This window comes from Brassica rapa, chromosome A09 (assembly GCF_000309985.2).
Source record: "Brassica rapa cultivar Chiifu-401-42 chromosome A09, CAAS_Brap_v3.01, whole genome shotgun sequence".
Lineage (NCBI taxonomy): Eukaryota > Viridiplantae > Streptophyta > Magnoliopsida > Brassicales > Brassicaceae > Brassica > Brassica rapa.
In genome coordinates, this window is record NC_024803.2 from 7,130,156 (window position 1) to 7,197,572 (window position 67,417).

A 67,417-nucleotide genomic window follows, 5' to 3' on the forward strand; every position below is an offset into this window, starting at 1 on the left:
TTCTGTTTTGGTTTAGTGTTTTTCTTACTTCTGTGTAGTTTGTTTTTGCTTTGGTTTAGTTTAGATTTTTTTTTTGCTTCGGTTTAGTGTAATACAACATTTTTGTAATTTATTAATAAAATTATTATTATTATTTCTATTTCGTATAAAAGCATACTAAAAAATAATTGCATTTAGTTAATTGCAATTATAATATTAAAAATAAAAATTAATATATGTATTTATAATTATGTAAATAATAGCATAAATGAAATGCTATAAAAGAATATTTTATTGCATAGAGAAAAACGCTATTATATCTCGTAATATGATAGCAATGCAATAAACCGCTATCTAAAGTGTGTGACCTATTATAACGGGCGATGATATAGCGCTTGTTAAAACGCTATGGTATCTTTAGATAGCGTTTTTCGGCCGCTAAGAAAAGCCATTTTTCTTGTAGTGTATTAAAGGTGATTGTTTGTTGATCTCACCCTTGGGAGCTTCACTGGATCGGATCATAATACGAGCCCAGGTAGTAATTCTGATACGGATTTCTTATCAGAGGATGAGGATAATCCGTATGAAGGAGATGATAAGTTTATAGAAGCTATCTCAAGGAGAATGAAGAAGTCTCGAGTTAGATGCCCGTTAATCCTCTAATTTTTAACCTTTTTATTTGGATCTTTTTTGTTGTAATATAAGAGGTTCTAACGATTCTGTAAAGCCGAGAAGTTTTAGGAAGTGGATGCGGAAACACAAACCCGTTTTTGGGAGTCTAGTTGAGAATCATGTACAGTCGGATAAGTATAATAATCTAACTAGAGTTTGAACCCGCACGTCCGTGCGGATATTTTTTTATTTTTATAAATGTATAATTTTGATATTAAATTTACATTTTAGTTTTAAATATTATGTAAATTTTCTTGTTTAGATTTCTTAAATATATATTGATCTAATTTATTTATTTTACTTTGTTATTAAATATTATTTTTGTATACAATACATTTTTTAAATTAATTTAATTTACAATACATTTAGTTATATATTTTATAGTATAACTAACCATTTTAGAAATGATGATATAATATGTTAGCCCACATTTGAGTAAAATATGTTTAATTAAAATCATATAATATAGCAACTATATATTTATATAGCACTATAGCTATGAAAATATTAAAAGTTAATTATATTATAAAAATCATGTAGTTGTATAACTATAATTTACCATCCATAATTTCATATTAATAATCAAATTCAAAGCAATGTTGTTGTATATTTCTGATGCCTTACAACTAAAACAGCAACTCTATTAGGCTTTGAAATTTTTTAAATGAATAAATAAGAAACAATTAAGTACAATGAAATCTCTGTAGGTTTAAATGAAAATAAATGGTGAATGTTTTACAAATGTATAGTAATTAGGATGAAGTTAATGTTGTTAACCATAAAAATAGGAGAGACACATTTGTAATATTAAAAGTAAATTAAGGGAACTTAAAGATATCTTATTTTAAAGGTATTGATATATATTCCTAGTGAAATATGAATAGGTCCAAACTTAAATGACAACATTTATAAGTAGATAAAAAATAGGACTCTAAATTAATAGAATAGATAAATTCTACCATCCCAGGATGGTCTTTTGAAGAGAATTATGAGTTTTCGGAGTTGGGGAAAATTTGGGTCGTTTGGCATCAGTCTGTCCAAGTTCAAATCATCTCAAAATCCCTGCAGATGGTCACTTGTCCGTCAAGCTACCGAACATCACTACAGGATTGGAGTTTCTTTTGTCTATGCTTCTAACTGCAGAATGAAAGGAGACAATTATGGTCTGATCTGGAAGCTTGCTACGTGTCTTCTCAGCTTGTTGGGGTTCCATGGATAGTTTTGGGAGACTTTAACGAAATTATTTCTCCTGCGGAACACTTAACTAGAGGCATGAGAGATTTTTGGAGTTGCGTTGACTCTTGCTATCGGTTTGACTTACAGTACCTTGGGAACTCTTTCACCTGGTCAAATTATCATGTTGCTAAAAGTCTGGATAGTATCCTTACAAATGATGCTTGGAATCAGCGATTCCCAGCAGTTATTGGTGTTTTTGGTGAGCAAGGTTTCTCGTATCATAGCCATGCCTGTGTTTTCTTGGACCAACATAAGCTAATGCAGAAGCAGCCGTTTAAATTATTTGTTTATCTTAACCAGCATGTGGACTTCAAGGAATTTATTCATGCAACTTGGTCCTAAGTTCCTAACTCTCGTTCTCGGGCACAAAACAGCTAACTACTCTCAGCTAGAGCAAAGAGTTGAAAAGGCCTATAACTTGCTCACCATTGCAAAGAGATCAAACCTTGCAAACCCCTCTGTCCTAGCTTCGGAACAGGAGGCTCAGGCGAATAAAAGTTGGTACAAGTTGGCAGGAGCTGAGGGCTCTTTTCTCAAGCAAAGGTCTCAGATTCAATGGACTATACTTGGTGATGCAAATACTGCCTTCTACCATCGTGCAATCAAAACCATATATCTTTGCTTGAGGACCTATCTGGCTCTATTCTGGAGAACCTCGATGAGATTGAAAATCATGTGATAGAGTACTTTGCTGACATCCTTGGAGGTCCTGTCACTTCTATTTAACCTTCGTCGGATATCATTGCTTCTGTTATGCCTCTTAGGTGCACAGATGCAAATTGTGAAATGTTATCAGTCCCTTTCACAGACCTCGACATTCAGCAAGCTTTCCTTTTGCTTCCGAGCTCGAAGGCCCCGGGACCTGATGGTTACCCATCAGAAATTTTTAAGGCAAATTGGGCCGTTGTTGGCAGAGATATGATAGAAGCAGTACGGTAATTCATGGTAATCGGAAAGATTCTCCAGCAATGGAACTCCACCATTATCACCTTGGTGCCTAAGAAGCAAAACGCAACAAAAATGATAGAGCTGAGGGTAAATTGGCTAATTTCTACATCAACAAAGTCCAACGATTCCGATCAGTATATAAACACATAAAATGTGCAAGTACATACATGAAAACTTAGTTAATTCAAATTTCATACGAATTAACAAAATTCGGCTTTTCATACATTGACCAATTATTCGTTAGTCAAAAGTAATGAAATATGAGTTGTCTGTTATATATACTGCTTACGTGGTTTTTTATGGTTTTAAATAATTAATACTTTACTATCCTATGCACCCAGTTATTTTCAAAAAAGTCTCTTATATATTAAAAGACAAGCATTATAATAAATGCATTCACACTATAATAGACACGTGACAGCTTCACAACGATTTGATAATAAATATGCTAACGCGTTCACACTATATTCATAAATGTGTTCACACTATGTACTTTACGTTTTTTTTAATATAAAACTCACATACATAGTTCCAATAAAACTCTTGATTTTTCGGTTCGAATAAATAATATAGATAACGAATCAAAAGACAAACTATGTATATATTATTTTTATTGTTTATGGATAAATTTGAGTAAAATATTCATAAATTTTGATTCAATTCGTTATCCGTTTTGATTTGAACCAAAAAATCTGGATATCGTAACTCTACGAAACAAATCAAATACTAAAATACAATATCCAAAAATACCAATATTTTTAGGAACATATATCTAATTCGATATGTTATATGCCTATATATACATATATGTAAATAATTATACATATACGTTATATATATTATACTTTATATTAGTTTTAAAGAATTATACATATACTTTATATTATACATTAAATTTATTATATTAGGTACTAGAATTTAAAAAGTTAAATAATGTTTTATTTTTGTAATAAAATTTTATTATTAAATTTTTCAATTATTTTTAAAATTTTATTTTATTTACGGATCAAATCGGATATTCTTTAAAATTCTAAAACATTTCGGATATCCGAGTCACCGAATATCTAGGTGACTAAAGATCGAATCGACACGAACGCTTCCAAATACCCAAACCAAATACCCAAATATTCTATTTGTGCCCACCTCTATTTACGGATACAATTTTATTTTCTTTATATGAAAAAAATGACTAATGTCAAAGCCTTTTTTTTATTTTAAATTAGTTTTTATTTTATTTTTCATGTATTATTTTGAAAAAAAAAATGTCATTTAATATTAATTAACAATATCTTTATATATTTGTCAACTATTTTTATATACTTTTTACATACACATACATGTGCACCTTGATGTGAGCACCTTGTATCTAAGTATTTACCACAACTGAAGTATCTATTTTTTTTAAAGTTGAAATATTTTTTCTTAATACTTCTTTCACTACCGACCAAATTGTAGTGAAATAATTTTTCTTAATAATTTTTTTTTCTTAAACTATTATCTGTTTAGAACCTATAATATGAAACTATTGGTTCGACATGTCGACTATCTAAAATTCATAACATGAAAATAAACAAATAATATTAATTTTTGGGTTTACCAAAAAAAAAATCAAACATTTTAACTGAATAAACTAAAATGAATATTAATTTAAAATAATAATATTTTAAAAGATTAAAAACCAAAAAAAAAATCTTAAAACCGGACAAATATCCAAATTAAACAGATTTAATATCTTTTATTAAAAATAATGAAACTAATAATCACATTCTGCGCAAGGCGTGGATTATTCTCTAGTATTGTTTTATAAGGTAAATTGAAAGAAAATTACTAGAAAACATAGAAAATTATATTTATTGCACCCACTGATTTATTTTATACACTTTTTGCACTCATAAAATTTTACATCTAGATTATCCCCTATAACTCACAATCTTTCAACTTCGTTAGGTTAAAATCTAGTCAGACCTTGTTTTTATTCTTTTTGGCCAATGTTTTAATAGCAAGATATCTCCTTTTGTAATATTACGAACCCGCATAATATTTGGCAAAAAAATTGCTGGACCATTCCTTGCCACATACGTATGCATTCGTCCATCTCGAGTAACTGAGTTTGCAATCATCACCACCGGCACGTTACCTTCTTCACCTATAATCCATATTAGAAAGGTAAGTTATTAAAAACAAACAACCTAATTAGTAGGGGTGGGCACTTTACCCGATATCCGAAGTGGCACCCGAATCCGATCCGAAAAACCCAAACTGAAATCCGAACCGAAGTAGCAAAATACCCAAACGGGTATTGAATAAGGATAGATTGGATACCCGAACCCGAACGGATAATATCCGAACCCGAATGGATATCCGAAGATAACCGAACATATGTATAATTAACCTTATATTTTTAGTTTACATCTCTCATTTTATATAAAATATTTATATTGATACTACACATACTTTAAGTTCATATGATATACATACAATTACGAAAAAAATGATTTGCTACTCACTTAAAATGCATGTCAAGTTTTTTATTTAAAAAATTAACAAAAAAGTTACTTCCGAAATTTAAAAAAATAACTAAATTAATGCCTTTTTAGTTTTAGAATGTTATGTCCAAATCTATTAACTATTCAATCTATTAAAAAGAAAAAATTAGTTAACTAAAAGTTATATTTTTAAATATAAGAAACTTGAGAAATGAAAATTTTAATTTTTTTTTTCAAAATCTAAATATCCGAACCAGATCCGAAATAACCGAATCCGAACTAAAAATACCCGAACCCGACCCGAAGTATAGAAATACCCGAACGGGTTCTATACCTCTATACTGAAATACCCAAAAATCCGAAATACCCGACCCGAACCCGAACCGGTACCCAAGGCTAAACTAAATCGATAATTATTATCCCCTAGCTATATATGGGCTTAACGAAATCGACAATAGTTTTGGGCTTGTCTACATAAGCGATTGATTAAAATAAATGAAAAAGAAAAATTCAAAAAAACCAGCCAATAGAATTATAACGTTTTTCCTGAGAAGCTCTATATGAGTGCCACCTCAGCAAAAATCACTAAAGTGACTTCTCTTTTAATGTATAGGAGGATAAATGAATTTTATAATTATCCATTTCTAAATTTAAACTCATCGCCTAACAGTTTTTTTCCACTGGAAGCAACAATCTAACAGTTTTTTTCCACTGGAAACAACAAATAAATGTTGGTATAATCCTTTTATACTATGTTGCATAGAATCAAAAACAGATAAGTAGAAACAAAACGTTTTGAAACATGGAAATGTGGTACTACAAAATTTAGAAATAAAATCGTTTCCAAAACATCTGTAAATATATATATATATATATATATATATATGATCGATTAACATGTTAGTACAATTGTTTTATTATTTTTAATTTATCTAAAATACAAGTGAACAAATAACCATTCAATGTTAAATATACGATAATAAAATACGTATAAAAATCACAACAAAAAAAATCACCACAAAAATCTAGTACTGTCTTAACTAAATATAACATTCATAACGACAAGTCAAAATATTAATAGCATCATCTTCAACATCATTTTCAGTAGCTACATACGTAATCGCTTCCAGCTTATATAGGCTCATCAAGAGAAATATTTTTAAACTCAAATCTTCCAAGATTAACCTTATGTAATGAATCAAAACGATCATCTCCAACATGAATGCTATCAACATCTCATATATGATTGGAACCATATTTGTATGCAATATTTTGTTGATATAGAAGACAAAGACTAGTGTGTGTACAAATGCTAAATATTCCGCTCTTTGCAAAATATATTCTTATATTTATTAATTATTTATAAAATCTGTTTTTTTTTTAAGTTTTCTTCGCGTTTCCAAAACAGAATTGCGAGTTTTTAATTCATCGAGCTTCTAAGATGAGATTTTTAAGAAACGGGTTTCCGATGTATTTCCACGAGTTTCCAAAAGATTCTGATTCCGAAACATGAAACGGACATTCGGTAGAGTTTCCATGCAACCTAGCTTTTGTATTTATTTTTGTTTCTGTCGAACCTGCACGACCATGCGGGTTATGTTTTGCTCCAATCATATAAGCTGTTTTCTAGGCTTTAAAATGCGAAAATATCTTGTAACAAAATATAATTTACAAATAAAGATGTTGTAAATTTTTTGTTTTAGTGTATTTGAATATTTATATAGATAATTATATTATTTTGTATTTATTAAATATGAAATTGTATAAGATATTATTTAATTTAATTTTTAGTTATTGTAATTATTTTAGTTATGAATTTCAGTAAAATATATGTAATTTATTTGATTAATTATATGATATATTTTGATAGATTTTAATTATAAAATTTATTTGATGTCAATTTATTGCACTTGATTTATATGCTGTATTTAATTTAATGTCAAAGTTAATTTAAATTTCAATGATTGTAATTTTATTTATGAAAATATAAATAAATAATCTATTAATTTAATTGATTTCATATTTATTGAAATTATTTTTAGTATCTAAACCTACAAAAATAATTTATACTAATTTCGACTGTTCATAATTATTTAAATTGTTAGTAAATTAACTTAAAATATTTTTTGGAAAAAAAGATTAATTATTGTGTTGTTTGGAAATATAGATAGTATTATAATATTGTCCATAATTAATTTATTATAGAAGTTGTATTTAATTTAAAATCTTATAAAAAAAGTTTAGATCCAAAGGAATGTTTCTATTTTAATAAAAGTGATGGATAATTAACAACATCCATTGGGCTAATCTCTACTTATATCTACATCTGTTTTTTTGGGTTAATTATTTTCAATCATAATACTTTCATAAAAAATGTATATGAAAATAAAGATATAGAATATTATATATCTAACTGAATAAAATTTACATACATTTTAATCATTAAAATCTTAATTTTATGTTATAATAGAGATATATAGAGCATAAGAATATTTATATGAAGTGTAATTAACGTGATATATATGAACACAAAATGTATTCATATTTCTATATGTTAGAAACATTAGTTATTATTGTATGCACTAATAAAACATTATATTTTTATCTAATTAACATAATAATTCAATAATGTTCATTACATAATAAAATATATAATACATTTAACAATAAATATAATAACAAAAATAATTATGAAAATGTTCAAAATAGATATTATCTGAAGATAAATGCTTAATATTAATTATAAACAACAAATTGAAACTGATTATAATATGAACCAAATTACTAGCAAGATAAATTATACAAATTAAAAAATATAATAATGTTAATTAAGCCACATAAAAAAAATATTATACAACTAAAATATATATTAACACTAAACAAAAATCAATTAATTTATAAAATTTGGTAAATAAATTTAAATTAAAAATCCGCGCTGTCGAAACGGATCATGATCTAGTATTTTGTTATTGCTTTATAAAAAATAGACTATAACCTTTAAGATCTAATATTTAGAAATCACCATTTATTTATAATAGTTCATGCAAAATCTTATAAGAAAAATGGTAACCAAATGCTATATACGACATTTTTTTTTTTTTGATAAACTCTATCGACTGATCCGATTAAGTCCAAGAGAAACGCATTTAGTGCTACAGAGTGGATTAGTCCGAAAGCGTACCACACTGTTTAACCCAAATTTGGAATACCTTCCGACTAATGCCAGGAGATGGACCAATCATCTGTTATGGCCACTATGTAAACCACTTATGCCGAAGTTCAAGCCTAGACTGACCAAGTATTGATAATGCGGCATTTTCTATCTCTCTCCTATCACAACTAGTGAAGAGTTTAACACGTTTGCTTCTAGAAAAAATTACCATATACGGTTTATAATCTAACTTTTTATGCTCCTTCAAGTTTACAAACGATTCTTTAAACCCTTTTCTACTGAACGGTCAAATCATCCCTAAGAAGAAAATAAACTAGATACCTCCAAACCGAATATATTCAGCTGTTGTTGCTTCGATTTTATTTTCAGCAAAACAACATAGAATATATAAAAAGCATAATCACAATGCGCGACTTGTTTCCAATTTCATGAAAAGCAAACTATTACAAATGATTAGAGTGACAATCTCAACTCCAAATCTAGCTCTTGATTGTCATTCGATCCCGAGTTTTGGTTTCCTGATCCCAACGATTTACTTCGCCTTGTAAAACATGGATCCTATTTCAAGACAAAAAAGAACAGTAGATTAGATCTCTTAGCTACAAATTGACCAGAGCTGTAACACTTTAACAAGGTTATTTCACCAACATTTAAGCATGACATAACTACATTGAACCATGGCTACACTAAAATAGAATAAATGTAGTTAACTTGAATAAAACCAAAATATTGAGTGAAACGAAAGTATATAATACTACACAGACTAATAATCAAATGAAAATGTTATTATGTGTGATGGTATAGAATAAGAACCTCGTTAAATATATGTCTGGTGGTGTTTGGTTCCAAATAATGGTGGCTCTCTAAGATGCCGTAGCGTGGGTTCCAACTGTTTTGAAAAAACATAAAAGGTCATTAATATTCAGGACGAAACGAAATATTAACATATTCATAAACCTAAAATGGACAGTTGAAAGTGATTTTATATGTACCTCATGGTTGCTCTCTCGTATTGATCTCTATGTACATCTATCTGCCAATAACAGAAGGAAAAAACAATTAGTAGTTGATATTTTTCCTTTCATTTTTTCATTTTGTTGTTTTATGATTACTTGAAAAGAGTTTTGTTATAGATGGAAACATGATTGACCTAATCTTGCTGAAGATTTCATATCGTAAGGCGTGATATTTGATTTGAAAAGAAAATAAATAACTAGATCAAGTTAGAATAGGAATAAAAAAAAGTTAAGAGTAGGAATTTAAGTGATATTCTTCTTTATAAACACGCGCACACACAATATCATTATCAAGTATAAATCGCACACAAAGAGAGCATTAAGAGTATATATATATATACCATCATATTAGGATAGAGGCCATAAGATGGTGATGCTGATGCATATGTAAAGGATGGCGATGATGATGGTATGGATGAATATTCTCCTTGCATCCTCACATTCTCCTACATTTAGTCGCATATGACGGTCTAATAATTAATATGCAAATTATTACAAATGATACAAAACTATTACAATTTCATTAACATGTAATTTTCTTTAAGTACATCTTAAGGATCTTAAGAAATGAGAGGAATGCCCTCGAGAACTCAACGACCTAGAATAATAACTTATATGAAATCTAGTTCATCTCAACTGAGTAATCTTCAATAGTAGATACATAGACAAATTCTTTTCTCGTTTAAGTCAAAGAAAAAAACAATTTATACGGATGATTGCGACTATATTTACGTATAATCGTTAGATATAGTAAATTATAGATAATTGATTTTTTAACTTGGATAAATGATTTTTGGCCAGATCGAGCATGGTTTTTTGTAAAGATGTATACGTTTTGTAATCGTTGTGTTAGTTGTAATTATTTAGGTGAAATCTAAAGAAATTATTACATACGACAAGAAGAGAAATTAAAATCCTTTTAGATTTCATACAATTAACCATAATCAGACATCTCAAGTTCAGGGGACACTGAATCAAAGATCGGATTCCTATAATAGATCCGATAGAAGAATGCGATGAACACAAAAGGGTCACCACACGTACGATGATCGCGATACCAGTATACACCACTATGTTTAACATGCCCCGATCAACACTGGCGAGATTATATAGTTAATGCATGTATATATATGTAAAATGTTACCTGAGGATACAAAGAAGAACTGTAACTGTCGAAGCTGTTGCAACTCATCTCGCCGTGTAATCTAATTTTCTCCAGCTGGGCAACTCCGAGACCTCTCTGTGGCTGCTTTGGCTTCTCGGAACCATTCTTCTTCCCCCTTCTCGTCCCCGGGGATGAAGAAGACGATGTTGGAGACGATGAAGACGGTGAAAATCCTCTCATGTTTGGTTTACCAAAGAAACTACTTCCCATGTCTCTTTGATCAGAATTAATTTTTAATATACACCGGAAAATCAAGAACTGGAGAGAGAAAGTCTTCTCTAGAGAGAGAGATTGATTTTTCTTGTTATGGTTGGCTTTGAGCTAATGAATCCGAGAGATCTCTTTCATGGTGAATTGGTGATCTCCTTTTATAAGCCTTTAGTAACTAATATTTATTTTATGTTTTTATTTAAAGACATTTAGTATAACTAAAATGCATCGCTGGATCAGATTGTGTCCAGATTTCAATAGATACGCCACGCACACAAATACATTACGTTACATATATAGATTTTGTGCACTTAATTATTTTGATATTCCAACTCTCAATTATTTTAGGGCAATTGTCAATAATAGCACCTTTTGAAGTTTATGTCTCAAAAATAGTACTAGAAGGAGAAAGTCACAAAAATGACATTCATTAAAGGGTAAAATATCTCTAATACCTTTGGTTTAAAATTAAATAAACAAACAAAAATAAATAAATAAAAAATAAGAAAAATGAAAAAAAGAAATTTTTTTTTATAGTTTCAGATTATATGCTTTCAGATTCGAAATTTTTATAATTTTTTTTTTGAAATTATTTTTTCAAAATTATTATTTTTTTCAAATTTTCTTTTTATAATTTAAAAATACTTTTTGAAACTGTTTTTAAAAATTTTATTTTTTATTTTAGAATTTATTTTTTATAAAATTTTAAACCCTAATTCCAAAACCCCACCCCTTAACTCTAAACCCTAGGGTTTGGATTAATTAACCCAATGGGTATAAGTGTATATTTACCTCTTTAATGAAACCTATTTTTGTGACTTTGAACCTTGAGTGCTACTTTGGAAACAAAAATTTGGTTTGGTGCTATCCTAATCTTTTTCTCAATATTTTACTTTTCAATTAATTAATTTGCAGTTTTATTAATTAGAATGATTGTGCAATAAAAAACTGTAATAATTAGCTTAAGCATTCTTAAATATTTCTTGCTTCGAATGTGTTCCAACAAAAAAAGACTTCGACATTAATTGTACGATATACTCTTTTCGTTTCTATAAGATCTATGTTTTAGAAGAAAAAAATTATTTCAAAAAAATATTTTTTTTTTACATTTTCAGTGCATAAACTAATTGCAAATTGTAAACTTAAAAAAACATAATTGTGTTTATTAAAATTCTATTGAGTAAACATAATTTTTAATCAATAAAATTTTAATAAACACAATTCTATTGAGTAAACATAATTTTTAATCAATAAAATTTTAATAAACACAATTATATTTTTTGAAATTTACAATTTGCAATTAATGTATGCATTGCAAATGTAAAAGGTGTATCTTTTTGAAACATTTTTTTTTTAAAATATGGAGTTTTTTTTGTAACGGATTGGAGTATATAAATAAAACTAACTAAACACTATAACTAAATATTATCTTTATATCGCCCCAACCCAATTTAGGATTTAAAATAAAACATTAATTTAGGGGGCGACTGGTTTTCCCGCTACCACCTGCAAACGCAGCTTTTGCGGTTGGTAGCGGTTGTCAGCGGTTTGCAACAATCACTCAAATCGCTCTAAACCGCTTCAAACCGCTCTGAATCTCATAAATTCAAAAGCTGGCTCCAGCTAGCGTTTGCGGTTGCGGGCAGTTGCGGGAGGGTAAAATTTGTTTCTTTTTTTTAAAACAATATATATACAAAAGCAAAAATATTTAATAAAAAATAAAATTGAAATTATGAAAATATTAAAATATATCTATTATATTTTAATTAATATTATAAAATTTTATAATAAAAACAATTTCAATAAATTTCCAAAAATTAAAATTATAACTTTCTAAATATAAATTTTATATTTATTATAATTTTATGATTTTTGATATTTTTATAATTATATTAAATGTAAATATTGTTAATTTATTATTTGACTGTTACCGCATTCGGTAGTTAACCAGTCATAAGTCACCCGCAAACGCACCAATTTTTAACCGTAGTACCAGTCGTACAAATCTCTTAAAACCGCTAGAAACCGCAACCGCCCGCATCCACAAACTCCCGCAACCGCAACCGCTGCGTTTGAACCAGTCAGACCCTTAATTTTGTTTGTTAATTTTGCATTCTCGCAAAATGGCAAAATACTAGCTAAAACAGTACAAAATTTTCAAAAAAGTTTCTGTGACTGAAATATATTCGTTTCAAAGAGCAAAAGAAAAATATCCTGTCAAATTTTGTAAATTAATTATCAATAAAATAAATATGCATAAGACTTTGAATTACTAGATCATAATAACATCCATATATATATATATATATATATATATTCATGTTTTTATCACTAAGATTTTATCAATATTATTTCTATTGATTACAATTTTAATAAATTTTTGTTTTTAACTATTGACTTTTCATATTAATAACTAAAATTATAAAATAAAAATTTTAATAAGAAAAATATATTATTAGTTCATGTATTTTAGTGAATTATATAACTAAATTTTGAATTTTTTATTAGAGAATTAAATGCATATATAAGTTTTGATTAAAAATTAAATAAAATGAAAATATTATCCACTTCAGATAAAATCCGAATAAATGTAGTTTTAGTATAATATCTAATTTTTTATCTACAATTTAAAACATGAATCGAAATTGGACAGATTCGAATTAAACATCTCTAGATCTTATAGCGAAAAGTAACGCTAACATAAACTAAGTCTCGATTGTAAAGAAAAAAAAGTCTTGAAAAGATTACTAAGAAAGCGAAAGTGATTCTTATTTATTTTTTGAGTATTTGTACTCCCTACACACAACTTCCCCCTTATTTGCACTCCATACCCTATTTCTCTTCAATTTTTTTCCCTCCCATCACTACCACTTTCCCCCAATTCAATGATATCCCACTTTTTTCAGTATATTGAGCTAATTTGCTCATTTTTTCTCATTTTAGAAATGCAACGAAAATAATTATTAACTATAAAATAATTATGTAATGTTAAATAAAATAATTTCACTTATTAATGACATAATATTTATTAGATTTATTTATACGTGTAGATTTAATTTTTCTTCTTTAATTTGTAGTTTCCAGAAAAATCATAAGCATTTTTTTTTTACTTTACTACTTCTCAAATATTTTAGGTCAAACTTGTAGGAATTCACCTACGGGAAGCAAAAAAAAAATAAAGGTTATGGTTAAAGTAAATATAATGGTTAATGATGGCATTTTGAAAAGTAGTAAATCAAACTAGTATTTGATAACATTACGCTTATGTGGTATATGGAACATGTGTATACCTATTACATGAACAAACTTTCCAAATTCAAATTTGCAGCAATATTGGAATCTGATGTTACCATCTATCGTTGAGCTGTTTTATGCCTGATTTGATTGTGGCTTATCATTTTTTCATATTCTAATTTTTTTTATACAGTATGTTTTTATTTGCTTTGCACCCCAGTCTGTAATGCAAATGCAAATGCAAGACTGACCAAGTCCCATTACCATTTAAAAATCATATTATTTTTTTCTGAAACGATTTATTCTTGCGGCAGAAAAGAGAAAGAAAAACCAAGTGATGAGCACAATTTAATTTATATATTCATCAACAAGCAAGGAAAATCCTTTTCTAATATTTTAAAATTGTCCCATGAAATCGCAAACCTATGATCAAATCTTGATATTCTTTAATATTTAACACATCTGAACGTTTAAATTTCTTACATAACAGATAATATATTCGCTTATTTAGTTTATTCATCGATGTAAAAGACGATGTTTTGCTCTATATATTGGATATGTCTTTCTGAGTTTTGAGCACTAACAGAAAATCAATATAGAGTGAATAAAACGTTATTTTAATAATACGTATATAAGCAAAACACACAATATTTAGTTGATCAAAAATGGTTTTTTCCATCATTCACTATATTTACAAATTGATTTATGTGTCATTAAAACGTGTGTTTTCCATAGTAAGTTAAGTTAAAAAGATTTTTTTGATTAATACATAGCTACTAACCCATGTCGTATTTTTGGTTTGTTTAAGAGCATGCCAGAAACACATTACTACCATGGTGCCACCATGTATACGCATTCATTGAGGTAAAAAAATTTGTATCCCAGGTTGTACCCTCAGCAATAATCATTATATCAATCGTTTTGCAACTCTTACAGTCCTACTATTTAGAGCTACAATTTTTTTTTCAAGGTCTATTAATCAATTGTCAACTAAATTAAGAGTAATTCAGTCAAAAAAATTAAGAGTAATTGGAAATGAGTGAATGTTAAACCTCTAGCCTAGGTCTTTTAGTTGACTTATCAATGCTACCTTTTTTTGACTTATCAATGCTACGTTCAGTAACGATCGAAAGAAAAATAATACAGCTTGTCTGGCTACAATTTTTTATCCATATAATGTTCAAACTCTATGTCGTGAATAATGTGAACCTCGAACATGTCTTAGCCTTAATTAGTTTCGAGGGAAGACGAGTATTATAATAATGTAGCAACGAGGTGTCACTTTTGAATAGACCACTAACTACATGACACTTGTTAGTTCATATGCAGACGATGAATTTTTTTTATGTGCATGACCCTGACTTTAAAAAAAAATTAACACAAGGGCTGACATATAATTCGATAACCTGAAACTTGATTAATGTTTAAGTTTATATAAAATAATTTTCTCATGTACATCGAATTCCCATTAAAAGGTCGTGCGAAAAAGCATATTCTCAGGGTTGCAAAAAATTATGCATATGTAAATGCGAACCATTTAATGGAATGGTTAATTTACAAGAATATGTACATATATACATACATATATTGTACATATACGCATATGATTAAAAAAATTATGAACTGAATGATTGAAATAACTTAAAGACAGAGAAGTGCATCACAACAGGGGATTATGTTGAGATTAGAAGTCATTTGATGAGTAATTAAGAGAGGATAACACCAAAAAAGACAGAGCATAGTGGAGAGAGTTTAGCAAAAAAAAAAAAAAGCATAGTGGAGAGAGTATGAGATTTATTAAAAATTAATTAATTATGAAATAATATCTACTGTAGATTGTGTGCACATGCATTTCCCCTACTGCATTATAGCACCCTCTGTCTAGTTCTTCTCTATCTTTACTCGTATATGATTTAATATTACACAAATTATTGATCTGTTAAGGATTTTATTTTAAATCATTTTTATCGAATCAAATCCCTTTGATCCTGCTACTTACCTCGACAGCCAATCAGACCTAAAATTCCCATTATATTAATTACTCAAATAGTTAATTATATTGTAGTTTATTTTATAACTCTTAGTATAAGTTAAGCTTAGAAATATACATAGCATAATACCCCGTTAGATATATTAAAATTTATATACTTTATGCTGATATATTTGTGTGTTATGTAAAAACTAATTCAATTCTTTCTCAAACTAATATATTATATATACAAATTATGCTAGTGCTTTTTAAAAGATGGGAAAATATGCTAGCGTTTCATTATTTATTACATCATATTTTTTGTACAACACTAAATTTAATTGATAAAAAGATAAACCGAATTGATCTATATGTAGCATTAAACAGTAGATCTCTTGAAATATGTAATTTTTAAGAAAAGAAACAGTATTTGTAAAATTAAGATTTTAAAACCAATAATACATACAAAAGAAAAGAAAAAAAAACTTTCTTAGCCCGGTCACCTCTCTTCGCCGTCTAGGATTTTCGCCTTCATGTCTTTCATTTTTTTCCTGAGGTCGTGGCCGTCTCTTGTGTGACTGCCAGATTCGGGTTCTGCTCCTTAGTGTGCTTGTTTGTGATGACACAAAGACCATACAATACCATAAAGACCAAACTTCCAACTCAAACACATAAAAGACACAAGTTTTGGACATAAAAAATCGTTTGTGAATCCACAAAGACCGATCAATAACACAATTACAAGAAACAAACAAGTTCACTACACCAAATCAAATACATTTTTTAGAACGCAATTACAATTTCTTTTGAAATAATAGCACCATTAACCCAACCACAATCATACATCCAATGACTAAGCCAACCGTCATCTTTTCATATATTTTTTCGCTTCAGCCAAGACCTTCTCAACTTGATCAAATATTTCCTTCTCAATCTTCATTTGCACATTCTCAATGGCTAAACTCGCTCTTGCAATCTCTTTCACCTCTTTCTCAATTCTCACATTTATGCCTTCAAGTGTTTCTGTCTCCTCTAATTATGCCTCATCAATCCACTTGAATATATGCTCATTCTCTAGCTAAACAAAGCATTACACATAAACAACAAAACATTACTCATTCATCATAATCGAGTTAAAAATTGACCTTAACAAGTTTCTGAAACTAATCATGAAACTCAACAAAATTACTTTTCTTCGTTGCAGCATACACACATCGAAAGTATCTTCTGTAAGGATTGGGAATCGATTTTAACATCAAGGAGACGACGGATTCGCCACACCAACAATTCTGCGGGACCTAGAAATCTTCTTCGACGCCCATTAGATGATCCACAATAAGCTCCCGACACGGTTTTGGAAGACCCAAACATTACTCCTTAGATACTCTCACTTTAGGAAATTTGAGGAGAAGAAAATCTAAATTTATAAATCGATTTTAGGGTCCTTGCTTTGATTTGGGATATTGGGTTAATTTTTAGTTTCAAATCGGTTTCGTATTTCTGAGTTTGATAGTTTGGTCTCGCAATTGTACCGAAAATTGTCTTAACCAATACAAATTAAGTTTCATGGGGATACATCTAGAATTTGTTTTTTGGGGATATATAGAATGAGCCAATAGTTTGGGAGTGAAAATGGGAAAATAACTTGTCGATCCAAAAAATGTGATATGTGGGCTATTTTGCAGATGTAGGTGCTTTATTTTGCACATATAGGGGGGGTACTGGAAGAAAAAAGAAGAATGGTTGATATATACAGCATATAGAGTTTGTATATAATGTGTAATTGCAATCTATTACTGATATGTCGTATCAATCATGCTATACGCTTGGTGTATATCATTTATTTGTAGGTCTTGCTTTTTAGATAGAATAGAGGTACAATTGCATTTAAAATTACAACTAGACAGAATAATGTATATTCAATCACTACTAATTTCAGAGTTATCGGTGTATAGAGAATGCAATTAATCAATTACAAAAATGATCAAAACTGTAATTAACGAAAAAAGATTCGGCCATGGCCGAATATTTGCTTTCATATCTAACCAAAATTCTGTAAAAGTATTTAAATAGAAATATTAGTATAAAGTAGTTAAATATTTCAAAATTTTAAATACCTTATAATATGCTCAATTGTGCGATTAGGCACATTCATGGTAAAAATAAAAATCTATGAATTCTTTTTTCAAGAAAATTTATTGGGCCGTTAGCTTTATTAAGTTGGGCTGTTAGCTTTATTAAATTTTGTGGCCCGTTATCCTTAGTATGTTTAGTAGTCAGTGTGTTGCCTTTGGGAAAGGCTATCAAACAATCTAACTCTTTTTTTCTCTCTCTATGTTCCTTCTCCCACACGATTCTTCTCTTCTTCTTCCTCTGTTCTCTTCTTCCATCTCAGTCACAAACCACTGAGCATATCACAAAGCGTAACACTATGGTTTCCCCAACAAGCTTAAGCAAATCAGAAGAGAAAGAAACCCTAAAGCCTAGAAACGTGTACCACATCGGAGGACTCCAAGTGAGATTCCCTTATCAGCCGTACGGAACACAGCTAGCTTTCATGAGCCGTGTCATATCTACCCTTGATAGAGCCCAGAGAGACGGTAGATGCCACGCGCTTCTCGAGTCCCCCACTGGTACTGGCAAAACTCTTTCGTTGCTCTGCTCGGTTCTCGCTTGGCAACAGAGCTATGCATCGCGCTTTCCTAAAGGAAACTCGGCTCATAAAAGAAGTCATTTCACACCTGACGTCACACGACCACCCTCAACAGAACCTAGCGATGTGGTGGAAGTCGAAAAGCCTCCAAGAGTTCCTACCATATTCTATGCTTCGTAAGCATTTCACATTATTAGTTTTGTTGAATATATAAAGTTTATGTTTTGTGTTTGTGTTTGTGTCATAGACGAACGCATGCTCAGATCACTCAAGTCATTCGTGAGTATCGCAAAACTGCTTACAGAGTGCCCATGGCTGTATTGGTATGTCAATATTTAATCTTTTAACTAATAAAAGTTGTCTGTTAATTGTGTTATCCTTCATCTTTGTTGAGAGTTATTAGGGTGCACGTAAACGTTCATGCACCAACCGTCGTGTACAGGGGAAACCTAATTTAGACGAGATATGGTAAAAAAATGTCATTATCATTAGTCTTTTCAGCATAGATGCTCTCCTCTATCTATAACGAAACATGCATTCTCTTTTCTTTCTTTTTTTTTTTGTAGTCGGTGTCTCATAAAAGATAGGAATAAACCAAAATGTCCCGAGTTCAGGTAAGTTTTATCCTCAACTTATTTTGTTTTTCCCTCTTTGCTCCTCAAATCACGTTTCTTTTCCTTTAACATCCAGAGGCAAAGATGATATTGTAGCTCACCCATCACTTCAGCAAAATGAAGTTCATGATATTGAAGATCTTGTCAAAATTGGATATGCTGTTAGAGGTTATACGTTTGGTTTTACAGTTCTTTATTATTATTATTTATTATTTCTTAAATCTCAAATATATAGTCTTCTCTTTTTAGGTTGTCCATACTTTGCTGCCTGGGACATGTATGAGAGGGCACAAATTGTTTTTTGCCCTTATTCCTATATAGTTGACCAACTCATTCGACAAGAAAAACTTGAAGACAAATTGAATGGGGCCATTATAATCTTTGACGAAGCACAGTAAGCGTCAAGTACATATATATAATTAAGTTTTCAAATTTTTATTAGCAATGCTTGGTGGTGTTGATGGTTGTCTACTAAACACTTTTGTTTGTGTACAGCAATATGGAAGACATTGCTCGTGAAGCAGGCAGCATTGACTTGGGAGAAGAGACTCTTTTCAGTTACATGCTTACTCAAATCTATTACCAATGCATTTTTTTCACTGACATTTTACTTAACTACTCATGATGTCATGCAGAATTACAGAGTGAACTACAACTTCTAAGCCTGGCGATCCCAATGATATATCAACCCGTGTGTGATGCTATAGACGTAAAGTCATCCATCATCTTCAAGATAATAATATTCCTTTGATAGACTAAACTGAGAATTTTCTATGTATATTTAGGGATTGATAAGCTGGATTGGAAGCAGAAAGGACTCCCTAGCAAAACGTGATCCTCAACACTATTTCTCTAGGCAAGTAGGGTTTAAAGTGCATTTATATTCATAGAGGTTAACTTTTAGTTTTTATGAAATTTACTCAATTCAAACATCTTTTTTTGCTATTTATCAGCTGGACCGGAGACAAAGCTTTAAGGGAGCTAGAGGAATCTAATATCACTCGAAAAGGCTTCCGGAACTTATCGAACTGCTTCATTGAGGTAAGTCATTTCTTCTACGTTATCTTCCACATTCTTTTATACGAAGATTCAATGTGAAGTTGTTCCTTATTCGTCAAGGCAATCGAAAGATCAATGAAAGAAATACCTCCTCATTTGAGTGGGATATTTGTCTCCACACTACAAGGTTTTTTGTTTTCTTGTTACTTTTACTAAGCATCAGCGATCTCTGTAATATATTATCTTTGAGGATGAGAGCTTATGGTACAATTATGATGCAGAGTTGTTAGTTACACTTGGATACTTCTTTTCAAGAGATGGAAGTCACAGTCACACCCTCGATTACGAACTGGGTTTACAACGCTTTATTAAAAGAGGTAACAAAGTGAATTTTCTGTTTATCCGAATAATGTAAAAAATACAAAGATGTGTTCATTGTTGTTACTCTAGCTAATGGGATGCATGCAGGAGATTCTTCTGGGAAGTGGACACATACTTTGAGTTTGTGGTGCATGAATCCATCTGTTGTTTTCAAAGCCATAGTTGATCTTTCTTCATCCATTATTTTAACATCTGGGTAATTAAGCAAGCAGCAGTATCTATTACTTTTTGCTAAGAATCATTTTCCAAGTAATAACTGTTTCTTTTTTGTTACCTCACTCTATAAGGTCTGGTTTAAAAACCACAATTGTCATCAAATATAAAATCATATTGCAGGACTTTGTCACCAATGGACTCTTTCTCATCTGAACTTGGGATGCAGTTTGGTGCTTGTTTGGAGGCTCCACATGTGGTTGATGCTAATCAGCAGGTTCGTTCTGACTTAAAGAGCTGTAACTATCCACTTAGCAGCAACAGTCTCCAGAACTGAATGTATGATTTTAACAGCAAGACTTTCTCTCTCTCTCTTTTTTTTTTTTTTTCTTGCAGGTGTGGGCTGCTGGAATCTTCAGTGGTCCTAATAATCAACCTTTAAATGCAAGTTATAAAACGAATGATGAACATCCGTTCCAGGTACTGGGCATTTTTTTAATCACTGTTAAATGGTTTTCTTCTTGTACTCTGATACCTTACTTTTGGTTTGAAGGATGCTCTAGGGAAATCATTGGAAGAGATTTGCTCTATTGTGCCAGGTGGCTCTCTCGTCTTCTTTCCAAGCTATAAGCTTATGGGAAAACTCTGTACCCGTTGGCGAGAAACTGGTCAATGGTCTCGGCTCTGCTTGGAAAAAGACATTTTTATTGGTGAGTAAAAAGAATGTTCCCACTAATCCCATGTGATGCAATTGTTGTTGTTGTTGTTGAAAAATCTCAAATATCTCTCCGCAGAGCCAAGAGGAGGAGCAACGGGGGAGTTTGAGAATGTCCTGAAGGGATATTATGATTGTATAGGCGGAAAGAAGAGATTTATTGGAAGAAATAGGAGAGCAGGGACTCGAGTTGATTCCAAGAAAGGAGGAGCATTTCTTGCTGTATGTAGAGGAAAGGTTTGTCACGATCATGTCATGGGTATATATAGTATATATCTTTTACATGTAGATTTTGAGTGTACACTTGTCACAGGTTTCTGAAGGGCTTGATTTTAGTGATGACAACGCCAGGGCTGTGGTATCCTTTCAACTTCAATAGATTGTTATTGATGATAAATAAAGATTTTTGTGATGTTAAAACCTTGATGTTTTGCATTCAGATAATCGTTGGCATTCCATTTCCAAACTTGTAAGACTTCTGTTTTCTTTCCCCCTTTAGAATCATTTTTTTCTTAACTGATCATTTTTTTTGGGGCCAGGCATGATGTCCTAGTCGGACTAAAGAGAAGTTATAATGATACGTACAAATCATCTAGAAACCTTCTTGGAGGGGGTGAATGGTATTGCCAACAAGCGCAGGTGCCACCATGTGATATCTTTGTCATTCTTTCATTTTCTTAAAATTTATTTCAAAGTCAATATTTAATCTAACATGGTGTTTTCATCTTTACAGGGAGATGTATCAGGCATAGGTTTGATTATGGTGCCATCCTATTTTTGGGTATCTATGAACATTTTAATAATATTTGATGATTGTCAATTCTCCACTCTTTTTTTATTTCATTTCCTTGTGTTTGATTGTTCAGATGAGAGATACAGACAACAAAGGAACAGAGTGTCTATTTCAAAGTGGCTAAGACAGTCTATCAAACTGTATGATAATTTTGAAGAATCTATGCAAGACTTGAAATCATTTTTTCCCAGAGCCAAGGTCTCATTTCCCTTTCTTTAAAACTCTCTTATTATTTACATAAATCAATAAAATTGTTAAGCAAAAACTACATGCATGCAGGAGCATGTTGACAGTAAGATGTTAAGCTACAAAGAAGTCATCGACCTTGACTGTGTGGTCCAAACTGAGCCTGAAACATCTTTTTTGATCAATAGTGGTAGTTCAGCATCCAGTCCATTTTCTTGCTCCAGTGGTTTGACTCTAGAACGAGGGGGGCCACCGAGTGTTAGTTCCCATGCTTTGAAGAGAAGAAAGTTTATCAGCTCTGCAGCCGTTATTGACCTTGAAAAAGAAAACAACCATGACATGATCACAAGGAGAATTGAGTTTGGATCTGACAGCAGCACTGAAACAAGAGCTAGAGTGCAGATATCTTGTTTGCTCTGTAGAAGCCCTTTAGGCCACCCAGATAATAACGGCTCTTCATATCTAAATTGCTTGGTGACTTGGTCGTCCAAGAAGTATGTACTGACTCTCCTGAAAGAAACATCAAGATCTGAAATGCCGACAAGCGTTTCAGTTATCGTGACAGATTGCTCCTCGGTTGACCAGAGACTCTGCACAAAAGATGAGGGGATTTGGTGCGAGGAAGATGGATGTGTTTTCAACACTATCTTCTGCCCTTTCTGCAGTGTCCCAAACACGACGTGTCTCGGAGTGCAAATCGTGGCTACTGATTCATCAAATGTCCAGTTTCTCAGCAAAGTAAGCTTCAACTTTAGTGGCCATTCATCCCCTCTTTTATGATAAGTTTGATTGGCTAATTTTACTTTTTTTTTTTTTTTTTGTTGCAGATATTGTTCTTTGCTGATCATCTAAATGTCATGGGTGATGCTGCAATCAAGGAAACGTTGTTGGAGCACCAAGGTACTTGCTAGAGAAGTGGAAGCTGTGAGAAGAAGAGATTACACATTGACAAAAAGTGTAATTTAATTTCGAACAGATTACACATTGACAAATTTCTCTTTCTTTTTCGACAAGTGGAGCAGTATGCTCATACGTTGAGTTTGTGAAACGCCTGCATTTGACGACTAAAAAAAATAAATGAAATAAAAACAGAGTTGTAAAAAAATTAATTGGGCGAGGAGAAACACCAATATATAAGGTACACAGTAAATATGTGGGTTTAACTTGCGTTTTATTGTGAAATTCTCAAGAAAATTATATGTGAATAAATCCAAAAATAAAACACGATATGTTCAAAAGCTTCAAGAGCAAAGATAACTTATGACAGGTAAGCAATCTGTGCGACTATCTACGTAAGAAACGGATTAAAACCTTCTCATATGAATATGCTGACTATCAAGCGAAGAGATATGGAGGTTGTTAAATGCAATGGAGGTGTCAAGAGTTTCTGTGATCGTGTTTTCTGAAAACTATGCGAGATTCGAAATGGTGTTTTTAGATAATGTTATAGCCAGCTTCAATAGCATAGATGTATGGTGAGATTGTGACACTTGACCTTTACCATGCTGACCCTTTTCCGAAGATTAAAAAGTCTAAAGCAAATCATGTACCAATCGTGAAGTAGTACAAGACTATATGAAGATAATAAATGTTATTTAATCATCAAAACCACAGTATTTTAAAATGGGAATTTAGAAGATGCAATTGATTGATCATACGAGAAAAGTAATAACACATTCCCGCCAAAAATAGATCACACACTAACAAAATGAATAGAAGAAAAAACCCCAAGTTGCAAAATTACATCAAAAAGTATCAGAAGACATACACATATAACCCATATACAAAATGAACAATAATGAATAATAACCCCCCAAGACACAAGGGAGAAAACCAAAGAACACAAGTGGCTCGTTACGTGTTTGAGTCTATAGGGGCACCAGTTCTAGCCTGTGAGATCCTGTTTGCGTAGATGGTCACTAACCGAACCTGTGTGCTGTTTAGACCTTCCAAATGCGGTAAAAACGCTTTCCCAAGCATTATATATATGTCCACCAGACAGAACACCACTGTCTGCAACAACATCAACACACAAATCCCAGTATAGCTCAGATATAGACATATTATTTAACATTTTGTAGAAAAAAAAACACGAGAATAAGCTTTTTGTATCCCCAAATTGTTTTACCTTTCGAACATCTGCGCTTTGGTTCCCAAATGCTTCAAAAACGGCAGGCAAAAAAGAAGACAATTGATCCATTAATTCCTCTTGCGAGAGCCTACCCACAAGCTGTGTACACAAGAAAGCAATGTGTCCCTCTTCAGTGACATATGATGATTGTATGTTTATCTATATATGCAATTTTCTGGACAATTTTACCTTAGTTAAACAATTGATGCAAGCGACGAGAGTTTTTTCATCTTCTGTTACCAATAGTGGCACAATAACCTGAACACAAAGACATCATTTAGATTACGTTAATTGGAAATCGGATGAGGCAATGAAAAGAGGGTAACTCTTAACTACATACACTTAAGCATCTGAAAGGATCGTATTGGGACAAAACTGTGGTCAAGCATTGCTCAGCTTCACCGGAAACCTGAAAGGATATCATATACGAGGAGATCAGGACTCATTAAAAAAATATGAATGCACAAGAATAAGGTCTCTGAGCATGTAATCTCTTACTTTTGGAACAGAGTCCTTCGAGACATGAAGCAGCTTCTCAATCACTATCTCAACCGAATCTTCCATGGCATCTTTCTGAAAATTATCAAGTGAGATATATACAAGTAAGGAAAGATACTCGCAATTTCACAATAACTGGAAATATAACACAATTAACGCGTTAGAGACACTTGATTAAAGAGTCTGAGTAAGTAACAAACCTGGCTCTTTAGCATTTCAGAAATCAGCGAAAGAGCAACTTCTCTGACTGAAAAATCTTCGTCATCGACCACTTCAAGAACAACCGTCAATATTTGATTGAAATACTGAGAATAAACAAAAGAATGGAGAATATCCATTAGAATTGATCAGCAAATGCATATTTTAGTCACTATGAGCAGTAGACGACTTCTGATTGAGACCAGCAAGAAGGAATAAAACTAATCACATGGCGAAAACCACAAATAGCGAAAATACAGCTGCTACCACATGTCAACAAATTTTATGGTTTGGCTTGTTAAGTTTCTATTCCCAAGTTCAAACCAATATAAAACAACTAAGTTTACCAACACACATTTTTCTTGTCTTACCTAGTCTTGTTTAGCTTCATAATATCATGGAGTGAATTAAGACATATCCAGTAACTAACTACTACTCTTTTCAATAGAACTGTAATCTATAAGTTGGCCATGTCGAGACCAATCCCTCCAACTACTGGAACTAGGGTTTATTAGGTATACCTTGGTCCAAACTGATTCCTCGTTAGCTACAGAGGCTTCAATTAATTGCTGGAGTCCAGATATCTTGCTCGAAGAAGGGCTTCCATCACTCCCATTGATCTGTAAAAGCATAACCATCAGGACATGCTTTAAAGTACCAGAGACAAAAAAAAAAAAGAAAACGACTTTTAGCCGATGTGGCAATTGTTACGTACCATATGTAGAATCTGAGGAATACTAGGTCCAGATTCCGGTGTTGGGTTAACCTTAATAGATGAGAGCATGTAGTGAGTCAAATCTAAGTCGCGGGAGACCGCATCTCCATGTCTTTCTTCCAAGGAATCAGCGTTTGTCATATTCAGACCATTTTTGTCCAAATGCTGTGGAGATAAGCCATCCAAATTTTCAACGTTGTCTGAGCTTCCATTAGGGCTAGTTCTTATCAAATTCTCACCAGCTGGAGTAAACGTATAATCAGAATCCTTTTGGTTCAACAAATCACTGGCAGAACTTATCCCACTTCTGAAGTTGTGATATAGTTTTTCCTGAGTTCCACTGGAAACACTTTGACCAACAACACCACCAGTGACCGTTGTCGTCTCCTGGGAAGAACTCCACTTCCTACCACTACCACTATCACTGTCAACAGAACCCCCAGAATACCTGCCAAGGAATATATTCTTCTTGGAAGCACCGGGATAACCTTCTTCAGATGATGTCCCAATGGCATCAGATGGGTCATAAGACTTTATTCTTTGTTTCTCCTTCTTACTCTGCATATAATTTAATAGCTCCACCTCGATGCGGGGAGTATATTGTTTGAGGGCTCTTCTCAAGGAGTTTTGCTCCTCAACCGACAAACTAAGAATGTAATTTAGAAGTCCTGTAGAATCATAGTGATTGTAGACAGATATGATACAAGTAATGGAAGCTTCTTTTAACTTGGTATTTTTGTCGCGGGTCAATGGTGTCAACTTTGCTAGCCATAACTTCAGGATGCCACTATTACCCGAAATTTCAGGGTTACCAGCGTACCTGTTGAAGGAGTTGATGGCAAATTCAATCACAGCTAATTTAGCCTTTGGTGATCTCTGCTCATCCAGTGAACGAAGCAACGCAGGTAAAAGGGAATCTACACTGTAGGTTTTGCTGACGATTTCCAAGGTTGACGAACAAGGCTGTCTAACTACCTCTTTTGGATCGATTAGCCTTGAAAACACGTGGGGTAAGACTCTCTCCATGTAGCTCTCAAAAGGTTTTCGGCAAGATGGTATAAGATCCGCGAGTGTCGACAGTGCTGCTTGTGCAACCTTGTGGTGAGGATCATCCAAGTGCCGGAGAAATAGTTTCATTACTTTCTCAAAATTTTGGATTATTTCTTGAGCACCTTTTGGGCCTTGTTGCAGCAAAGTTTGGAGAAAATTGAAAGCTGCAACTCTGGCGGACCAATCAGAACTTGAATTCAATCCATCGTTAAGGGCCTCGTTTAGAGACGCTGGACCATCAACATGATTTGACATGTCACCAACTTGCAGCTGGCTATCATCGAAACTCCTCCTCCTGCCTGCCGACATTCTTCCACCAGCATTCTTTCTCAAAAGTGGCCTCTGGAAATTGGGAACATGGCTAGCGTTCAAATCTCTATAAGAGTAATCAATCTGCTGTCTGTCTAAATGACCCACCATAAACCGCCTAGCCTCCCTGGAATCGTTGTTGTCCTCAAAACAACTTCTTTCATTTCTCTCTGAGACCCGTTTAGCTGTCAAGGATGAAAAGCTCGGATGAGACTCGGACAACAGATTGCCACGGTGTGATTGTCTTCCTGAGTCCTTCGCCGCTTGTATTTGGGTGATGATATCTGACAAACCAAGGCCACCACTGCGATTACTGCCTCTGTTAATACTAGGCATTGATTCAGCAGTTGTGCTATTTTTGAGAGTATTGGATGCTGCACTAGAGGCATGGAATGGAGGATCACGGGACGATGGAGGGTCAACTCCTGCACTAGGGGATAGAAAGACAATTTAGCTGCGCAAGAATGTTCCGAAAACAAGATATACTCTCTGAAGGAAAGAAGCTCAATACCTAGATCCAAACTACTCGAACGAAGGGCTGCAGGATTTTGTCTATCGGATACATGCAGTCCTCGGAGCATACTTTCAATTGCACTGACCTTCTGCTTGCTTGACTGTAACACACTTTCCAGACTACGTTCAGAACCTTTATTGAGATCCTTTGATTGGGATAGGAGTAGGCCAGAAGAAAGAGATCCTCCTGAGGACAAATTTGAACTTCTATCCATAGCGACTATGGCTGATGTTCCATAGCCAGGTAAATTAGATGGAGCAGACGTCTGAGAAAATGAAGGCTGGGAGTGTCTCTCACGGACAGATGGTGAGGCGTGTCTCCTATGAATTCCACCTTCTTCTTCATTTATTAGCTGAGAACATTCAGAATGTGTTATTAAGCCTCATCATGCTAATACGCAGAATATAGAGAGTTGAGAAGCGTTACCCTTTGAATGACAGGGTCAAAGGAGGAAAATAAACGACGAGAACGATCCGGCCAAGTTTTTGCAAACATTCTGTAGCACATTCTAGCAGTTGCCCGTACCTGTTATTCAAAATTTTAACAGCTTCCAATGATGCATGGGAGAATGATAGATGGGCAGTACAAGAAACACAAATCGGTTGATACTAATAATGCAAACATAGATCCCATCAGAAGGTTTTATAGAACCCTAATTACTGCCATCCCACACAGAGATGAAACAAGGAGCCTACCTCACTCATAGCATCTGCAACACAGCATCTAATCAGATCTTCGTATAAATCAACTGACCGCTGAATTTCTGGAGCATCAGGCCAATGTTCGAGTGTTAATAGTGCATATTCACAACACCTGTATAAAAAACTGGGATCAACTTCCATAAAATCAAAGGTCTTATGATTTATACGAAGGCCGAATAAAACCTTGCTCGCAGAACTGCATTACGGTCATGCTTTGCTGACTCAGCTATGCGAGGAAGTACACGGGCAGCTTTGCAGTTACGCAGCATCTAGAATAGCAAGAAAGCATCTGTGTAAGCGGAAAACTTAGACGAGCAGGCAATCTTCTAGAAGCCAAAATCAGAAAAGCTAATGATTTACCGTTTTTATGCAGTTATCAGCAGATTCTGCAATTACAAGCACAGTTATCACAACCAGCTTGAAAAGTACCTGATTACATTTTAAAATATCAACATGAATGTATATGCATTGAATGTCATAACAGTAGATGGCAGGGGTTTAAGCTTACTAGAATAAAAATCTCAGCGCATGCTTCAAAATCACCCAGTAGCTCTTTTGATAAGAGACACAAGAGATGGCAAGCCTATGTACACAAGAAACAGTAAATGAAGTAAAGGCAATGATATAAATACAAAACTATATAAAATAAGGCTGCATTCATCTAAAACACCGTTCATCCCCTACTGGAACTTAACAAAATGTGTTATTCTGGCTAATTAAATGAATACAAATTATACAACAATGGAGAGTGTTGGCACGGCCAGGGAAAAAAATATGAATTCCATAAACTAATGAAATAGCATTTCTCTCGACAACCCAAATCATCAATTTGTCTCCATTGCTGGGCAAAGAAGAATAAAAAATGCACTCTAAATCTTAAAAATAAAAAAATCAAATCGACAGTTTAGTGAACCTGCTTAACAATGGTAGATCGCCGGTCAGATAATTGTGTACTTAAGGGACCAACAAGTTGCTTCAGAAGACCTCGAAAACAAGAGTAGTCAGTCGCACCTTCAACAGAGGAAGATTTCATGAGATATGATACTAGAAATTTCAGAAAATATCATCGAGAGCAATCAAATGAAAGGAGACGGAAAAAGAAGTTGATTAAATGAATACCTCCTGCAACGAGTCCTTCAACCCTCCGCATAGCTGAGATACGCAATGACCAGTCTTTCTCCGGGACAAGTGTTGAAGCAACTTTCTCAAATTCTCGTATCAGCTCCTTCTCTGAGTACACTGTGATTGGCTCGATGGGTTTTTCGGTGATGTCGGCATCTCCTGAAGTACACAGATAAAAAAAATCAGCGCAACACCATTTATAGAATTTTCTTGGGGGAAAAGATCTGAACCTGCAAATAAAGAGTTCTCCCTAGTGGAAGTCTTTGCTCTCGGACTGCTTTTCTTGGGATTGACATTTGATGCCTTAATCTCATTAACAACATGGTGATGGCTATCTGTAGAACGCTGTTGTGGCTCAATACGTTCCAGTCTAGCATTAATATCCTTTACCTGATTCATAACAGAGAAGGAGTTGTAACAAACTGAAAAATTCTACTATTCCTCATCAAAATACAGACGCAGATTGATATGCAATATGCACGCTCTGCACCACATATGAATCAATCTTAATCTGAGATTTACCATATATGATGGAAGATGGTGGCGCTGAAGCTCCTCACGAAACTGAGACCCACCCTGCATGTACATCTCCTGAGAGAAAACACAAGTGTCATATTAGAAGCAAACACGAGACCGAGCATCTAAACTCTAAACTCTATGGATTCTCAAAAACAAATAGAGAAAAATTGATGATGCACAAAGTTTATTGGATTCACTACCATCTCATTCATAGTACTGGAATTCGATCTAAATAACCAGTCAGCGTCCATGATTAGAAACTAATACAAAGTCTCTTAAAAGGTTGAAACTTTACCTCAATGCACAGAATTGCAGCTTCCCTAACAGCTTGATTCGGATCATTTAACATCTGAAGTATCTGACAAACAAGAAAATACCATTTTCAATATCGAGCCTTCTCAAAACCAATCAATACAAGCATAAAAAAAAACAATGTTGCTTCTTTTGTACCGGAGAAAGAATAACACGTTGAAGAGGGAGTTCGGTGGATGCAAAGAGACCAATGGCAGACGTGACAGTACGCGCAAACTCTTCCCTCACTCTCCAACTCTTATGCATCCACCCATACGAACCTGCTCTTTCCACTATTATCGTCGGAGACGAAACCTTCAACAACAAAAAAAAAAAAAAAACTGTTACATCGTCTTAGCAACACTTTGTTAATTAATAACAATAAAATGATAAACTCATTTCACCTCCATGAGAGTTGTCAACAAACGCCTCGCCGCATCCCTAACCGGTTGCTTGCTGTCGCCAAGCCTCTCCACGACGGCAGGCACGAGCGCGTTCAAGTGAAGCTTCAGATGCTCCCCGGCGAGCACGGCGGCGGAAGCAAGCGCCTGGAGCGCGCCTTGGGAGACTCTGAAATTGCTGTCCTTGAGGAGATCCAGACAAGAATCAACCAGCGACGTCACTTCCGATGGACTCAGGCTCTTTCTAGAAGCTTCGAGGAGTTGGTGCAGCCGCTCCACCGCCGCCATGCGCTCCTTGGTGTCCTTGGCTCGCGCCATTTCCAGAGCTTCCTCCATGACCTACAAGGCTACAACTCCCGATCTGCCTCTCCTCTCCTCCCTTCAGATCTGCCTATTCCCCCAAACTGAATCGATCCAAGGAGGAGGGAGAGAGAGTGTAATGTGATGTGTTTAGAGAGAGAAGCAACGAAGAGATTTAGCGGAGAAGTGCCGCTTAATTTTTTTTTTACTTATTAGTAGAAAGAAAGAGTAAAGGCGACTGGTTAAGAGTTAAGACTTGAACAAAATATTTGAAGAAGATAAAAACGAAACCACGTGGTTGGCTAGCTATTTGGGATCTTGCCCTTCTTCCTTTTACTAATTACAGTGACATGCCACTATTAGTTGTACTACCATTTATGGTCTTAGCTTAACCGCGGTTCGTGATTCAAAGCAGTTCGATCCGGTTAGGTCAGTCACAGCGCATTTTAGCCGAACTCGCAAGACAGAAAAAAAAAGATAAAGTACTTGGCGAATTAATCAAAGCCATACTCTTAAAACAGAAGTTATGAATTAATTCAGGTGTGATTTTCTAATTTGGACTAATCTTTAGAAAGTTGTTTAAATTAATAATTGTATAATATTTGAATTATTCTAAAACAAACAAATCAAATAGATATTTATAAAATTATTGTATTTAAAATGCTATATTAAAAAAATTAATAATATGGGAAATATTACAATTAATCATGTAAAACAAATAATTATGTATGTAAATATGAAAATAACCACTCGCACGATTGTGTGGATCAAGAAAATCGCACATTCTCTCATATTTGCTTTATTTTGGTAACTTTTCTGTAGATGAAATTCTTCTTCTCAGATTTTTTCTTGAATTTATTTCTTCTCATGAGAAGAACAATCAAATGTGGTAAAAAAAAAAAGCAACGATGAAGGCGTAGACGATGAGAACACACACCAACTTGTATGAATCAAGGGTAAAACCAGTGGAAATTAAGCACAATTGATAGATACTACATTATGTCAAAATCAGTGTTCTGCACTTAATTTTTTTTCCAAATTTGGTCATTTCACAAATTCACCCTTGGTTTAACACAATTACGTGCGGCAAACAGAAATATCCATCATTTTACATGTTAGGCAACGAGGACTTGGAAATAGACATGGGCGTTCAAAAAGGCCCATCGGATTTTCGAATTTTCATACTATTTTCATAAATCTAATTTGGTTTTTACTAATTATCGGATCAAGTTTGGTTCGGTTCTTTCCAGATTCAGCTTGGATCGGATTATAACCAATTCTGATATCGCCCAAAAATATTATTTTAAACAAAAAAAAGACAAACATATTCAAAATATATAAATTATTCAAAAATATAATTAAAAACTAGTTAAATTATCTAAACTAACTAAAAAGTATTCAAAATAACCAATAAATAAACTACAAAAATCTTTAAAGAATACTCTAAGATATTATTTTGATCAAATACTCTAAAATATCTTAATATATATATAAAAGCATTAATATATTTAAGTAATTTCAGATATGTTCGGATTCTAGTATGGATTTCAGTTTTGTTCGGGTTTTACCCGAACCCAAAAGTACTAGGCTTTGAAGTCTCGTTCGGATATTTTTAGATAAGCGGTTTTGGTTTTTTCAGTTCTGGTTAAAACCGGAACTTCGGTTTGGGGTAAAAAAATGCACATGCCTACTTGGAAATAAAGCTTAGACGACACCAAAACATTCTCTCACTTTTTTGAAACACAAGAAATGCTCTCACTAAATTATGCTTTCTAAGATTTCTGATTGGTAGTTCCAAAAAAAGATTTCTGATTGGTTGTTGAATAATTTCATGTAGAAATGATTTTCTATATCAAAGGAATGTAGGAACCAAACCACAACATAGAAATGATCTTGTACATTGTATTACGTCATGGGATAGGTCTAAATTGAGGTAAGAGTGACTACTGTATTCAGCATGACATCTGTGAACCTTCCATGTTCATAACACATAAAATCACAGTCAACTGCAGTCAACTTTCCATGTTCATAAACACATAAAATCACAGTCAAAGAGTTTGTGTTAAAAAATACACTGGTAAAGATATATTTCTGAAATTGGATCATTTGAGAATTCTATAAATATCCTTTTTAGCTGTCACCCAAATTGTTCATATTTACCAACTAAAATCACTATTTGTATTAGAAAGCAGCAAACAAATATGGCTAAGACAACTTCTACATTGGTTCTTCCCATCATCTTCCTTATTATGTTTGCCTTGGGTATACATTTATCTCCATCTCTTTTTTTCGGAAAAAAGATTTATCTCCATCTTTATTAGTAAATATCGCTCGAATACTCCTTTATTAGTATATATATATATATAATCTTGTGTGTTTTGTTATATTTTCATGGCATATACATCCACCTTCAAGGTGCTCTTATCAAAGGCTTGCATATACCATTAAATTTATTTTTAATTTTGGATTTATTTTTGATACGCATCTCTAATGTTGTAGTTCAATGTATTAATTTATTTGAAATCACAACAATTTTGCTATTTAAGTATGAAAATCGTTTTGTTGGATATAGTTGAGCAGAATGTTGGATGCACAGCAAGTATGGGACCATGTGAAATAGGTAAAAGCTGTACTACCAAATGCAAGGTTACGTTTGGACAAATGGCTAATGGCTACTGTGACCGCAGCACTGGTGGACTTGGAGAGTGTGTTTGTGTCTATCCTTGTCCACCTCCTAAGACCCATTTGTGATTTGTACTTAGAAATATTTCACTTCTTCAAAACGTATAAGCTGGAATATAAAAGTTTTAAGCTCAAGGTTATTTGTCGAAATATTACTGATAGACTTCGGATATCATGATTCATAACTATAGGATCACCATTTTCATTCAAGTATTACAATTTTAATTATTACCTTTTCTAAATCATCTCACATTCATAAACTTCATTTTCACATATTTGTGATGGAAACCTGTTGGACCTCACCCATATGTATATGTTATTGTTCTTGAATTTGGTACATCTCTACTCAACTCCTTACATATTCTCCGATACTCTATCAGTGTCATCCCTGAAGAGAGCTTTATTGTTCTACACTGCTGCTAGAGATGGCAATCATGGATCTGGACCGCGGGTCTGGCCTGTAAAGGACTGTCACGAGACGGTATTGGGACGAGGTTTTTTAGACCTATAAATTTGCGGACCTCGCTGGACAGGTCTTTGAGGGACTGGGCTTTTTGCGGGATGGGCCGAAACGGGTCATGCGGGATTACATCGACCCGTATTTTTTTCTTCATTTCTTATTTTACTTGAAAAAAACGAGAAAGAGAGCGACAAGAAAGTGATTCTTGTGACTTTTCCTCCAAAAAAACATAAGGAGTTTCGGCGATGATGATTCGAGCTCCGGTGATGATGATTCGAGCTCCGGTGATGATGATTCGAGCTCCGGCGATGACGACTCCAGCTCCAACGATGACGATTCGAGCTCTGGTGGTGTTCCAATTTAGTTTTCTCTTTTTATTACACACAACTATGAATTGCTTTATTACAATGTGATATTTCTTGTTTAAGTTGATTGGTTTTGTTTGCAGTACTGTGAAGTGGTGTTTTTCTTAAATTTGGTTACAATGGTGTTGTTTAGGAGAAAAATTAGTTGTATATCACGTCACTTGTATAATTTGGTAAAGTGATTCACAAAATATTTTGCAATCCAAATAATTAAAAAGAGAGATAGTTGAGGTAGACATACAACACTTGAGCCAAATTATTAGAAAAAAAACAACTCAATCAGATTCAAACTTAAAAAAGCTTATGATGATAACAAAAGAAGCTTTTTAACTCAAGAACGCAAGCATAAACGGAGCTTTGTGGCATTGAGTTTGATAAGGCTTTAGTGAAGTTTAATGAGCTCTCTTCAACTCTCTTACACGACTCTTATACTTGAACATTCATGAAAAAAACTGTAGCAAACAATTTGATAAAGAGGTGTCCCGCGAATGCCTATATATTCTGCGGTACGGATTTGGTCCAGTATTTTGAAGACCGCAGTCTGCGCGGCACAGATCCGCTCGACGAGTAACCCGCCGCGGTACGGAAAGTAACGGAATGGGTAACCTTGTTTGACATCTCTAACTGATGCTCAGAATGGCGTCTCCACTATTTTTATTTCATTTTTGCCATAATATACAGGTTTCCATTTTCAATTTTGTTTCAAGATCCCAAAATTTCAGGGCCCGACCCTGGTGGCATGAACCGACTGCTCTGATAACCAAACCATCAATTTTTCAACTTTTCAACCGAGCAGTCGGTTCCATTGCATTAACTAAAAACAAGTTTTTGATTCAGTCAGTCTTATGTCCGCTGGTCTGGTCAAACTAACCGTTAGTTTGGTTATATCGGTTTGTTTTTGTTTGTCGTGGACATTGTTATAGCCTTGTAGGTGTTTGGAATTATGGAAACAATGAGCATATACTTACTTTGTTTTTTTCTTGAACGAGCATGTACTTACTTATAGGAAATAAATAGTAATTAAGTGGTCGGAAAGATGTCAGCAAAGAGAAGGCGAATTGATTCACACTAAGTTAGTTAAGAAACAATTTTGTTGCACTTTTTATTTCTAAATATACACTTTTCTATGTTGTGACAGAATTATAAACAGTAAAGATGTTATAAATATCTTATAACATTTTGAACATTACAGTTTTTAGCTGACTCTATACACACAAAACACTCATAACTACAAAAATTTTATTGGGGAGAGTAATGATGATTGATGGGAATGAAGAAAGAAGCGATCATATAAAAACCTTTACTTGCAATGAGAAAGATCTTTTATCATCCATCTCAACCATATATCAGTCTATGTAGGATAGAATTTTATCGACATCTCCTTCAAGTAAATTCATCAATAATGCGGTTAGGACAAGATCTAAAATCATCGATTCTTATGTCTTCTGAACTTAAATGTCTTACCTAAAAAGAATTCAAGAAACAACGCATGACACCAAATTGTGAGAACGGTGCGAGTAAGAAGAGTTACTGACCTGGTGGCAACCAAACTCGTTTCAAGTAGTTCTTCAGTAAAGCTCATATCCACCACCGATCGCTTTGTGTTGTTGGACTTGATGCTCCCAACAAATCTGAATTGCTGATGCTGGAAAACGGAAAGGATACCATTTCACGTCCAGGGGATTTAAAAGGGGAATGATCCAATGGAGAGTTGGAAGGGCTATGATAGTATGTGTGGCCTCTGGTTAAACAATCTAATGAGCTGCTATTTGCGTGATGAAATGTCTGGAGATTCTGGTTTGCTGCAACTACATCTTCGTCATCAATCAAATGCCTCTGCTCAAAATGGCTGGTTTGGTTTGTTGCTGGTAAGAGGAAATTGCCTGAAGTGTAGTGAGAGAGCAGAGGGAAAGGGTACAGCTCCCTCGTAACAACATCATGGGATGAAGAATAGTCAGACCGCCATGGATTATCAGCCAAAGATGATGATGATGCATTTGGACACGTGATGAGTTCTGTGTGATTACTTGGTTGCAAATCATCAGTCTTTCTGGTGCTTGCGTTCTCAGTGTTCCACTCGAGAAGTAATGCAGATGAAGGCTCCCTATGATCATGTGGTAAGGCCTCTGAGCTGAATCCAATGTCTTCTCCATGATAACCCAGTGAAAGAGACTTGTAGTTTCTGAAACGGAGGCTGGAGTCTTCTTCAACAGGAAACGACAGAGATGCCTCCTGTGTCAACAGGGGAGGTCTATAAACCGGTTCCTTAGGATATGAGAAGGGAAAGTTAAAGTCTTGGGGATCTCTTGGGATGCAACTGCAGTGGACATGATTCGTTGCAATGCTATTTTCCAGCCAAGATATGGCCCTTTTCTTCTCGATTTGCAGACCATGGTCAACTTCTGTATAGCTTTCATGGGACCTCTTGAAAAACTTCGACCCAGGAGAATCAAGAAACGTTCTTCTATCTGTCCTCTCCTTGGAAAACCTACAAGGCTGAGAAGAGATCAAAAAGTAGTTAAAATTCATCAAGATTAGCAAAAATTAACAAGCAGTACAGGATTCTATTTAAGCTTACATGTTTCTCATCGGTTCCAGGGAACAGCCGAGTAAGGAGAAGAGAAACTAAATCGCCCCTGAGAGGAATGACTTCCTTCTGAGTACACGAGTAGATACAATTAGAAGTAAACAAAAATCTATAGTGTACCCGTGTGAGGAAAGGTGGGGGGTGATTTCAGGAAACCAAGTATGTTTGACCCACTGATTCAATCTCTTCCTTTTCACAGAGAAAAAGTCTTCTTCCTTCTCATCACTGCTTCCTGATAATCCATCCATCCAGACAACAAAATCAATGTTTCTTAACTAATTGATTTGATCAATCTAATAGGATAATCCAAAACTCAACCTCTACAACTCAGGTTGTTGTTATCCCCTAGAAATTTGTCCTTATCTCTATTGAATCCTGAAGAACATTTCTTCCCAGGATCTAATTAGATTGAAGACAAGCAAGAGAATGAAATGGAGATAAAACTGATCCTCTCACAGGCAAGAGAGAGCATATATCAAGATAAACAAGAAACCTTTATCCTTTCGAGTCAAGTTGAGAGGTGAGCCGCGTGTTGCATTAAAAATGGGAGTGGAGAAGGTACAAGTAGTAGTATTGCCTATTATATCTTTAGCTCGGAGGTCCGTTCCTGCATTTACTGAAAATCAAAGCCAAGCAGGACACATTCTTATCATCACAAAGAAGAGATCATAAACCCCAAACCATTGTGGATTTGACCTCCTGCTCTGGATTCAAAATCTTTTGGATTTTGTTTCACTTTCTTTGAAGCTTCAGAGGAGGAGAGACCAAAACCAGATTTTAACTTGTTAAAGAAGGCAAACTCCGAGGTCTTGGCATCAACCGCTGCAGATGAGAATCAGATTCATCATTTCAAAATCTGAAAATCACAGAGTGAGGCGAAATCAACTCACATGGTCCGGTTTGGGCTTCAGGGGAATGGCTCCGATGAGGATCAACATCCACGAATGTCACACTTCTCCTGCGTTTCAAATCTACTACCAAAACAAGGAACGGAAAATCAAATACAAAGATACTAAAAACGAAATTGAGGATTGAGGATTGATGATAACCTACCTCGAGAGGTCGAAGGAGGATCAGGATTCGTGATCCCATCGGTCTTCTTCTTTAGACTTCCCGCTGCTTTTCTTCTCATATCACGATACTACTCAGCTAACTTCGTGGGATGATTGATTCATTCACCCAACGACGGAGGAGAGAGAGATTCCATGACTGACAGTAGAGAGACTAGAGAGCTTTATCGATATTTGGGCCTCGGCCCATTAAGTTTATAAGCTTGTAACGGTCTTCTTAGGCGCGCGAGGTAAGCTCCTTCTTTACCTCATAGATCCGGTACATACATAGACATCAGACACAATGACCAGAAAAAAAGGGAGTTTATGTACATGTGATTAGAGAAAACTGGAAGTAATGTTTTAGGTGAATTACATATCTTTCATAAGTTCTTGGTCTATACAGAATACTTTGTGGGGCTAATTTGTAGTTTTAAAACTTTTTATGTAAAAGGAAAAAAAAATCTACTTTAGAAAGATGTGTGATTAGAGGAATTTGAAGTTTTTTAACTAATGTTTGGGTATCTGCAATAAGTTTTTTGGCTTTAATTCGAGAATTTTAAGTTATGGGGCTAATGTGGAAATTTTATGAAGTTATCGTCCCTATATACATTTAAGATTTATGGGGGTCTTGATACTGTGGGGACTAATTTATGGGATGATAATGACGACATTATTTTCATCTTGATATTCTTGTTGTCTTAAATTAGAACACCACAACATCAACATCTCTCGCACATTATAAATTGTGTATGACGATGATATATATATAAACAACATTAACACAAACAAAAAAGAACACCAGTCTTTGATGAGACATTAAGATCTTAAGACAGTAAACGATTATTCAAACACCTGAAAATAGGTGTTAGTGTCTTCAAAATCCAAAAGTACACAAAGCCAAAACATGTGCTTTCCTCTCCTCAACCTCTCACACATATGTTTTCAATCTCAATATGATGATCCTTAATCGTTTGGCTCACGAATCTGGATCGAAGTTTTCGACAAGCTTGCTTCCAGTTCATCAAGCTCATCCATGTCCAAATCATCATCATCATCATCTTCGTCCTCTTCATCCACTTCTTTCGAAGTCTGTTCAGCATCACCACTGCTCTTGCTTGTCCCAGGGGCCTCTGCTTCTTTGTCCTTTGCCTGAGAAACAATAAAAAATCAAGATTCCATTAACATGACTTGGTTTGATTTAAATGATGAGAGAGAGAGAGAGAGAGAGAGAGAGTTCACCTTCTGTTCAATCTCTTCCTCTTCTTTTTCCCTCTGGTATTCTTCAAAAGCCTCAGCATCGTCCACAAACAAGCTTGCATTGGACAGAAACAGCTCCCGACCACTGAGATCGCACACAATGAATCAGCTTGAGAGACACACTGACTAGGAAGCAAAATGAGATGAATGGTGGATTAATTAACCTCATACGGTCGTTCTTAGCTCTCTCGGCTTGAGAAGCAGCCAAACCTGCATCTCTCTCTGCTATTTTCTTCCTCTTCCATTCCATAAACAGCGCAGGTGTCATTTGTGTTGCCGTTTTCAGTTTTGCACGCTGTAACATTACAACAAGAAAACAAAAGAATCAAGCTCAGGGTCCTGGTCCTAGCAGCTATGAGCAGATTGGGAAAAACAGTATCAAACCTCATTCTCGATTACTTCTTCAACTGGCATCTTTTGTGACTCCTCTTCCAAGAGAGCCTTCATTTGGGATTTAAGGATATAACCAGGAGGAAGAGCGTGTCTGTAATGACACTCTTTGCCACCATTGGGGCAAGCCCAGAACCACCCATACTGTTTCTTTTCCACCGCGTCCAGAAAATACTTGCAAACCTATTTTAGTTATCGGTTAGCACACAAAAACATTTAGTAAATTAATGGAAGCTCAAAATATCTCATGGATAAGCTCAATGAACTCTGAACAACATCGTTTACAATCAATAGTTTTTATGAAGTTTTAATTGAGAACACAGGGTCATTATATATCTAAGTCATTTATCAAATAAGCCAAGGATATTGTTGAAAGACAATCACATCCATGAGGAACACAGGAGAACCAAATGGAATCTAAGAAGAACCATCCTATTAGCTAGAGGCAACAATATCATAAGATTCCATATGAAGCTATAAGCTTAATCACAGTAAAACAAGTTGACACAACCTAAAGTTTCAGATACAAAGGGAGAAATAAGAAAGAAAGCACTTACAATATCAGTAGGCTTATTCTGGTTATATTCATTTTTCTTTGATTCCACAACCTTTTCAAGGGTCTCCTGATCCCACTCCTCCATATTTCCATCTTCAAACAAAATTAAAAAAAAGCAACATAAGACCCATGGGAAAATATAAAACACTTTGTTGCTACACTTGTGGTGGTGTTTACTACCTTCATCACGCTTATCGCTGTAAATATCGATCTTCTCACCCTTCCTCTGAATGTTCAAATCATGAGAGAACTTGCACTTAAATCCCTTTTGACACTGCCCATGCTTGAAAAACTCACACAGGATGGACTTTGGATCCACACCTGCCAACAAAAAACACACCAAAACCATATTTTATAAATACACTGAAACATAACAAGGAAGATCAGGTTTTTATCAAGAGCATTTTTGTTAAATGGAAAAAAGAAAAAAAAAAAAGAAACATTTACCAACAGGAACTTTGGGCTGACTAATGGCAACCTTAAACAACTCATTCAACTCTTGTTCTCTCGCTTTCTCTTCCTCTTTCTTTTTCTGTCCTCACAAACACACAGAACAAACAAACAAAAAAACTTCCTTTTCAGCAACAATCTATCTCTCTCACTCCTTCACTTGTAGGAAAGATATATCAAACATCTATTCCACTATCTCTCTCCCAATCATGCAAGAAACTCAAAACCCATTTCTTGAGGATATCAAAAAAGATTCAAGGGAAGGTTGCGTTAACCTTGGCAGCAACTTTAGAGGCGTCGGGTTTAGGCTGAACAGATTGCTTGAGACTCTGGACATACTTCTGAACATTCTTGCTCTTGTTCTTGTTTTTCAGACCGAAAGTCTTGTCTTCCACTTGCTTCTGCTTTTTAGCCAAATCGGCCTTCGGTTGTTGCTTTGGGGGCATCTTCAACACACACACACACACAGACTTGTAATGAATGACCTCTCTCGAGAACGTTCTAAAGCCTAGTGTATCAAAATTAGGGGTTTGTAAGGTTCTGGGTAGACAGAAACTCGAAAAAGAGAAAGAGAGAGAGAGAGAGAGACCGCAGAATCTGAATCGAACCGATACGGCGGAGATTCAGAAATTTCCCCGATAAAGCAGAAACAGAGAGACCCTAAAATCAAGTTAATTACCGAACAATCGAGATAGGAGACAAAAAAAAAAGAGAACAACATTTGTCTGATATGTCTTACTCCCACACTAACGTTATGTGGGCCTTTTAAAAGGCCCGCCTATATATTAATGGGCCTGCTTATGTTATGACTCGCTTATCAAGGCCCATTACGTTTATAACTTCTAACGGTCTTCTTCGGCGCGTGCCCAAGGTCGTTAGAATCTACCGTAAACACAGCTAATTACAAAAAAAATAACATCATTTTACTTTCTTATCCTAAAAATATATAATTTCTTTCATACTAAAAATATATATTTTCTTTTGTACAAACTATACCTTAAGTTCCTTGTCTATGGTAACAAAAGAAGTGACCATAAATAATAATCATGTCTTTTGTTTTCTCCCATTAAAACACAATATCTCTGCGAGAGAGAGATACAATGAGATACGAATTAACAAATTGGCGCAGCAATTTCATCTGAGAGATTCTTCATCCTGTTTTTTCTTTTTCTTTTTTGAATGGTGTTCTTGTTTTTGGTTTCTCTGAGGTTACACTATTGCAAGAAACTGAAAGCTGGATTCTCCACAAGTTCCTCAGCAGGTTTCACTTGCGCAAAGTCCTTATCTTGCATTGAACTCGACAAGTCATCGATCAAGAAAGATATACTGTTGCTGCGCCAAGCCAAAAAGGAACGGTAATGTTTAGTTTCAAGAAAGAAACAAAAAAAAAAAGGTCATATAGATCTTTGATGTTCATAGCAGCAAAGCCATACATACCTAGAATCATCTTTTAACAAGAAGTCGCTGCTATCTGTCATAACTCCTGCCATGTTCTCGATTACCTGTTTGATGGATCCATCATCAAAAGATCAAAACTACTTACTGAAGCAAAGGATTAAAAAAATTAACCTCAGAAAGCTTTCTTTACCTCTTGCGAAACACTTTTTGTGTAGTAGATTTCATCCTTATACAGAGTACATAATCTGAAATGCTGCTGTATTCTAAGGATCTGATGTAAATGGAAAAATGGTGTCAGCATAACCACAAAAGCAAAAGGAGTTGGTTGATATATAGAGAGAGAGAGAGAGAGACTTACCGGACACAACTTTTTTGCAATCTCATCGTATGAGATTTTGAACTTATTATGGATGCGCTGTGTTGTACATGCCAATTCAAGCAAACTCTTTACTTGTATATTCAAGAAGTACAGCTAAAATTTCTCAAAATTCATAAAACAAGTTCAGAACATACCAAGAATCCAACAGCCTGTCTGATATGTTTGAGTTCATCCCAGGATGAGCCAGCATACTATCAAAGAAAGGTGAGAGATATTGTGTTTATGTATAAATCAATTGAAGACAATAAAAAAAAAAGAAAAGGAAACAGTGCTTTTAGGGGAATACCTCTTCATTTGTTTCCAAGCACCAATTCTCTAACTTTTCTAAACCAGATTTTAAATATTCTCCATTGATAAATGAACAGTTATCTGGTCGCGTCATAACGCTGTGAATCAAAATTTGAAGAGGTATTATTATAATCTGCTTTGTCATAGAGAGATTCATATTCCAAAACACAGACAAGAACAATCTCTCTCTCACCTGTTCCACAGTTGGACATTGATGAGTGTGAAAGCCTGAGAAAGTATCTTCTGGATAAGAACCAGAGGAACCTGTCACAATAAATAAGCTTAGTAAGAGTACGTTGTCCTTTAGAGAGAGATAAGTGGAAGTGACTAGAAACGCGTTTCACATACAAAGTTCTCTTTAAGTGTGCTTAGCAATGCATCTAGTCCTTCAATAATCCCTTGCCAGTATTTAGCTGTGCTATCAGACATTAGCGCTGTCCCCTTGAACGTTTTTGGTGCCTAGATAGAGATTCTCTCATTTCAGCTCACAACACATAAATACAAAGGCAAGATGAAAATATAGAGAATCATTAGCGCACCTGGATGCAGAGAGTAAGGGAAGTGTTCAACTCCTTTTTCAGTTTATCCCATATAATCTCAATAATCTTTTCAACATATGCTGCAAGCTGCTGCTTAAAATGCAGAGCTGGAGCCTTGGCATCAACTGGTCGAATCGCTTCAGCCGCTGGAGAACGGAAACCCTGGTGTTAAAAAACGGTTAAGGATTGTTTTAGTTTTTGGAGCCTACATACACTCATCATCAACGCAAGATAAAAAGACAAAACGAAGGGTGTCTCTACCTTGGTCATCCATCGGACCAAGGAAGGTGACTTTCGAAGTGGAGTGACCCCGGTTCCACCAGATCTGAGACTTTGTTGTAGCATGAACAACAAGGTCGAAGTATTGGATAACCAATATGCCAAATTACCGTTGTCTTCTTCATTCTGATAGTAAGAAACCATTTAGTCATTTTCATTCTGATAAAAGAAAAAACAAGGCAGCCTCCAAATTTAGTACCTTAATAGCAGAACCGATCATTTGAATAAGACGATCAAATACATTGGTTCTTTCTGCTTCAAAGGATTTCCAATGAAGAAGACATTTGTAGATGGTAAATGCCGCTACAGGCTTCCCCTGACTAAATCCAACGTTTTTTGTGACACAGTTGATTAGGTCATCCACGTCCTCCTGTACCAAGAAGAAAAAAAAAGAGAATCTCTATCTTCAACCAAGGATGATGGAGAGCACATAATCGAGTAAATTTACTAAACGACATACATTTTGAGGATCAATATGGGAACCACCCCTGGATTCTTGTATCCTTGCTGGTGTTGTAAACATAGTGCCCTGCAGAGACGGATCTTTTAAGGATTTACAAAAGAAATGGAGCAGACTATCAGATAAAACTAGACGGCAAAGCAAAAGACATATAACTTACAGTGAGTTGATTTTCTTCGCTAGGATGGTGGCCAGTTTGCAAGTTCTGCACGAACAAGAGCAGTGTTGTCATCAGGATGATTGATTGAGAGAGTCAGATTTAGTCATTTCAAATATTTCTCCAGATATGTTTACCTTTACTGGAGTAGAAGGGAAGAAACGTCCTGATGCTGTCTTAACAGGTGTGCTTAAGGCAGATTGCTTCAAAACATGATTTTCGTTTATCACATCCTCTAGCGTCTCTTGGAGTCTGCAAATGAAGAAAAAGGACCTTAAAATCTCTGTGCAAGGAAACTCAATAGCTAATAGACCAATAGTGAATGAATACTTGTGCATGGCGGTCTTCAAATTAACAATTTTGTCTTCAGCTTCTAAAGCCTGCTTCACCTTCTCCTTGAATTTTTTCTCTGTTTCATCAATCTTCTGCTCCAGCGAACTTACCATTGACTGCATATGAAATTTTTTTTTTCCAAAACATGGCTCTTGAGGTTTCTACATCTTTGAAATCCTTACTAATATATATAGCAAATTCCCTACCTTGAGGTTATCATTTTCACTCTTGAGTTTCTCCACAAGCTCGGTGTCAACAACAATAGGAATCTCCTCCTTTACTACCGGTGGAACAATTTCTGCAGTCTTTTTCGCAGCTTCAACTTCCTTTAAGAGAGACACTTCGGTTTCCTTGAACTGGAGTTGTATTTCCTTCAATGCTAATTGCAGTTTCGCATTTTCTTGTGTTTTACTTTCTTCCACGTCCACCTACAACGTCAACGCCCACAATGACAGCTTGAAGAATTTGCTTCGAGGATGGATAGAAAACCGAAAAGACAAGGATAAAAGGGCTGTGTTTTACTGACCCTCATGCGTTTCTCTAGCTGCAGTCTCAGCGTGAGATCTTCCACTTGCTTCTCAAGCTTGCTCTTGGCAGCTTGTAGGGCTCCAGTTTCCTTTGCAGCCTGCAGAAAATATGAAGTCATCATTGTTGAAGTTTATCATTGTTGCTGTGTTCAAGGCAATCAATAAACTTCTAGCTGCTAGCTTCATTATCTAAACTCATCTAACCACATTGTTTAAACTCATCATCCATGTTAAAAAGCTTAGAACTGAAAATGTAAAAGAAGATTAGGCTCACCATCTTAAGCTCTCGCAGTTCTCTACGGGCTAGCCTTGCTCTCCATGCACTTTGTGTCGTAATCGCTGCTTTCTTCAGCTTCTTGTAGTGCGACTCGGCCAGGTATCTACGGCAATGAATCTGGTATATGCAATGAAAAATTAAACTCGGAATCTTAAGAGAAATTTGGAGAGATGAGAAAAGCTCAAAGATGAAAAGAAAAAGAGATTTCACCACCTGAATAGCAAGTGTGGCCTTGATCTTCCTTCCTAGTACATCGCGAGCAGCCATACCACGCAAACCTGACTGAACTGTAACCACAGCTTCAATGTAAGACCGCCTTTCAAGGTAGATCCGCAAAGCTCTCTGTATCTTCAAAGCAGCCGCTTCCTTTCTGCGCAAGTCCTCAAATATATGTCGAGCAAGTTGACCTGTAAATGAAAGCAAATAATAAATGAAAGTCGCATTTGTTCTCTAGCTAAGTGATTATTTGAATTAGCTAATATTCTCTACAACTTTTAGATACCTCTGCACACAGCCTGCATATTTATTGCCGCTTTGAGGAGCAGGTAAGAACGGAATTTCCTCTGTATAATTCTGGCTGCTCTTCCCAAGACCTCGGTCCTCCGAGCATCCAATTCAGCCATCTGCCCAGCCATGAGGAGAACCTTCGTCTTTCCAATCTGCAAAAAAAAAAGAACGTTAAAGCAGAATAAACCAAACAAGTGTATTCATCCAAGTTTCCATGCTTGACGTGCACATAATGAGTACCTGGTATCCTCTGAGTCCAACTGCCTCCAGAAGTTTCTTGCAGGCTGCTTTCTCATCAAAACTAGTAGGAACAAAGCCAAACAGTTAGAATATTTTCAATATCTAAGTGAACTGAGAGAGAGCCAAACCTCTTCTCCAAAGTAGAAGAAGCTAGGACACTAAATCTGTCCAGGAACTCATCAAAATGTTTTCGTGTAGGATATCCAGCACGACAAATCTCTATTGCCTCCATCATACCCTGAAAGAAATGACTAATAAAACTTGCATGGAGAAAAATAACAAACAAACGTTTTCAGACAAAAAAAGAAGAAGGTGAATCTCTCACCCCACAACGTAGCTGTTGCAGAACGTTTTGGTTCTCAAAGATAGAGGGCTTCAGAAGATTATTGGGCTTCACGCAACGAATATAGCGAGGCTCAGTAGTACTAAGACGTTCCATCAATAATGCCAGTTGTTGCTGCATAAAGTAAGAAAATGACTTCAATATAAGCCTGTGATAACGATTGTCTACATGAATGAAAAAACACCTTATTTACTACTTCACCTTAAATTGTGAAGCTACAGAGGAGAACTTAGTCTGTTTGCTAGCATCTTCCACTAGACTAGGAAATAAACCTGCAATGAAAGTGCACCTGGAAGCACCTAGCAGAGCCTGATGCTCAGCAACAACATAATCTTTGTTCTTTTCCAGAAACTGCTGGGTTTGATAAGTGACCTGAAAAGAAAACTCAGTCTTTTAGTATTTTTAGGGGGCATAGTTGCATTATTTAAAAATGCAGAATGCTAAAGCAGGTTTTCTAACTCACATCACCAGCATAGTGACAAACTGTGAAGTCAGTACGAGCTAACTTTGGCTTGCTAAAGTGCTTGTTCTGTTTAAATGTTTCGTACAGCTTTTGAGAAAACGTTTCATGTGTTGATCTTGGGAACATGCTGCAAGATAAGAGGTATAAAACGTCAAATATCAATGCAGAGACAACGAATGCATGAGGAATAATAGCAACTGAAATTTCTTAGGCTTACCAAGCCTCGTCCAGGAGAGCAATAATACCACCAGGTTTCTGAAACGTGAATGAACATGCGATTATGAGTTGAAGTGGAAACTATTTTACAAAAGAGCTCGCAGTAGAACTTTGTTACCTTCTCAATAAGTTGCAAAACTTCCCGATTATCTGGGAACTCGATGTGGTTCCACGCAATTTCTTCTTTCTTGTACTCATCTTGTTCCATCTTTAACACGTGCTGCCCAAGGAAAAGAATCATGGATCAAAAAGGAGCAAGGTTGGATAAAAGGAAACAATTAGCAGAGTTCAGTTCAGACAAACCTCATTAAAGTGATGTTGAAGTTTCTCATTGGTCAAATTGATGCAAAATTGCTCAAAACTGCAAAAAACCAAGATGCATTAGTAAGAATCAGAAGCAACATGCACTTGACTTCTTAGTAAGAGCTAAACGATGTAATCCCTCATTTTATATCTACTCAACATTCCAGAAATTTCAAGGAGAATAGTGACTTTTTTCATATATCAATTGCTTCCTAGAACAACTGATTCATGTGTCATGTGCTGATGTTTCATTTGAGCCTTTGCTTCATAGCATTGTACTCAAACCGTTTTCCTTTGTCCTAATCAAACATAATGCATAAGACAGCGTAAAGCACCTGTTTGTCTTGAAACTCTCGAATCCATAAATATCCAGCACTCCTATCATGTGTTTTGACTCAGGATCTTGCCCAATTGAATTATTGATCTTGTTTACGATCCTACAAAAAGCAATTAAGCGAAGTTGGAAAAAAGTTAACTTGTGGGGAAACAAGAAAGAGATTTTATATGCTCGGAAGGAAATGCAATAACATACCAATCAAACAATCTAGCGTACACAAATTTTGCCAAAGCATCTCTACTGAATGCTGCAGATTCAGGATCCAGACATCTAGATATCGTTTCTTCAGGTGTCACCATTACACGTTTGCAGAGAGAATCTTCCAGTGCCTGCTCATCACACCTGCAGGAAACTCAAGGAGTCAGTAAATAGTTTTCTTTTCACATTCAAAGTCAGTTAGCAACGTTTACATGAAAAGCTCAGCCGCAGTCTTCAGTGACTTGTTGTCTTTTGGAACTGAAGAGTCTGTTTCTTCTCCGTTGGTAAATTCTATGTTACCTAGATGAAGAATAGCTGCCAGAACTCGAAATATTGCTTCCTGAAAAGAAAGTGAGATATCAAATCAAAATATCACCACTTTAACTATAGGAGAAAGGGAAAATAAGTAACCTGCTCCTCTACGCTTATCCCGACAATGCCCATTGCTTCTCGGGTTTTAGTATACTCTTTTGAGTCATCCATCCCCTCTAACTTAATACAATGAGACTGATTCAGATACCGGTATGTTGTTGGATCCTCTAATTTTAGTTTTCTAATGTCCTGTCAAATAACATAAGGAGAAATGAGAAAGAATGAGAAACATCAGGACAATAAATTTCAGAAAGCAAAAGCCCATATGATGATGTACCTCTGGTGGTGCAGCACAAAGCATGTAAAAACAGTGATAGTTTCTCTCAGAATCTGACACTTGGCACACCCTTGATCTCTCTAACAAATAAGTCTTGATAGCAGCTCCAGAGATCCTTCCCCTTTGATCGAACTGAATCTCCACGAATTTACCAAATCGACTGCAACATGATGATAATGATTGTTATATAAGATGCAAAACGGATTATTCAGTATTATGCAACAACGTGTATGTTCCACTCACCTTGAATTGTTGTTCCTGACGGTTTTTGCATTCCCAAATGCTTCTAAAACAGGATTGGACTGCGCAAAGAACACAATTCATGTTAGAGAATACTCTTTTACAAAGCCACAAGGTCTATTAATAAAATAGAGACCTCCAAAACTTGATCTTCGACACTCCTTCTGGCCGAGAGATCTTTGACAGCTCGACCTCCCATTTTTGCCAGGTACTTCATAAGCGTTTTAGCAGTCTCAGTCTTCCCTGCTCCACTCTCACCACTTACCAAGATTGATTGACTAACTCCCTCATTAATCATTTGTCTACACCCACCCCAAGCAAAAAAAAAAGTGAAGCAGGAAACAACCAATGATGAATGGAACAAAAAGAAGTTCAAAGGTTGAATGAATGACAGGTACCTGTAAGCTGCATCCGCAACTGCAAACGGATGGGGCATCAATGATCCAAAGGGGGCTCCTTTATAGTGTTCAATCATATGGTCATTGTAAAGGTTCGCTAGTTGTTTAAAAGGGTTCACAGCAATCAATATATCTCCTGTGTAAGTCTAGTAAAGAAAAACAAAAATGTCTTAAACAGATCCAACAAAAAAAAAACAGAAAGAGCAAACCAAAAAGGAAGCTCACATATATTTCGTCTATATGATATCTTGATTTCAAGTTTTGTAGAACCCCTGGCTCATGTAGATACGCTAGCGTTGTCATGTCGGTGACTCCAGAAGGTGGAACTTCCATATCTTTCGGATGTGTGTCTGAAACTTTAACAACAACCTGAAAAAAAATATCAACACAAGTATGTGAAACAAGCTCCTCCCTCATCATATAGTCAAAAGTGTTATCTAACATTACATACCGTCTTCCCTGAGGTACATTGGACCTTAATATCATCTCCATTAACCTCAATAACTTCACCATCTAACCATGCCTCCTCCGGATCTTTAACCCAAACGAACGAGCCAGCTTTAACTGTAGAAGAAGGCTGAAGCAGCAAACAAAAAAAAAACATTTAATTAAACGAAAAGTGAAGGACACAAACAGCATTCAATAGTCTAGTTTTAGAGGCTTAACGCTCCCAAGAACTAGACCCCACACACTCACCAAAAAAATAAAACCAGAGTAAAACGAATTTTAATAATCAACCAATGATAAAACCTTAAACATCAGAAACCCTTTACGATGATTATGTTCATCACTGAGCATAGTTGAACGAAACCCAGAAGAATCAAAAGTACATTGAAACCAAATATATATATAAGAGAAAGTGCATTCATTTTGCCTTTGAAATGAAGAAAAAGATCAAAACTTTGAAATGGAAATCAATGGATTAGAGTACCATTATCGCCGGAGATTAATCAAATCGGAAACCCGTTTGCTCCAAAGCGGAAGAGATGAGTCGAGCAACGAAGGAGCATTCACTTGAGGGAGCTGGAGAGTGCAGAGAGCGAATGCAAAGAATAAGATTCCACAGCAAAATAAAGTAAAATATCTCAGAGAAGGAAATGTATCTTGTAGAGTTGGATATGTGAGAACGCTTTAAGCCATTTTTAATCAGATTTGGAGAAGAAAAAAAAATTACACATAAAAAATCATAAATCTTCCTCTTTTATCTGTCCTCTGTTTTTGTTTTTTCTCCTATATTTTCGCTTTTCTTTTAATTTCTTCTCTCTTTCTTAGTTTTGTAACTCTTTGGTCCAGTAAAAAGGGTTAATCGGTAATTAACAAATTTTTAACTCCGAAAGAAACAAATAAACTATCTTGCTTCTGACAAATTACTATCTCTTTTTCGGTTTTTTTAATAAATAAATTAGGAAAATCCAAAATTCTTTTTTGTTCCCATCTATTGCTTCTTTGACTTAAAGTTGCAACCTTTTCCCGTTTACACTCTAAAAGCTTATAAAATCTCTCAAAACTCTATGTGAAACGTCATATTCACATTATTACAAATATCATTTTTGTTACATGTGATTTTTCTAATGTGATTTTCTAGCTACATGTGATTTTTCTAATACCATAAATGTGACTTGAAAGCTAGTCTTATGTATATAAAGTGGTAAAAAAATATAAGTTGACCAATTATATAAGAGAAAACTGGAAATATGGAACAAAAAGACAAGTAAATTGTCCTTTTGCCATAATATGAATTATAAGTTGTTCTAATGCCATAATGTTTTCTGTAAACCCAATTAAATCCCTAATCTAATCTTTTAAACGTTTTTGTTAATTTAATTACGTAAAAAAAATTAATTTTTTTTTAATTAATTTAATTATTAAAAAAAAAAGAGAAAATACAAAAGGGAAAAATCGACAAAGCCCGACGAACCCTAATTGTTGCCTCCTCCTTTGACGATAGAGAGAAATGACGATTTGAAGTTCTCCAAAAGGGGATCTCGCCGTCGCCGGTGTCGTTCTGGCCGGTAATACTCCGCCGGTGTTCTTCTTTTTCTTAATCGAAGTCTCAGAGACCTCGTCTCACTTCGCGACTCGTTCTCAATTAAGTCGCCGAACACCGCTGAAGCTCGTACCTCGCCGATAACTGAACTCGTGCCTCACTGCTCTGCTCTCACTCTCTCAGCCATAGTTTCAAGCAAACCAATCGATTCTCCTCAGGTTTGTTTATGAATTTTTTGCATGTCTTTGTATCTTTTACTTGAGCTTGTTTAAGATCGATTTTGAATGTCATAAGTTTCGATTTTTTTTTCTGTGAATTATTATTTAGGCTTCAATCTTATCAAAATTATTAAGTAGTCGTTCAATTCTATCATGCTAGAATTATAACAAATGCTCGATTTAATGTTCTCGTGATTGCAGATATTTATGTAGTTACATAAATGACAAAATCATAAGCACACAAGTTTTTTAGAATTTTTTGTTAATTATAGTGAAAAGAAATAAATTATAAAACTAAAGATAGTGCTAACAACTGGTGAAGATGGTTTCGGAACCAGAAGAATAACCAGCATTTGAAAGCTATCTGGAAGATATTAGGCTTTTAAAAAGAAGTTTCCACAACTCAAACATCGTTCATGTACCCAGAACGGAGAATATACGGGCGGATAGCTTAGCACGCAGTGCTAAGAAACAAACGTCTTTCGTCGTTCACATGGATGCGGAATTACTGATCTGGTTTACAGAGTCAATATGAGTTTATAAATGTTTGCTGTCAAAAAAAAAAAAAAATAGTGCTAACAAGCATTTAATGGTAATAAGATGGTTGTTAATTTTATCTTTAACTAGTTGATTTTCCACGTTAGTAACATTGAATTGGGTTAAATTTACATTTAGCCTTTTAAATAAACACATCGTACGCAATTATTTGATTTTGTACTTATGTGACATATTTATTTTTTAATAATTTATTTGGAAAGATTGTTAATATTTGTTTATTGAATTACAACTTACAGCTAAAAACACATGCATGCCTATTCATTTCCAATATTCATATATAAGTGTCTTTATCTTTTTTTTTTCTAAGGACCTGGTTAGAAAGTTAGAAACCTATAAACTTTTTTTTTAAAGATCACATTTTTATTGCATTATAGAACATATGAAGATTTGAACATCAGGTGCCAAAGTGTCAGGTCAAAGTGGTTTAACTTAGACCACTACTAGCCTACATTACCTTCCACATTTTTAAGTCGGTGACTGAACCCAAAAAATAAAGAAAAAAGAAGTTGTGATACACTCGCAAGCAAATTGCAAGTTTAAATGTGTTAATTGACCTACAAAAGGATACCACGTGCCACCGTATGGACTATTGTCGGGTTAACAGTTGGACTGTCTTGTTAAATCAAGACATCGTGCTTTAACGGTTCACCCGCCAGAACCGAACTCATTTATCATTATGCTCGTTTAGTTACGGATAGTGTCTGCAAAATCGGCCTATTAAGAGAAGTAACCGAACTAAATCAACATGAATGGACTCAAACCTTAATCTCAACTATCATGAGCGAATGAGCCAGAAACTAAGTTAACAAGCAAATGTTTTAGATAAATTTAGAGAACCCGAAACTAAACAACTATACCAAATGCCAAAAAATATATTCAAAAGGACCTAACTTGACCCTTTAAACTAAAATAGAGAATACAGGATTAGAATTAGGTAACTACTAACTTCACTAGAATAAAAATGAAGAAGCTTTTGCAGCCTTGCAAAAACATACTTTACATATTATTTTTTTTGGGTCAAAATACTTTACATATATATATATATATGTATATTATAAAAGCTTAAACCATTAATATACTAATACAAAACTAGGCAACACTAACTTCATTAACCAAAAAATTAACTTCTTTTTTTGGTGGGGAAGAAGAAAAGAGACAGACGTCAGTCAACTACAAACCCTCCCTCCCTGTGCTGTTGCTTTTGCATCCTCGCAAAAACAAACAATTAAATCTATCTGCTGAAAATCTGGAAAACAAAAACAAAAAGAAACTCCTAACCGGAATGTCAAACCAAGCTGGATTAAACCAAACCTGACCATAGCAGCTGAAGAGTTGTGAGCCCTTTTCTTCACTGTACATTTTATGGTTTCTCAGAACTAGTCGCCATTCCCGGACCAGAGATGTCTAGACGATGATGGTCCACCGTGTTCGCTCATGCTTCCTCTCAATCTAAAGAAGTCTCTTCTACTTCTAACTGGCCGTAACGGACCCGACCTGTTTGGTAGAAACATGCCTCCTCTTGGAATGCTCGAAGCAGAGTGAGGCCGGTTCTCCATCTCCTCAAGCGGTCCTGAGCTATAATCCATGGTTATAAACGAAGACCCTTGACCGTACCTTAACCGAGGTGTCAAATTCCACCAGCTGCTATCCGAGGGAGCCAGATCGCCTTTGAAGTCTGCAGGGTCCGGCACTGATGACTCCTTCTGGCTGCAATAGTCCCCACCACATGTCTCATCTGCATCGTTGTATATAAGTTTCAGTGCCTGCACCACCTCACCCATGAACGGTCTGTGTGAGACCTCTTGGTGGACGCACATGGATGCAATCGCAGCCACTTTCGCCATGTCATCAAAGTCGTAGGTTCCAGCCAATGTGGGGTCAACCAGTTGCTCCAGCCCCTCCCTGTTGGCTAGTAAAGGTCTCGCCCACGTCACAAGGTTTTCTTCTCCCGAAGGTTGAGACATGTCAACCGGTTTTCTACCGGTGAGAAGCTCGAGTAGAACCACGCCGTAACTATAGACATCGCTTTTCACAAGTAGATGACCCGTCATTGCATACTCAGGGGCCACATACCTGCAATCATTTCGATTGTAAGCCCAACAGTTAAGTATCTGTTTTCATCATATAACCATGAGGATGGGTATTCACAGCAAGACAAGTAGAAAGAAGGTTTACCCAAAGGTCCCCATGACTCGAGTGGAAACATGTTGACTTCCTTCGGTAGCTTCTCTCGCCAGTCCAAAGTCTGAAACCTTTGGGGTAAAGTCATCTTCTAGGAGAACATTGCTGGCCTTGAAATCCCGGTGGATTACTCGGGGATTCGAATCTTCATGGAGATAGGCCAGTCCTCTCGCTGCTCCGAGTGCAATCTTCAACCGCGCATCCCAGTCAAGCGTTCCTTCTATTTTGTTAACACCGGATAAAACAGAGGTTTGAGAAGGTGATACAATGACAAGTGATAAATATTATTAATATGGTGTTTCCAGGATAGAGTATGTCACCGTGCAAGTGGGACTCGATACTCCCATTGTGGACGAGCTCGTAAACCAAGCAGCGTGTACGGCCTTCAATGCATATTCCAATCAGTTTCACAAGATTCCGGTGGTGCAAACGGCTTAGCATCTCGACTTCTGCAATGAATTCACGGTCTCGATTCTGATTGTCCCTAGTTAGCAGTTTAACTGCAATCTCGGTTCCATCTTCCATGTTGCCCTGATAAACACGACCAAATCCTCCCTCGCCCAAAACCCTCTTGGCACTGAATTTATCAGTTGCCTTCTCGAGCTCGGTTAGTGTGAAGGTCTTGACGGACAAAGCACATGTCGCCATCGACGACATTAGTGATTCTGATCCCGAGCTTCTGGCGCTACTGGAAAACATAGATCCACCCCCTGCAATGTGTGTAAAGATTCATAAACAGAGAATTCACCATGACGCTACAAAAGAAAGTAGCTGAGAGAATTTACCAAGCCTTTTGTTAACTGATGGAGGCAATGCAGGGCCAACAGCAGTGGATGACCTCCCAACTTCATTCCATTTCCTGACTATAAACATAGCTCCAGCCAAGACCAGAGCGAGCACGAAACCTGACAAGACAATGATTGCAATCGTTCTAAAACCTATTCCCTGGCTTTTGTTGGCAAAGATTGCAGTGACTGGAAGCCCTCCAGCACTTGCACTTGGAACACCCTCCACAATGTCTCCATACGGTGAAGAAGGAGTTCCTGAAGCGAAGTTAACAAGTTCAAACATAATGGAAAGGGTAAAAAAAACATTTGTTCCAAAGAAATATCAGTTTACCTGGATAACTAATGTGGGTAACCTCATAATCACCAAAGACAGACTCATTTAGAGGAACTTTCTTGTGGCGGAACCTTTGGTAAATAAGGGTGGCCGTAGTTTTGTCGAATTTGTCCCCAAGTGGAACAAGGTTAATATCCACCACTGTTTTCCCTTGGTTCTCACTGTCGGCGCTTGCACCCATTATTTTGACTTGGCTTTGTTCCAAGTATGTTCCAGCAGCAACCTCGATTTCTAACTCGCTGATTACAGGGAAAATAGAAATAGGCGCGACACTTAGCAGAAGCTGAACTTTCATGGGGAAAACACAACCACACGGTGAGCCAAAGGGAGTTGGAGTAAGAGGCTCCACGCATGTCTGTTGACAGTCTATCGAAAAGGGAAAAAGCAGAAATGAGAAATTGCTAAACTTATGTATCTATAGAGTGAAGTCCAAATCAATAACATTGGATCTTATTCAAAGAAGAAAACAAAAAAAAAGGATTCTTGCCACTAGCAATAGGGCGCAGGATAATGAACAAGAATCAAAAGGATTTTACCATGCGAGGAAGGTGAAACTGCAGTCACGTTGCGTCTTAAGTGCCAACGACGATGATGGTGATGACCCCTGTGTCTTTGGTTAGGGAGAAGAGCTGAAAGTAGAAAGAAAAAGAGCATTGAGAAAAAGACACTATGTGACTAAAATGATTCCTTTGCTGACCTGGCGAAGGTGCAGGAGCAAGAGATGGATTAGAACGAGGATGAAAAAAGTGAATTTGATGCGATTTTGATCGGGTAAATGGCAAGCTCATAGGAAATAGCCTAGCTGCTGCAGGTGAAAAACAAAGCTGATAAGTCAAGTTATTTTCTTTCTATACATGTCAAGCGTACGTTAAAGATTTTATTTGTTTGCCAAGAGAGATACTCATTAGGTGTGATATTATCGTCACTCTCACGCTTCACAGTCACAGATTCCAAATTCAGAAGAATCGTAAAACAAAAAACCCTTTTGCTTACTTTATACACTATAAAGATAATAATAAAGTAAGTTTCTAGTTTTATCTAATAAACAATTCTAAATTTAGCTCATCTTGCGCTGTCAAGCAAGCAAAATTAAACTTAGGCTCCGAATGGTGACTGCGGTTGAACGGTACGAGACGAGCGGTTTAATTGCAGTGCGATTTTAACAGTTATAAAAATATATAGATATAGAGTATATATAAAGATTTTTGTTACTGCGGAACCGGAAGGATACCAGTTACCATTCGAAGCTATACTTTCTACCTTCCTTCCTAATCTTTTTGTTTTTCACCAAGCAAAGGGTACTAGTTCATACCAAAGCATAAGGGAAAGGAGGCGAGAGAATGAACAAGGAGGAGCAGAAGCATCATCGCAAAGTTCCGCATCTTTACCGATACTCTAAAACCACCAACGGAGACACCAAACCTCCGAGCCCACTCCAGAGGCTCTCCGAAACTTATCGTCCAGAATCAGACGTCTAACCATAACTTCCGAGACGTTGATTTTCACAGATCCACCAAATGCGGCTCGAGATCTTCTTCACACAGTGCGGAGCGGAGTCGAACGTTGAGAGTTGGGATCGAGAAAGAGACAAGGAACGAGAGCTTCTTCTCCGGCCAAGGTAGTAGCATAGAGAGAGAGAGAGAGTAAAGTGATTTGGAAGCAGAAGAGAGAGAGAGAAAGTGGGAGAATTTAATGCTAATGGTGTAGGGTAGTGTGTTGCCGTAGTTAGACTCTGCTTCCCACTCGAAAGCGATGATCATGCATCAGCAACCCACAAACGCGCTCTCTCCCGCGCGTGCTCCCTATTCTCCTCGAAACGACTAAACTGGTGGCCGTTTGCGTACCCTTACCGTTTTTTTTGGACCTTTATTGGGCTCATATTTTATCCATGGGCCTTGCTGAATTTTGCTTGGATGATCTGATTGATTATATTAAACCGAACAAACCAAATCTAACAATATATATATTTGTTCGGTCTTTAGATAGTAAATAACACGTCTAAGTTGTAATAACAGCTAATAATGGTGATTTCACTTATCTAAACTCACCCTACAATAATACTTACGAAAAGCTGGCTTCCTAAGGAAGATACAAATTACATTAATGATTTCAATCATTCAGGAAGGTTTCGAAATCGAATGTCACATTGTCTTCAGCTACCGGTTCAGGCAACGGGATAACCAGGCTGGCTTGGTTACAACTGTCCATGAGCCAGCTCTCAACTTCCGACAGTTTGGTCTGCAAGACGTTTTCGTTAGTTCCCGGTTGCTGTTGAACAGTCTCTGCTTGTGAACCCCACTCAGGTAGACGAAACACATCTGCATTGCTCCTCTGACAATAATCAGCAACGTTGAGCTGACAATTGCGTTGTTGAGTGTACATTTGTGGGTTTATTGTTGGAGCCACTAGGGAAGGGGTGGATCGTGAAACTTTAGCAATGGGCCGAGTTCCAGAAGAGGCCACTCGAGACCTTAAGTTACCTATATAAGTACTTCTTCTATCCTTTTGGATGCTCAATGATTGCCTGACTCTATTCCTGCCTCTGTTGACGTTTGGCAGATTAGCAACACGGCTGGATGATGATGAGCAAGGCCGGATCTCAATCTTATTCCTTGGCCAAGTGTTTTGGGATAACCGGATGATACTCTGAGCCAGAGACACTGTAGCCTGAGCTGGATGGGTCCTGAAGTATTCGCGTTGAGTAATCCATGTCTTGTCTTTATCATTAGCATGACAATGATCTATGCTGGAGACGGCGGCACACCAGTATGGACAAGGAGCAGGGATGTCACACACATAACAGTGACACTTCAACGGAAGATAAATAAATAAATAAAAAAGGATTAGCCAAGGAAATAAATAATTCCATATTAGGGAAGCTTATAGAAGATGGTTTACCATGTTGCAGTAACTCTCATGTGATGTTGAGTTGAATGAGTACTTAGCACACGAGTGTCGCGGGTGAGGGAAATCTCTACACGCAACCTACAAAACAAAGATTTTGGCTTTTGATATTAGGGAGAAAACTTAGTATACAACACATCAAAAATAAATGGAATGATTAATAAACAATTACACAAAAGAGTTCAATTACATCTAATCCTAAAAGAAAAGAAGGAATTCAAAGACTATGGGATTCGAACTCGGTACCTCACCCTTTTGCCCCACTACAAGCACCTCCTCGTCATCATTACAATCAGCTTCAGCTTCAACTGCAGGACTTGTCTTGTCGGGATCACAGTCCAAAATCACACAATCTTCGTCTCCTTCATCCTCCAAAGTTGCTCGAGTCAAAGAATTTAGCTGAGAATCAACGCTGCCTTCCACCTCAGAGACCACCTCGACTACATCGTCGCTGTCGGAGTTGGCCTTGTTTAGCCAGTTCAAGTAGTCTCGGTCGACCTCCTCGTCTGAACTAACATCCACAACTACATGATTCTCCGAACCCATTAGGAACAACAGATTTCAGAAATTTGACAGAACAAGTAACCCAGAAACACTCTTAGTGTGTCATAGAAAATGGTGCAAATTAGGGTTTGGAGACAAAAGCCGAAATTGAGTGAGGTAAACCACGACCTCCCTCAACCTCTCTTCAGACGACGATAGGTGAATAAAGCATGACCATCTTTTCCCTTTAATTGGGCCAGGCCCATCAAATCCGGGTCAACACAGCCCACCGTTTTATATTATACGCGAGTCATCGCTTACGGGAGGACGCGGTAGCTGTTTCAACTTTCATGATATTTCTTTATTCAAGTCAAAGGGATCTTCTTAAGAGTCAAATCCAACGGCTGAAATCTAAGGGATAATGTTCCGCGTAAGAGAGACATCCCAATACATCGTCAACCGTCGAGTTCGGTAAAGCGCAATCGCACGTTCAAAGTCAATCCAACTTTTCAATATTTATAAGCTTATCAACCTTCAACTTTTAGTCTTTCACTAATTGGTGACCATGTTTTAATTATTTCAGTTTTGTCCAACACAGATACATCGACCGGTTTGTAATATTCCGTTAATCTTTTGATGAATACATAATATTTACCGGAAGAAAATTTAGTTTTTCTAATTTGGATATTTTAATATTATTACCAAAAGATTTTTCCATTGTGAATAGGTCTGTCTAAAGACATTCAATATATATAGTTACATATTATGGATGAGTAAATACTGACATTCTGTTCAGTCCCATTTCAAATTACTGTATAAAATTTTCTATTAAAAAAAAATTGATTAATTTTTTTTAATGTCTGCCTAAGAGTACTTGCTTGGGTATGTGTTTGAATAATATTACTAGGTGACAAATTCTGGGAGAACATTTAACTAATAATATGTCTTTTAAATGAACAAAAGTGTTTTGAGCATTTTAGAAAAGTTTTATCTATGTCTTTATATTATATATTTGTTTGCATTACATACAATTGTAACACATCAATTTCTAATATATCAAATCATTATATACGGTTTTTTAATAAAATACATCATATAAATTTTATTTATACGATTTAGTTGTAGTACATATACATATCATTGTTTTGTATATCATTTTATTATTTTGTGGCAGACCTCTTTTTTATATGGTGCGACTATAATCTTGTAGCGTTTTAGATGTCATTTTGTCTAATATTAAAAATCATATGAGAAATATATTGGGAAATTGCCACAAATAGCACATTCATATTACTACTTTTCATGTTTACACTAACCATTTTTACTCTCACTTTTAATGAAATGTAAAATGAAAGATAAAAGACAATTATACCTTTAGGGTTAACTAATCTAGACTTAGGGTTTAGAGTTGAGGAGTGGGGTAAGGTTTTTGGAATGTGAAATTTAGGATTCTAATAAATATATAATTAAATACTTAAAAAATATTTAAAATTTTTTAAAAAATAATTTCAAACATAATTTTCGTTTTTTAAAAAGAAATTTGAAAAAAAAAATAAAAAAAAATTCGAAAAAAGTTCAAAAAAAAGTTCGAATTTGAAAAAGTATAATTCAATTTTTTTTATTTTTTTATTATTTAAATAATGATTTATTATATATATAAATAACAAGGGAATAAGAGTATTTTGCCACTTAATGAAGAAGGTATTTTTGAAAATGTCTTTTTAGTGGTGGTAAAAATAAAAAGTGGTACCATGAAAGTGATAAATATGTAATTTTCCCAAATATATTCTTAACCATTTGAGGGTTATTTAAAGAAAGTGTTATATATTGTCATACCAATTAGGGGTGGGCACTTTACCCGATATCCGAAGTGGCACCCGAACCCGATCCGAAAAACCCGAACCAAAATCCGAACCGAAATAGCAAAATACCCGAACGGGTATTGAATTAGGAGAGATTGGATATCCGAACCCGAACGGATAATACCCTAACCCGAATGGATATCCGAAGATAACCGAACATATGTATAATTAACCTTATATTTATAATTTACATCTCTCATTTTATATAAAATATTTATATTGATATTTTGCATACTTTAAGTTCATATGATATACATACAATTACATAAAATATGATTTGCTACTCACTTAAAATGCTTGTCAAGTTTTTATTTTAAAAATTAACAAAAAGTTACATCCAAAATTTTTTAAAAAAATAACTAAATTAATGCTTTTTTAGTTTTTAAATGTTGTGTCCAAATTTATTAACCATTCAATTTATTAAAAATAAATAATTAGTTAAGTGAAAATTATATTTTTAAATACAAAAAATGTGAGAAAATGAAAATTTTAAGTTTTTATTCAAAATCTAAATATCCGAACCCGATCCGAAATAACCGAATCCGAACTAAAAATATCCGAACCCGACCCGAAGTATAGAAATACCCGAACGGGTTCTACACCTCTATACCGAAATACCCAAAAATCCGAAATACCCGACCCGAACCCGAACGGGTACCCGAACGCTCACCCCTAATACCAATAAATACCTTTTCATTTCTTGCAATTTTGCTGTTAACTTAATTAAATTTTAATGTGGTAGATTTATCATGTTGTAAGTAGAAAAAAAAACAAATCTATTCATCTTTTGTCAAAAAGTAAATAAAAACAAGTGAAATTTACATAATGAATAATGTTTGGGGGTGTATGTAATGTATGCTCAAAACATGAAGGCCACGTTTTAAGAGTAGAAACAAAAAGGAAAAGATGAGCTGTTGTTGTCATTCTCCTGATATCAAGTATAACCTCCCTTTTTGCGTATAATTCTATATTTAGATACAATCTTTTTAACATAGTCATTTTCTCCCCCCCCCCCAACCCCACAGACAAAAAGGAGGAAGAAGAAGAAGAAGAAGAAGATTCATTTCCATTTTTGTTCGGTCAAATAATCTCTCTCTCTCGAATCCTCACGCCGCGCATTCATTTCGTTCCCTCCATAAAATCACAATCCAACCTTCCGTTACAAGTTTGATTCCCTTTTTCGGATTCACATGTTTGAAATTTTTCATCAAATTAATTAAAAAAAAAACAATTCCCCAGAAGGAGCATTGATTGATTTCGCTGGAGGAGGTATTGCTGTGGTGATCATCGTCGTTTGATTCTGAGTCTCTTTTCAATTCGCATATATAGCTGTAGCCTTGAACTGTTTTCGATTTCAACTCAATTCGAAAATTAGGGTTTCGTTTTCAAAAAAAAAAGATCAGCTTCCTAGTTTGTTGATGTTAATGTTTTTTTTCTTTTTATTTAAATTTTTTTAGCAAATATCTGAAGATATGCTAGCTATTATTGATGGTGTCTGAGAGGTGTTGTGTGAAGCCGAGTTCTAATACGGATATGAAGGGGGGAGACGTGTTGGCAGTTCACCGGGGAGATGGGAATACGGATGATCTTTTAAGATACCCCAAGAAGACGGATGTGGACGATGAATGTAAAAGTGAGGTCTTTAGGGAAGGAGATGACCACAATGCTTTGGAGATGATTCATCAAGTTGAAGAAGAAGTGGGTACAACCCTGAGGAGACAGCTTGTGGTGGAAACAGAAACGAAACATGAGTCTCCAAAGCAGTGGGTAAATAGGGATGAAGAAGAACAAGCGGTGGTGTTGGAGAGAGATAATGAAGAATCGGCTTCAGGTTCACCTGAGAGGGACGACGACGACGACCCAAATACTGTTGGTAGAGAGATTAAAGAACTTGATATAAAAGTGGCAAATGGTCATCTGGAGATGGATGGAACTGAAGAAGATACAGGGAGGGATGAGAACAGGGTGTTGGGAAAGGGCGGTGAAGATAGTACGAGTCCGATGCTGATGGCAAAAGATGATGAACCGCAGAGTCTAAGATCTGAGACACAAACTGATGACACAGTTGTTACAGGAGAGCAAGAGTCTCCCTCATGTGCTTCTTCGGATGCAGTTAAAGCAGCTGGAGATACATTTCAAAATGTATACTTTAGTGGACCGGTCTTACCACAGTCGCCTTCGCTAGGACATAAGCACTCCCAAAGTGAGATGGAGACTCCAGGACACAGGCGCACGAATAGTTTCCAGAGACTAAAAACTCAGATGCATAAGGCTTGGCGTGGGGTCAGCAATCTACGTGAGGATAATCGGCCCACTTTCAATCCTGAGGTCTTAGCAAACCAAAAAAGACAGTGGTACCAGCTCCACTCCTCAAAAGCTCTGGTATTTAATCTCTCTAGGGTGTACCTTTGACACTTTTGTTTTGACTCCGTTGTTCCCCTTCCCCTTGATCGTCTAAAGCCTTCTGCTCTGGTATAGCACATTAGCTGGCTAATGTTTTAATTTGATAAACACTCCCAGGACCAAACAAAATATAAGGAGCCGACCTCACTATTTGAACATTTTATCATTGTGGGGCTTCATCCGGAAACTGAGTTGAAGCCAGTTGAGGAGGCCTTCCGTAGAAGGAAGAAATGGGAGATGGAGATGTCAAGGTATGAAGTGGCTGACTACAGAATACTCCGCCACCGTGGGCCTCAGTTTCCAATATTGGAGCCACAGGTTTGTGCTTACTCTTTGACTTCTCATAGTTTTGGGCATGCTTATATCTGTAACATGAGACACCTATTCTGATTGTTTTTTTTAGTGGCTCATTGTCTACTTTGTTTGCCACTCTTTTATTTCCTGTCTAATACATTCTGGCTTGCGGCTTTCTATTATATAGATGTTTCTGTTCTGCTCCATGGCTGATTTAGTTGGTTTATTTCTTTTCTATATCTACTTTTATTTTATGCGCAGATACTTTTTAAATACCCTCCTGGGAAGAAGGTGGCAATGCGTCCAAAAGATCTAGCAACTTTCTGCTTTCCTGGTGGGGTCAAGGTATGATATGTTTGCTCTGTGTCTTTTTATATCTATTTAATGACCATCAATTTGCGTTGGTATATTATTAGTTATGAGATATATCAGTTATTTCGAAAATTACACAGAATTGATTCATGCTGCTGGTAACAATATATGCGGCGTTAGTTGGCATTATTATTCTGTGATTTATGCAGCAACTAAGACTGTCGAAAATGTGATTTTTCGTAACAGGCACGACTTTTGGAGAGGACCCCATCTCTCAGTGATCTAAATGAGCTTGTGTATGGACAGGTCCGAAATAATTCTAAATATCTGTCTGAGCTTCTGTAATTCATCTATATTGTTTGAATATAATGATACTTTTGAATTTACTGCAGGAACATTTAGGCAAAGATGATTCATCGTTCATATTTTCATTCAAGGTAATCTATCTTTTCTTCATGCCCCTTGACTGCTTTCGTGTTAGCCATGTAAAAAAACTTACATGAGGCACTCAAAATTCTCTCTGTCAGGTAGCAGATGATGCGACATTATATGGTGTTTGTTTACATGTCTCGGAGATTGTTCAAAGACCTCCTGGTGTTTTAAGCACTGCGTCACCCTTGCATTCATCTGGAGGAGGCAGTCGGTTTTTGGTTTCTGCACCTCGATGCTATTGCTTGCTGACCAGAGTTCCTTTTTTTGAGCTACACTTTGAGATGTTAAACAGGTACAAAAGATGCCCATACTCTTATTAGTGGCTTTTCCTTGCATTGATTAGAGATCGAAGAACTTGAAAACTGATGGTGTTTTACTTGCTGATGCAGTATGATCGCACAAGAGCGCCTAAAACGGATAACAGATTTTGTTAGTGAGATGTCTCTCGCTGCTGCATGCCATAGTCCATCAGTTTCTAGAATGAACGGCTGTGTTTCTTCACCTCGTAGTAACCCTGATAATTGGATGGCTTCTGCAATACCTGTTGATGGAGTCATGGCACTCACGGCCGCTGCTGCTGGATTGATATCTGATAGTGACATTGCGAACTTTGCAGAACCGCAATCTCCAGATAGTGTCGTCACCAGTGATGCTTCAGATGTAAGTCATATCAAGGAAATAGAAAGAGATGGGAGGAAAGTTTTTCATTGCTACGATGATAGTTCTTCTGAAGTATCTGAGAACCACTTGGATACCCCCGAAAGAAGGTTTCAAAGCTTTGAGAAAGGCCATGATTCTCCGGAGATTACATGTACCGATCCTAGGACCCAGCCGATAGAGCATGTTGAAAGCTGTGAGTCCGTGTTCAGGTAAGCTAACACAATTGCTATCCAACAAAAATTGATCTAATCTCTTCTTACCTCCCGGATTTTGTATTTCAAGTAGTGTTATAATTTCAGATTTTACCTTTTTATATATGGCAGTTCAGCTAGAAGTGTGATGTCAGATGAGGTTGATGATATATCGAACAGCGAAAATGATTTCGGAGATGATTTAATTCTGGAATGGGCTAAGGTAAGGAGATCACTAGTAGTTTAACCATTTAGTTGCTCTATTGCCTAAATGTTCGTTGTTCTCATATACTGTTATATGGTTATCTCACCTTGATAGGAACATAACAATGATGCGTTACAACTAATCTGCGGCTACCATTCATTGGCAATTCCTTCCCGTGGAAGTGAAGTAGTTTTCCAGCCGCTGGAACATTTACAATCCATCGAGTATACACGGCCACCTGTTTCAGCTCTTGGATTGTCAGAAGAATGCATTTGCTCTTCTGATTCTTCCGGGGTATACTTTATATCCGAAACTATCCTTTTCTAGTCTTTCTTCTAATTTGTAATCTCATCTCTTTTTTACTTTTCTTTGCCAAAGATAAATGCGAGGTTGGCAGCTGCTGAGGAGGCCATGGGTCTATCAATGTGGACAACGGCAACAGTTTGCCGTATTCTCTCTCTTGAAACTGTACGGAGATTTTTTTTTTTTTTGCGTTGAATGCAATGTGCAACTCTTCTTTGTGCCTTGAGTTAACAAAGTATTTTCTTCCTTCCAGATTTTGTCACTCCTTTCCGGAGTTTTATTAGAGAAGCAAATTGTGGTAATCTGCCCAAATCTGGTTAGTTAAATCTATCCTCTTATCCATTTTCAGTCCCTTGAGGAGATTTAAATGAAAATTTGTCAGTTAGACTAACCAATGACTAATGCAGGGTGTTTTGTCAGCTATAGTACTGTCTCTCGTCCCAATGATTCGGCCGTTTCAGTGGCAGAGTTTACTGCTTCCGGTAAGTACCACATCTCTAGAAAAACAATGGACCACATCAAACTGGGTGTTTCCTTATCGTAACTTCTCTCTGTCGTCTTCAGGTTCTGCCTGGAAGGATGTCTGATTTCCTCGAAGCACCCGTTCCTTTCCTCGTAAGTTTATTTTTTCATATGAAGTAACTCGTGCCGTGCCTTTAATAGCTAGTTAGATGATAACTTATTCTGAGGATTTGAGAATGTTCATGTTGTTTGGATCGTAAATCATGAGCTATATATGTTTTCTTGTTGGTCACACGGTCTCAATTTACACCACGTGGCAGGTCGGAATACACAGTAAACCTACAGATTGGAAAGTCAAGACGTCTAATCTTGTTCTAGTTAACATCCTCGGCAATCAGGTTTGGTGGCCTTACCATGAAAGTCTCTTGTTTCTTTCTTTCTGTCAAGTAAAATCGACAACTCTAAGGCATGTAACGTTAACTTTGCTTCTTCAGGTGAAAGTATGTAACATGCCAACATTGCCTCAGCGTAGAGAACTTATGGCTCAGTTGACTCCAATCCATGCCGCACTGGCTCACTATAGCTCGACTGCTAGAAAACACCCGGTTTATAAATGCAGTGAAGTACAAGTAAGTAGTTACCAATGCGTGGCCGAAATTTTGTATTACTTGAACCCGATTTGATATTTGACCGAATGTCCTTCTCAGGCAGAAGCTGCGACTAAATTCTTGAGAGTAATGAGAGATTACATGGAGTCTCTTTGCTCAGACTTACACTCTCACACCATAACAAGTGTTCAATCCAATAGCGACAGGGTACTAGCGACTCTCCTCAAAAGCGTAACAAGAATTACTACTTCCACTCTAGTCTCTCAGTAACTATATATACAATTTGTCTTTCTCAGGTTTCTCTACTTCTAAAGGACAGTTTTATCGATTCATTTCCTGGTAGAGACCGACCCTTCATTAAGGTACAGTATCTAAGCTTCAGTTTCTGATATTCTCAATGGAATCCAGAAGAGGCTTACAAGCTTTATTGTTGTTGTGGGTTTTGTAGTTATTAGTAGACACACAACTATTTAGCGTTCTGTCAGACTCACGGCTATCGAGCTTTGAGAACGAGCGTCTCTAAAGCTCATTTTGCCATCAACTTTATACAAAACACAAACTGAAGAAACCAA

The 67,417-nt window shown here is 35.6% G+C and overlaps 10 protein-coding genes across 25 annotated transcripts in view; 3 read left to right on the forward strand and 7 right to left on the reverse strand.

Moving 5' to 3' along the window:
* Positions 1-8,741: 8,741 nt before the first annotated feature.
* LOC103837993 (protein SPEAR1) lies at positions 8,742-11,380 on the reverse strand. Of its 2 annotated transcripts, XM_009114392.3 has the most exons (5): positions 10,654-11,380; positions 9,851-9,955; positions 9,486-9,526; positions 9,307-9,382; positions 8,742-9,051 (listed from the first exon to the last, which is right to left on the reverse strand). In XM_009114392.3, the coding sequence occupies exons 1-5, from the start codon at positions 10,882-10,884 to the stop codon at positions 8,947-8,949; spliced, it is 558 nt and encodes a 185-aa protein (XP_009112640.1). In that variant the 5' UTR covers positions 10,885-11,380; the 3' UTR covers positions 8,742-8,946. The 2 variants fall into 2 exon arrangements, with proteins under 2 accessions (XP_009112640.1, XP_009112641.1); XM_009114393.3 differs by lacking the exon at positions 9,851-9,955.
* A 1,415-nt stretch (positions 11,381-12,795) lies between these two features.
* LOC103838057 (Fanconi anemia group J protein homolog) lies at positions 12,796-24,405 on the forward strand. The gene is made up of 23 exons (XM_033280859.1): positions 12,796-18,916; positions 18,988-19,063; positions 19,144-19,208; positions 19,307-19,354; positions 19,431-19,522; positions 19,604-19,748; positions 19,850-19,911; positions 19,990-20,063; positions 20,140-20,210; positions 20,308-20,395; positions 20,474-20,540; positions 20,635-20,730; positions 20,822-20,930; positions 21,071-21,164; positions 21,284-21,367; positions 21,441-21,597; positions 21,682-21,839; positions 21,916-21,960; positions 22,043-22,071; positions 22,142-22,241; positions 22,312-22,593; positions 22,675-23,319; positions 23,409-24,405. Exons 1-23 carry the CDS (start codon positions 18,519-18,521, stop codon positions 23,490-23,492), a joined length of 3,069 nt encoding a protein of 1,022 aa, XP_033136750.1. The 5' UTR covers positions 12,796-18,518; the 3' UTR covers positions 23,493-24,405.
* On the reverse strand, positions 24,212-31,587 carry LOC103837994 (CLIP-associated protein). The gene is made up of 21 exons (XM_009114395.3): positions 31,034-31,587; positions 30,789-30,944; positions 30,634-30,696; positions 30,342-30,410; positions 30,050-30,209; positions 29,817-29,978; positions 29,611-29,708; positions 29,206-29,280; positions 29,058-29,126; positions 28,881-28,966; positions 28,692-28,809; positions 28,423-28,521; positions 27,994-28,348; positions 26,124-27,907; positions 25,930-26,028; positions 25,411-25,515; positions 25,211-25,285; positions 25,053-25,121; positions 24,902-24,970; positions 24,710-24,811; positions 24,212-24,594 (listed from the first exon to the last, which is right to left on the reverse strand). The coding sequence occupies exons 1-21, from the start codon at positions 31,364-31,366 to the stop codon at positions 24,436-24,438; spliced, it is 4,305 nt and encodes a 1,434-aa protein (XP_009112643.2). The 5' UTR covers positions 31,367-31,587; the 3' UTR covers positions 24,212-24,435.
* Positions 31,588-31,834: 247 nt separating this feature from the next.
* Positions 31,835-34,254, forward strand: LOC103837995 (defensin-like protein 172). Its single transcript, XM_009114396.2, has 2 exons — positions 31,835-33,592; positions 33,903-34,254. The coding sequence occupies exons 1-2, from the start codon at positions 33,532-33,534 to the stop codon at positions 34,079-34,081; spliced, it is 240 nt and encodes a 79-aa protein (XP_009112644.1). The 5' UTR covers positions 31,835-33,531; the 3' UTR covers positions 34,082-34,254.
* A 1,723-nt stretch (positions 34,255-35,977) lies between these two features.
* Positions 35,978-38,950, reverse strand: LOC103837996. Of its 10 annotated transcripts, none has more exons than XM_018655133.2 (9): positions 38,478-38,950; positions 38,315-38,398; positions 38,106-38,246; positions 37,918-38,037; positions 37,743-37,823; positions 37,545-37,656; positions 37,416-37,473; positions 36,373-37,333; positions 35,978-36,218 (listed from the first exon to the last, which is right to left on the reverse strand). In XM_018655133.2, exons 1-8 carry the CDS (start codon positions 38,554-38,556, stop codon positions 36,416-36,418), a joined length of 1,593 nt encoding a protein of 530 aa, XP_018510649.1. In that variant the 5' UTR covers positions 38,557-38,950; the 3' UTR covers positions 35,978-36,218; positions 36,373-36,415. The 10 variants fall into 10 exon arrangements, with proteins under 10 accessions (XP_018510649.1, XP_018510648.1, XP_018510650.1 ...); XM_018655132.2 differs by having other exon boundaries at positions 35,981-36,301; XM_018655134.2 differs by having other exon boundaries at positions 35,983-37,333; positions 38,315-38,395.
* A 269-nt stretch (positions 38,951-39,219) lies between these two features.
* Positions 39,220-41,818, reverse strand: LOC103837997 (zinc finger CCCH domain-containing protein 21). The gene is made up of 8 exons (XM_009114402.3): positions 41,405-41,818; positions 41,127-41,211; positions 40,860-41,000; positions 40,681-40,772; positions 40,118-40,306; positions 39,898-40,028; positions 39,716-39,818; positions 39,220-39,625 (listed from the first exon to the last, which is right to left on the reverse strand). Exons 1-8 carry the CDS (start codon positions 41,573-41,575, stop codon positions 39,440-39,442), a joined length of 1,098 nt encoding a protein of 365 aa, XP_009112650.2. The 5' UTR covers positions 41,576-41,818; the 3' UTR covers positions 39,220-39,439.
* A 254-nt stretch (positions 41,819-42,072) lies between these two features.
* LOC103837999 (myosin-13) lies at positions 42,073-51,507 on the reverse strand. Of its 2 annotated transcripts, none has more exons than XM_009114404.3 (39): positions 50,592-51,507; positions 50,112-50,237; positions 49,886-50,029; positions 49,661-49,806; positions 49,399-49,564; positions 49,266-49,324; positions 49,023-49,182; positions 48,785-48,934; positions 48,586-48,713; positions 48,371-48,517; positions 48,174-48,275; positions 47,839-47,896; positions 47,654-47,755; positions 47,537-47,574; positions 47,320-47,446; positions 47,058-47,228; positions 46,839-46,970; positions 46,642-46,751; positions 46,514-46,574; positions 46,269-46,425; positions 45,980-46,173; positions 45,764-45,883; positions 45,489-45,587; positions 45,169-45,390; positions 44,960-45,078; positions 44,767-44,881; positions 44,633-44,677; positions 44,473-44,541; positions 44,212-44,382; positions 43,995-44,138; positions 43,734-43,895; positions 43,543-43,653; positions 43,388-43,458; positions 43,193-43,292; positions 43,041-43,097; positions 42,886-42,942; positions 42,718-42,798; positions 42,567-42,631; positions 42,073-42,455 (listed from the first exon to the last, which is right to left on the reverse strand). In XM_009114404.3, exons 1-39 carry the CDS (start codon positions 50,592-50,594, stop codon positions 42,344-42,346), a joined length of 4,401 nt encoding a protein of 1,466 aa, XP_009112652.1. In that variant the 5' UTR covers positions 50,595-51,507; the 3' UTR covers positions 42,073-42,343. The 2 variants fall into 2 exon arrangements, with proteins under 2 accessions (XP_009112652.1, XP_009112651.1); XM_009114403.3 differs by having other exon boundaries at positions 42,143-42,461; positions 50,592-51,502.
* A 1,846-nt stretch (positions 51,508-53,353) lies between these two features.
* LOC103838000 (receptor-like serine/threonine-protein kinase ALE2) lies at positions 53,354-57,434 on the reverse strand. Of its 3 annotated transcripts, XR_627021.3 has the most exons (9): positions 57,039-57,434; positions 56,424-56,531; positions 56,263-56,355; positions 55,724-56,092; positions 55,390-55,647; positions 54,925-55,314; positions 54,599-54,824; positions 53,735-54,496; positions 53,354-53,621 (listed from the first exon to the last, which is right to left on the reverse strand). XR_627021.3 is itself a non-coding variant. In XM_009114407.3 (8 exons), the coding sequence occupies exons 1-8, from the start codon at positions 57,106-57,108 to the stop codon at positions 53,800-53,802; spliced, it is 2,208 nt and encodes a 735-aa protein (XP_009112655.1). In that variant the 5' UTR covers positions 57,109-57,434; the 3' UTR covers positions 53,354-53,799. The 3 variants fall into 3 exon arrangements, 2 of the variants coding, with proteins under 2 accessions (XP_009112655.1, XP_009112653.1); XM_009114407.3 differs by having other exon boundaries at positions 53,354-54,496; positions 56,424-56,528; XM_009114405.3 differs by having other exon boundaries at positions 53,354-54,496.
* A 235-nt stretch (positions 57,435-57,669) lies between these two features.
* Positions 57,670-60,327, reverse strand: LOC103838001. The gene is made up of 3 exons (XM_009114408.3): positions 58,877-60,327; positions 58,625-58,711; positions 57,670-58,534 (listed from the first exon to the last, which is right to left on the reverse strand). The coding sequence occupies exons 1-3, from the start codon at positions 59,174-59,176 to the stop codon at positions 57,836-57,838; spliced, it is 1,086 nt and encodes a 361-aa protein (XP_009112656.1). The 5' UTR covers positions 59,177-60,327; the 3' UTR covers positions 57,670-57,835.
* A 1,316-nt stretch (positions 60,328-61,643) lies between these two features.
* LOC103838002 overlaps positions 61,644-67,417 on the forward strand; it is a 6,132-nt gene continuing 358 nt past the window's right edge. Inside the window, exons 1-19 of one of the 3 annotated variants that reach the window (XM_018655118.2) lie at positions 61,644-62,255; positions 62,433-63,357; positions 63,496-63,696; positions 63,934-64,017; positions 64,231-64,290; positions 64,377-64,421; positions 64,512-64,708; positions 64,806-65,285; positions 65,400-65,490; positions 65,587-65,766; positions 65,851-65,940; positions 66,029-66,091; positions 66,183-66,257; positions 66,340-66,390; positions 66,558-66,635; positions 66,732-66,866; positions 66,945-67,052; positions 67,142-67,207; positions 67,294-67,417. The exon at positions 67,294-67,417 is cut by the window's right edge and continues 358 nt beyond it. In XM_018655118.2, the coding sequence (XP_018510634.1) occupies positions 62,464-63,357; positions 63,496-63,696; positions 63,934-64,017; positions 64,231-64,290; positions 64,377-64,421; positions 64,512-64,708; positions 64,806-65,285; positions 65,400-65,490; positions 65,587-65,766; positions 65,851-65,940; positions 66,029-66,091; positions 66,183-66,257; positions 66,340-66,390; positions 66,558-66,635; positions 66,732-66,866; positions 66,945-67,052; positions 67,142-67,207; positions 67,294-67,368 (2,973 nt within the window). In that variant the 5' untranslated portion in view covers positions 61,644-62,255; positions 62,433-62,463 and the 3' untranslated portion in view covers positions 67,369-67,417. The other 2 variants (XM_009114409.3, XM_033279659.1) reach the window with 2 other exon arrangements.

Excerpts from the sequence above, each read along its gene's own strand:
- LOC103837994 (XM_009114395.3), bottom strand. The coding sequence starts at position 31,366 with ATGGAGGAAGCTCTGGAAATGGCGCGAGCCAAGGACACCAAGGAGCGC. Across the intron at positions 30,210-30,341 it reads ACCATCTTCCATCATATATG|GTAAAGGATATTAATGCTAG; the intron begins GTAAATCTCAGA and ends GTTATGAATCAG. Across the intron at positions 28,810-28,880 it reads AATGCAGTTCTGCGAGCAAG|GTGTTGTGAATATGCACTAT; the intron begins GTTTTATTCGGC and ends TTTTTTATACAG.
- LOC103838057 (XM_033280859.1), top strand. The coding sequence starts at position 18,519 with ATGGTTTCCCCAACAAGCTTAAGCAAATCAGAAGAGAAAGAAACCCTA. Across the intron at positions 19,749-19,849 it reads ATAATCTTTGACGAAGCACA|CAATATGGAAGACATTGCTC; the intron begins GTAAGCGTCAAG and ends GTTTGTGTACAG. Across the intron at positions 21,598-21,681 it reads GGAAAAAGACATTTTTATTG|AGCCAAGAGGAGGAGCAACG; the intron begins GTGAGTAAAAAG and ends ATCTCTCCGCAG.
- LOC103837997 (XM_009114402.3), bottom strand. The coding sequence starts at position 41,575 with ATGCCCCCAAAGCAACAACCGAAGGCCGATTTGGCTAAAAAGCAGAAG. Across the intron at positions 40,773-40,859 it reads CAGCGATAAGCGTGATGAAG|ATGGAAATATGGAGGAGTGG; the intron begins GTAGTAAACACC and ends TTTTGTTTGAAG. Across the intron at positions 39,819-39,897 it reads GCTAAGAACGACCGTATGAG|TGGTCGGGAGCTGTTTCTGT; the intron begins GTTAATTAATCC and ends GTGCGATCTCAG.
- LOC103837999 (XM_009114403.3), bottom strand. Across the intron at positions 47,447-47,536 it reads GCTCTCCTGGACGAGGCTTG|CATGTTCCCAAGATCAACAC; the intron begins GTAAGCCTAAGA and ends CTTATCTTGCAG. Across the intron at positions 42,799-42,885 it reads TTGCAAAAAAGTTGTGTCCG|ATCCTTAGAATACAGCAGCA; the intron begins GTAAGTCTCTCT and ends CATTTACATCAG.
- LOC103837996 (XM_018655133.2), bottom strand. The coding sequence starts at position 38,556 with ATGAGAAGAAAAGCAGCGGGAAGTCTAAAGAAGAAGACCGATGGGATC. Across the intron at positions 38,038-38,105 it reads AGGAGGTCAAATCCACAATG|ATGCAGGAACGGACCTCCGA; the intron begins GTTTGGGGTTTA and ends GATTTTCAGTAA. Across the intron at positions 37,824-37,917 it reads CTTGACTCGAAAGGATAAAG|ATCCTGGGAAGAAATGTTCT; the intron begins GTTTCTTGTTTA and ends CAATCTAATTAG.
- LOC103837995 (XM_009114396.2), top strand. The coding sequence starts at position 33,532 with ATGGCTAAGACAACTTCTACATTGGTTCTTCCCATCATCTTCCTTATT. Across the intron at positions 33,593-33,902 it reads CCTTATTATGTTTGCCTTGG|TTGAGCAGAATGTTGGATGC; the intron begins GTATACATTTAT and ends TGTTGGATATAG.
- LOC103837993 (XM_009114392.3), bottom strand. The coding sequence starts at position 10,884 with ATGGGAAGTAGTTTCTTTGGTAAACCAAACATGAGAGGATTTTCACCG. Across the intron at positions 9,383-9,485 it reads TACGAGAGAGCAACCATGAG|TTGGAACCCACGCTACGGCA; the intron begins GTACATATAAAA and ends TTTTCAAAACAG. Across the intron at positions 9,052-9,306 it reads CCAGACATATATTTAACGAG|GATCCATGTTTTACAAGGCG; the intron begins GTTCTTATTCTA and ends GTCTTGAAATAG.
- LOC103838001 (XM_009114408.3), bottom strand. The coding sequence starts at position 59,176 with ATGGGTTCGGAGAATCATGTAGTTGTGGATGTTAGTTCAGACGAGGAG. Across the intron at positions 58,712-58,876 it reads TAGTGGGGCAAAAGGGTGAG|GTTGCGTGTAGAGATTTCCC; the intron begins GTACCGAGTTCG and ends TTTGTTTTGTAG. Across the intron at positions 58,535-58,624 it reads ATGAGAGTTACTGCAACATG|TGTCACTGTTATGTGTGTGA; the intron begins GTAAACCATCTT and ends CTTCCGTTGAAG.
- LOC103838000 (XM_009114405.3), bottom strand. The coding sequence starts at position 57,108 with ATGCGGAACTTTGCGATGATGCTTCTGCTCCTCCTTGTTCATTCTCTC. Across the intron at positions 56,532-57,038 it reads CTCCTTTCCCTTATGCTTTG|CAGCTAGGCTATTTCCTATG; the intron begins GTATGAACTAGT and ends TTTCACCTGCAG. Across the intron at positions 56,356-56,423 it reads TGCTCCTGCACCTTCGCCAG|CTCTTCTCCCTAACCAAAGA; the intron begins GTCAGCAAAGGA and ends TTCTACTTTCAG.